The sequence below is a fragment of the Pezoporus wallicus genome, unplaced genomic scaffold (assembly GCF_028554395.1).
Source record: "Pezoporus wallicus isolate ANWC-B61680 ecotype Strahan unplaced genomic scaffold, APGP_CSIRO_Pwel_v1 contig_4788, whole genome shotgun sequence".
NCBI classification, from domain to species: domain Eukaryota; kingdom Metazoa; phylum Chordata; class Aves; order Psittaciformes; family Psittacidae; genus Pezoporus; species Pezoporus wallicus.
The window spans coordinates 3,118,133-3,190,221 of NW_026638769.1; the positions used below are offsets into that span (position 1 = coordinate 3,118,133).

Sequence of the window (72,089 nt, forward strand, 5' to 3'; positions counted from 1 at the left end):
TTGAAGAAGATAATGATACATGGGGTCTAATAATGAACCAACTTTGAGATACAGGTATGCCAGTTGAAATGAACATTGAATATTTTACAAACTTACATTTGTTGTGATCAATGCAATGTAAATATACAGGTTTGGAGAAAATCCCTTGAGCACAGCTGAGTCTTCCAAAGCTCTTGTAAGACCAAATTTGGCTTTGATTGGCCTTTCATGTTACGCTGAAATGAGTTTTTCTCTCCAAACGATAATCCCTGCTAAATGACTTCAAGCAGACCTTTCCCTCATTTCCCTCAAAATCTTGTCTCCCAGTGCCTGTATTAAAGTTTTGGGTAATTGTAGTAGAACAAGGAAGAAAATGCGTCCCTGGACATCTTGGAGCTGTGGCAAATGAGGCATGAGAGGTCATGGGATAGAATATGGAAATTAGATAACTTTCCACAGAAGACAGGCTCTGGGTGGTTTAGATACCCATATGCCTGCTTTCAGGCAGCTGTGCTGAGCCTTCCCTAGATGTCCATTTGCAGTAATGGGAACTTTGATACCTTGCTCACATAAGAACATGCATTTAGATAACCTAAATGGAACTATATCACATCCTATTGTTTATATGTTTTATAAACTGGATAAAATTACACAAAGTCAAAGGATGCCTTCAGTTGTTATGCTGCAATTAATGCCGACAGTATGATGACATTTATTGAGTCATAAAACCAGCCGATGAGGTAGGGACTTAGAGGGTATTTATAGAGTCACAATGGTCTTGATGACTCCATTAACGTTGAAGGGTTACAACCAATATTTAAACAATTGAAAATGGTGCTACTTATGTCTTGTGGCTTCTATTGCCATGGTGTGCTTCAACAGAATTTGTACTTCAGGTGACGTGGGCTCTAAGAAAGCATTGCTACTTTCAAAGTGTACCTGTAACATCTGCTGGTCACTTTGACTGTCCAGCCAAGCCAGCAGGCAGGGACACCACTGCCCACAAGCTTTTGTTTTCAGTGACTGCTTCCTTGAACCCAGCAATAAGGAGGGCTAACTTTACCCCACGGATTTTGGTGAACTTGTGTCACTCGATACAGCTCTGGTTTGACTGCTCAGAAACACGTCTGGCAAAAGCATCACGTTTTAAAAGGGGCCTATCTAATCTCAGCCTAATTTGCTGTCTGAAAACAGCAGCACTGAAATTCTCAGAGGGGTTTATCCCATTCCTGTGCAAGGAGGAAGAGGCATTTCGTTCCATCTTTCCCCTAGCAGCACAGAGCTCCTGTCAGCCTCAGCAAAAGAGCTGCTTCCCTGGAGAAAGCACTCCTTGGTAACTAAATATTGCTGTGGAGCACCAGCCCTTGTAAAACCAGCTTAAAGTTGCATTTTTATTTTAAAAATATAGGCAACAAATATTTCACTCTGCATATCATCATTGATCCGTAATTCAGCTTCTCTCTGATCTATTTCTAGGCAAAGTAGGGATGAAAATAGCACTTTATATAACCCTGATGAAAGCATCTGTCAAGTAGTGGGAAAGAAAGAAGTACGAGAGACTTGTTAATAAAACAGTAAAAATACCCAGAGACACAGCATTACAATGTGGGAGCCTGGTGCTCTAATTAAACCATCTGCTTTTAAAATTGGTGTCCTATAGTGACCAGCTTAAAAGCTGGGGCATCCCTATGTGGCACCAAGCTGAGATTCCTGGACCCGGCTCCATCAGCCTTTCCCTGGGCCGGAAGGCATCATCCTCCACACCAGCTATCTCAGATGGTGTGAAACAGCCCCTAAATCCATCATCCTCATGCAGGAGCACTCCAAAGAGTGCTTCCTGTGCCAGAAGAGTGTTGTCATATGAGGTGGGTGCATTTCTGCCTTGTCCATACATCTCCTTCAGCAGGATCCATGCTGGAACACTATCTGACAGTCAATCATTTTGTAAAGTAATCCTTCTCTTTCCACCCACTGGGAAACTTCCCTTGGTCCAAGGACAGAAGTTACTGGCTGGTTTATAAAGTGAAATGATAAAGATCTGGGGGGTTTGTCCCAGGGAACAACTGGAAGAACTTTGCAAGCTTATAGCTTTGTGAAGAAGTCAATCCCTGTGTCATCCAGCTCTACTGGAACACCATCAGGTGTCCACTGCCTGGTTTATTTTCCAGACATAACACAGCTTTATTGCAGATGAACAGGTTTTCCCACTTCCTTCCCATTGTGATTGTCTGCTGTTCCTGGCATGGTGTGCAAGGGGAGCAAAAAAGGCCACCTCTAACATCACAGGCATGGGGACCATATTTACTGATTACCTCTTGCTACTGGACATTCTTCATCAATAAAATAAAATAAAATTAAAATAAAATAAAAAAAAAATATATAATAAGCCACTGAGGTCCACTGCTTGAAAAAGCAAATGGGTAGGACCCCCCCCCCCCCCCCCCAGCTTCAAAGGAAGCAGTAATAGGGGTAGCTGGGGGGGCACTTCTCAGCCAGCATGTAGAGCTGCTGGGAAGCAGTGGCACAGGTTACACCTACTGCATTACCTGCCGTCACTGACCTCAGCCCTTTAAATCCATGCTGAAAGCATGGGAAAAGCTAATTAAATGCAACGCTTCATTAAAATCCCTTTAAAAAAAAATTATTAGCTTTGTGCAAAACAGTTTATTCATCCATTTACTGTTGTGCTCAGTCTGTTTATGAAGGTAGCCTGTTCAGTAAGGCAGGAAAACTAAGGTGTGCAGTAATCTGCTGATCCTGGGAAACTGCCATTGAGTGCCAGTTCAGCACGGTCTAAGCAGGGCAATGAGCTGTTGCACATGTGCTCAGCCACACTGAGAGGAATCACAGGACACCAGGTTGGAAGCAACCTCCAGAATCACCTGCTCAGATCTTTCTTGGCAACAACAGTGTAGACTACATGGCTGAGCACCCCATCCAGCTGAATCTTAAAAGTGTTCAAAGTTGGGGAATCCACCACTTCCCTGTGGAGATTATTCCAATGGCTGATTGTACTCATTGTGAAAATTCTTCCTCTCGTGTCCAGTCAGAATCTCTCTGGGAGTAACTTGTGCCATTACCCCATGTCTTTTCCATGTGACTCCTTGTAAAAAGGAAGTTCCATCTTCTTTGTACCAACCCTTCACTGGAACACGGTGATAAGGTCTCCTCTGAGACTATTTAGGATGAACAAACCCAGTTCTCTCAGCCTTTCCTCACATGTCAGGCTTCCCATCCTTCGATCATCTTTGTGGCCCTTCTCTGGACCCTCTTCCGCCCCTCCACTTCTTTTTTGTATAGTGGGGACCAAAACTGAACACAGTATTCCAAGTGTGGCCTGACAAGTGCTGAGTAGAGTTGGATAATGACTTCTTTATCTCTGTTAGTGATGACCTTGTTGATGCAAAAGCAGCTCCTCGGCTTGAAGTGATTACTGACCACCTCCTGGGGCCACCTCCTGGTGCAAAAGGAGCCAGCCCAGCCCAAAGAGCTGCAAACAATTCAAACTAATCCCACTAAAGCTTTCTAGAAATGGTATGAATTGCTGCTTCAGCCTCTTCAGTTGTTTTCTACATCTGCAAAAGCTTGGTGCTGGCAGAAAGACACAGAGAAAGTGGCTTGTCTATAACAGCTTTCATCTTCATCCTCATTAGCTGTGCCAGGGAGAGGAGCCTACAGTGAAAATGTCTCTAAAATGAAAGCAAATTTCCCAGGTGCCTCTCTCTCATTTTCTTTAATTTAAAAGCAGGTTTACCTTGCATTAACAGCGGCTTGAGCAACGTATTCTTTATAGGCAGGAATAAAGTATTCATAATACAAATGGATGACGACAGGATCCTGTAACACTCCTGGTTGCTCCTCCAACCAGAGGGACCCCATCCAGCTCCCCAGCCCAGCAGAGCTGGGCAGCAGATGTGCCCTGCGGCAGGGCTCATACCGTATAGTGCCCAGCAGCACCTCACAGCCTCCTCATGACACCACGCTCAGCGCCCATGGACCCCGGCATTGGAGCTGTGGGGCTCTGCTGGTGCCTGCCCTCCCTCAGCAAGTCAAGTAAAGCCCATGGCCTCATGGTCGTGGTGGGTGATGGCAGCTGCCTGTGTGCTCCCCATTAGGAAATGTCCATCGCTGCCAGTTGTTCTGGTTGGTCTCAGATTTTTTGTGTTTGCTGGGGAGAAGAAGATGAGAAGGCCCTCGTAGATGATTAATACAGAGTTTAGGTCATATGTAACCCTGAGAGGATGTTGAGCAGGTAAAGAAGATCCTGTAAAGTTACAATGATTAAAATTCTCCCCAGTCTTTAGCTGGGAAAAACTGCTGAAGTGGTCATCATTTCATATTTAATTCTCAGTGATTTTAGGACATATGCAACAGTGTTTTTCTGATTATTATTAACCATAAAAGCAGCTGTCCCATTGGGATTTGGAGACCATAAAGTCCATAGTACTCCTTGGGGCAGTGATGCTCCATGGGGTTTCGGCTAACAGGGTGAGAGGCATTTTCAGCGGGGTGGTGCTTTGTAATGACAATTGATAATCCTGGAAAGAAGATAACCAAGATGTTTCTTACATTTCCCCTTATCAAATACCCCAAAATATCCCCAAATATCTCCATAACCACTCGGCTGGTGACACAAGGCAGGGAGACCAACGTGAAGTTAGGGAGTGTGGCAAAGGCACGGAGGTTGCATCTGAAGACACAGAGGGTGTAAAGAGAAAAGACTGGAAAACACACTGATAAACATGCTGGAAGTCCAGCTAGGACGGTATAACAAGGGAGAGAATTCAGTTGAGAGCAGGTTGGAGCGGGCACCACAAGAGTGATTCTGGGGGTGAACACAGTGATTTCGGCTTGATGTGCAGGAAAGGCAGGCAGCAGGATGCCAAGAGGGGTGATAGCAAGAGCCGGCAAAGGAGCAGGGAAGGGAGAGCCTGAGCCCCATGCACAGACAGCAGGCAGCATGTGGCTGCTGAAGGGCAGGAGGAAGGCTCTGTACATGCTCTGGGAAAAGCAGCCATTGCCCTTATCCTGCTTGCCACAGCACACACAAATAAAGCCGGGACTGCAACAGGCTCCTCACAACAGGGTTTTATGCTAGGGTAACTGCTGTCTGCCATGGAGAGTCATGTTCCTTGTTCAAATCTGTAGGGAATTAGGATTTACCTTTACTGATTTCTTTTAGTATGTATGCCCATACATTAAACTGAAATGAATTTTAGGAGCATACTCATGGCCTTTCCAAGATCTGCATTCCACTCCACACCTGGTGTAAGTTGGAGGAGCACATCCCCGGCTATTGATTTTTCTGACACCTTTGAATTAATTGAAGGTTAAAGTCTGTCAAGAGAATGTTTAATTCATGCATTTAGCAAGTTCTTTCATCTGCCCACACAATATGCCCAAGAAATATGGTAAATTGGAGCAATAGCTCAGTCAGGATGAAAATGAGAAACTGTTAAATTTCAACGCTTCTGCCAAGATGAGAAAGCAAGTATCAGGATCATCTCTAAACCATGAATTCTGCTAGCTGAAATAATTAAAGAGCTCCTTCTGGGCTTGCTTCGTGGAGTTAACCCATACTGTTGCACAGAGGAGATTTCCTCATCCCAGGGCTCTCAGTTGCCCCTGGACATCAGTGGCACCAGTGACAGAACTGGACTTTGCCCTGGCTCAGCCACTTCTTCCACCTTAGTGTCACCAAGGCAGTAGAGAAAACCACCACGGAAGCACATACGCCAGGTAATTCCTGCGAGGGAGACTTATGAAAGGACAGCAAAAGTAACGGAGGTAAGCTGGACATGAATAAACTTCAACTGGAATTCGGAAGAAAGTTCATTCTTTAGTGCAGGAGCAGCGGGATTTTGAGACAACCTTCCACATGGCAGAGCAAAGCCAGGAAAAAAATCCCACAGGAAAAGAATTTCAACCCAGACCCAGTTTGGTGCTTTTAGCTACAATTGGTGGTTTTATGAAACAGACTCTGTGACGACAGAAATGCACAGGATTTTCCTCCGTAACCCACGAGATCCCCTCTAGGTTGACTATTTAATGCAGACCATGAAATCTCATTGCACAAAAATGCCACCACCCCTGTAAGTTTCTGTAGGTCTAATTGGGTTTGATGGATACCCGTGCTTTGCTTAGAGCAAGAATGCTCCAGAGAACATGAAATGGCCACTTAGGGCCGAAGCATTATAGTCTGGCTGGAGCAGTACTGATGCTACAGCAATTTACCTTAATGACTCAAGAGCATATCTCACGGCGATGCTGTGTAGCTGTCCTGACCTAAAAGCCCTCTCATGGCTTAAACTCAAATTTATGCCACTCACAGAAGACATCTGAAAGAAAAAAGCGTATCCAACAAATCCAGGAAGAAAACCAGAAGGATTTAAAACTATGACAACCCAGAGATGAAAATGTGTTGAAGGAAAATTACACCAGAGGAGCCAATGATTACAGAGGTCTCATAGCAGGAAGACCATTAGGTCAGGGGTCAGCAGTGAAAGCCATCATCAGCCAGTACTTGGGTGCAGCACTGGCCCCTCCACTGGTGTGTGCTCAGGGGGCTACAGACATCTTAGCAAGCAGCTTTGCTGTCTCTGGAGATGTCATATGGCCATGTCACCGCTGCAGATGGGTAATGTCACCAAAGGGCTCCATAAGGGCCATTCCCAGCAGAGACAAGTCATTTGGCAACATCTTAAAGAGAACAATATGTGTATGTTGGCAAAGGAAGCCGGGGCAGAAAGAACAGGACGCCTGTCCAGATAGAGCTTTAATTAGACAATTGATAAATGATAAATGTTATGTATTTGAAACACATCAGTATGCTGTTCATGTCATGCTTAGGAGTGATTCATCTTTCTCACTTCTCACATACGAAAGGCTGGTCAGTACATCAACCATCTCTGCCTCTTCACACCTACATTCTTCCCGCCTCCTTGCTTTAAGGATATAAAACTGCGAAATTAAGAGAAGCTAAGGAAAACAGAAGGGAAGAGCTGCTAGCAATGCTTCACCCCTGGCTGCAGGCTCCACAAGATGGATTTTGCAGATGGAGTTTCAAGGACAAACTGGTGTTTATGTGCTGTGAGGCCAGGAGCTTCATGGCAGCTGTACCCACAGCATCTCCAGTGCTGTGTGTGCCATCCGTGCAGCTTTGCCCTTGTGGAAGAGAAGATGGCACATGAACTGGCAGGGAAGGAAGAAAATTGGCTGAAGTTATTTTGGAGATGCAAAAGCCATCAAATCTGGTAATTATCGTTTTCCTACCAGGAAGGCATGAGCTGGAAGTGTTTAATGACAAGGAAGGGTGAGCTAGCAGCAGCTGGAGAAGCAGCTTGGGACAGACTGGAGATGCTGTCTTCAGCAAACCTCACCTCCTACAGCACGGTGTTTTCCTCCTGGCCTTGGCCACACATCCTTGATCATCCTCTGCAGGTTTCTCTCCTGCCAGCACTGATCTGCTTCCTACTCCTTTGGTCTCACACCTGTGGAACAAATCCCTTCTGCATAGGTGCACCGTCCCTCTGGGAGGCAGAGGGAAAAGCAGTTGAGGCTTTTGTTTGGCAGCCAGGGCTGGAAGTCCTGATATGGTGTCTTCACAGAGAGGTATCTGCAAAAGCGTGCTGATCCTCATTGCTGCTCGTTCAAATGAATGAGGCAAAACCGACAAGTTACTGGTGATTGTTTCCCTTTTGGTTCCCAGCAGAATAACTTGGTCTGCCAAGTTTATTTCTGGAAGGTGCTGTAGTGCAGACATGTAGGCTCAGCTCTTGTTTTACACACTCTGATGTTCATTGATTTCAGTGGAATTGCTCTTGATCCCCGAAGAGGTGCAAAGAAAAGGTAAGTGCATTTACTGTGCAGCATAGCTACGGGAGGTGGTGCCTGGGTCTGAAGGAGGGGTATGATCCTTGGGGCTCAAGAGGCACAGAATCAGTGTGCTGTTTATTCCTGTTATGTGAAAATACCTTCTCTCTCAAGCAGCAGATAGCCTTCTAAACACAATACTGCAGGGCAGTAGCAGACCTTTTCTTTAGGCTGTTAGTTCCTTAATCCTGTGAATTTCTAACGTTTCCCAAATTCATCAGGGGATTGAATTGCATGCAGTGGTCACCTTTAAAGTAATCAGTGGATGGAGGACCTGCAGCCAGAGCTAAGTTTGCCTGTGCCACACCATGCAGCCTGGGGGAGGTTACTTCAGGTGACAGCATGAAAGCACCTTCAGTGACAGTTTGGTTGAAGTTTCCGGAATGAAGAAGTCAGGCCCTTCTGGAACCTAAAAAGCAAATCAAGTTAATGGTCCAGTTGAGAAAAACCTTCTCAAAGCCCAGACTGACTGCTTGGGGTGGGAATGAGAAGGTGTAGTAAGACTGGTAGACACAAATGTGTGCAAACACAGCAATGACTTTCAAGCATTTTGCTCACTGATGCTCCTCTGGCTCAGGGAAAACACACAGAGCTGGGATGGATGGGAAGATGACAGCTAGTGGCAAAGCATCCTGACCATGCTGCCTCTGCCTGCTGACTGCCCTCAGAGTCCTCTCTGGCAGCCGTGTAGGAAGAATGGCAGCACCACGAGTTTACACACAGAGCACAGGAGGGATGCTACTCAAGCAGTGATACAGAACATCTCTTCACCTTCCTCTCTGGAAATCAAGACATTTCCACCCACCCCTGCAGCAAAATTTGCCTGCTTCTACCCACTGTGACACAGCTGCTACAGCTCCGCTCAGTTCAGAGAACTGCTGCTACCGATCCTACATCAGCTGAGGATCTCATTTCAAGGATTTCAGGCTTGCCTTCCACATCTCCTTTACTCATTCTGTCTTAGAGCAGGTGGCACAGAGCACCTTGCTCCAGGGTGCAGAAGAATGGGTAGAGCTTTGTAAGCAGTGCACACTCTAGAGATAATGGACGAGTTTCAGACAGGTATTAAAAACCACGTATTAGCCTGTTAATCAAGGGAAGTCTGTCATGATGCAAATGTGTACCTTTGGTTAGCCACTGACTGGGTAAAACATATTTAAATACCTTCTATGTATCGGCAAAGTGAGCAGGCAAACCAGAAACTCACATTCCTTTCAGACAAGAAAAAGCAGCGCTCCTGAAGGTTTTAACCCTAGAAGCAAAACTTTCAGGTGTGAAAACGTCCTGGGCCCTCTGTCCAAGCCACCCCAAGGTACCTGTCATTTTTTTTTTATCAGCTAACCCCAGTGCAAAAATGGGAGACAATAAAACATCCCTTTTTTGGTTTGGTTTGAGTTGGGTTTTTTCTTTACTACTATTTACCTGGGGAGGACCTAGACCCTAACCTGATAGGCGTCCTACACATTGCAATTCCCACTGAGCCACCAGGATCAAAGCCACTTAGCATCTTAAGAGAATCAGGCTCACCCCTCCTAGGAGAGGAGCTGTGCAGTGCTCCCGCCTGCAGTCTGCGGGAACCAGGCTGTCACTAGAGGGAGCTGCAGCAAGAATAAAGACTCGCATTTTGTCCTTCGGCACACACAACACAGTCCACGCGTCTCTTTTGAGTTACAATTTTTATTAGACGAACATGGTTTCAGTATATAACGTGTACACGGCCTAGGATGCAACATGCTCCCTCCCCCAATGAGTTACAAAACATTGATGCCATGAAGGTGAACAGCGACTCTGCATTTGTGACCTCACGGGGTGTGACAAAAGGCCAGGAACAGGAGCTTTGCACACAGGTGGGTCTGCACAGGACAGGGTGAAGCACATTAGGAAGAGGTAAAGAATAGGAAGAAGAGAGCAAGCTGGATCTGCCCTGGCTGAAGGACTGCTATCATGAAGCTGTTCTCCATTTCCCCTCCCAAATTCCTTAGGGAGCAGGAGGATGGTGGCTAGGCCATGATGCAGCTGGAGTCCCATGGGGAGCAGAACTGTGTGGCTGCACACATGCACTGCCAGCCAAGGGCCCCTGTGAGAACCACTGCTCAGGGTGCTGTGGGCCATTCTGCACCATGTCTTCCACTCCTGCCCTCTGCGCAGGGGAAACAGGTGGGGCTTCCTCCTACTCCTCCCACTGCTTGTGCCAGGATCTAGTGAAATCAGTAGACAATTCTGATTAGGCAAGTGCAAATACCTAATGGGATATAGCACTTGCCTGGTGATGCCCACTCTTGCACTCCTGTAAAATGCCACAAGGCACTGCCTACAATCTCATGGTCCTACTTCTGAATCATGGTATTCCCTGAACTGGACTCCCTAAGTAAATGGCCTGATGGGGAGACAGGGTAGGGAAGAGATCCAAGAAAGCCACTGAAAGCTTAGGAGCTCCACTTCATTTCAGCAATAGCACTTGGGCTGCTCAACTCTCAAATCAGATAGATAGTTATTTTAAAGTGTAAACATGGATTTAGGGACTTTACTCCAGGTCCGTTTCCCCTTTGGTTCAAGACAGTTAACAAAAAGGAAAAGGAAAGAAAAATACAAAAAGCCACACTAAGACAAATCCAGAGTCCAGCAGACTCACCAAAAACTGTTTCAGTCTTACAAAGCATGTGTCCTTTGACTCAGGCCTCAAAAACAATGTACTGTGTTATTAAAAAAATAGCAATATAGAAACTACCCCTTTCTTAGTTCAAAGTTTAAGCACATGTAAGAAGACCCTACAGAAACAGTCCTCTTTCTGACAAGGCACTATCCAGTAGCATGTGGCACAAACAAAAACACCTCTATCAAAGCCACTGATACAGTGAATGTGTGCATGGATGTCAGCCCACACAGCAACTTCAGCTAGGTACAAAGGGTTACAGTTTAATTCACACTACTCTCCCTTTTAAAAACACAGGGTAGTTACAAGTATTAGCTAAAAATTGGGATCATTTGGTTCTCATATGCATATGCAAGTATTTTAAACAGAATAAAGGATTTGTTATTCCTTTCAATAAATGGCTCTATTTTCCACAGACCTTTTCAGTTACCTGATAGCTACATTTCATTATTACAAAACTGGTTTTAAAAAATCCCACATCATTTTGTGTAACAAACTAGAACTCTACTTGCTTTAATTACAAAAATAAGGCTGTCGCACAACAGACCAAATTCACATTCAAGCAATGTATATACTTTTTTTTTCCTTCTAAACTAGCCACTTAAAATTCAAATGCTCTAAGGGACTTACACTGCCAATCCATGCAAGCAAGCAGGATACCTTTGGAGCTAATGTTGTCCTTCGTACAACCGATTATGCCCACACGCGTGCTCTGAAATAAGCTAGGTTTACCTACCTACCTCTCCACTGAACAGGAGGCTTCTATTCTACAATTATCAAGAGGAGTTTTGTGAAACTAATTTAATCCCTGGAGAAATCAGTGTGGTTTTGCCTTTCACATCAGTAAACCTGCGATTTTCCCCAGGATTACTCCTGTGTATATACTTATACACTTACCTAATCTTTCGAAACTGGGACTTCAGGCAGTTCTCAAAGTTTACAATGTATCAAGTACATGATAAATCCAGGATGGCTTCTCTGTAATCAACTGTGTAATTATGTAAAATTATATCTATATTCATTTGAAAATATACATGTTTTCTTTTAAGTTTGTTTTTAGGAATAGTTACATTGAACTTGGTGAAGATAACAACAACCAGCTCCACCCCATGTCACATTCCCTTCCTATAACGAGCTTCAAGTCTCATTAAAGTGTGCGACTGGTGACAAGAACATCACAATAACTTACAACAGATAACATAATTCTTTAAAATGCACATGCATACATATATGTACATATGTACATATATATGTATGTATATGCATGTTATCAGCTCACATTCAGGATTCCTGTAGAGAAGGTGCTGCAGCTAAGATTTTGACTAGTAAACACAACCATGGACTCGAAATATGTGTGTGCTCCATCTAACCCTTTCACTGAGCAGAGGAGGCACCAGAGGATCCAAAGTGAAACTGATCTATGGATGGACTCCTTTAACATCTCCGTTTTCAAAGTTTTCTCGCCTTTGTACTAGAGGGAAAAGCCACACAACTGTAAGCAGTTTGTAGCTGAGACAACAAGAACAAGAAGGTAACCTGTTCTTCACTGTAACAACTGGCAGTCATGAACATTGTTCATGTCATGACTGTAGTTGTAAGCTGTTGTCCAGAACCTGAGAGGCTACAGTTCTATTGTTCAGCATCTTCAGCAGGGACCTGGATGATGACCTAGTGGGCACCCTCAGCAAGGCTGTGAATGATACCTGAACCTGGTTGGTGGAGCTGGCAGAGCTTCAGCTCAGTGGCATCCCAATAACCTTGAGGACTGGGCTAACAGAAACCTCAGGAAGTTTGCTAAAGACAGGTAGAAATTTCTGCCTGGGGGTGACGAAGCATCAGTATGGGGTCGAGGTGACTGACAGAATAATACTCCTGCTAAAGGGACCTGGGGATTTTAACGAAAGCCAGGTTTATCATAAGCCAGCAATGTACTCACTGCAGAAAGGGGAAAGCATGTAGTGCGCTACTTCAGAAGTGTGGCCTGCAGGCTGAGGAAAGTTGTTATCCCCCTGGCCACATCTGTAATATTGGTTTGGGATCTTCTCCCAGTTCATGAAGGATGTGAACAAACTGGAATGAATAGCCTTCCACCAAAGCACAACAGCCAGGGACCTAAAGCACACAGCCTGTGAGGAGAGGCTGAGGAAGACGGTTTTGTTCGCTCTCATAAGAAGAAGGCTGATGGATAATCTAATAGTAGCTTATGACTAATTTGAGATACTAAAAGGTTGGTGCCAATCTCTTTCTGTGAGTGCCAGAAAACATAGCAAAGGCAACAGCCACAAATTACAGCCTTGGAGCTGAAGCTGGACATTAAAGGAAAGTTTTCAGCAGGAAAGTGCTACAGCACTGGCACAGGTTACCTAGGGGGTTACAAGGTCTTCATAGTTGGATATTTTTAACACTCTGCTAGACAAACCCATATCTGATTCGACCTAGTGTGGTGTTAGCCTGGATTTTGACAGTTCTGGGCCAGATGACCTCCAGCTGTCCCTTCCAACTAACATGTCTCAGATGCCATGATGACTGATTTTAACAGAACATGTTAAACATTTGTTGCACAGGCAGTGTCGCTTTCTGACACTTTTTAAGAGTCTGGCTTCCTTCAAGCCACACAGTCTGAGTAATGCTGTGATTGCAAAGAAGCTTTTCCACATAATGGTTGTCTTTTTTTACCCAAAGACATAAGGACATTTATTGGAATGACACTACCCTGTCATTATGAAATCACTTCAGTAAAAGCTACATTATAGCATAGCTGTTATTTTCATAGCCAGACTTGATTCAAAATGCATAATGAAGTTTGACTTTCATCTATAATGTATTTTGGAATGGTTATTGGCAAGTCACAGGCCTAAATGTGCCTATGTGCATCAACGCAGTCCCACTGGAATGATCTCCATGTCCTTTACTTGACTCCTGCTCCTCAACCAAGCTGACCATTGTGGCTTCATCCAGCAGAGCACACACTCAGCTTTCTCACTGTCTTTGAGGCACCTCCACATTTCTACACCCGGGGATACAACCAGGATAACAGCTAGGTGAGTTAGGTGTGCTCTTGTTCCATGATAAAGAGTTTAACCATCCATGGGACTAAGCCCTGGCTTTGAAAGTATCTCCTGACTCTCATGTGGCTAATGGTGGAGCTGTGTGTTATTGAAGGTAAACTCCAGGATTTGGCAAAATTTCATTTTAAGATTGTCTAACTATAGAGCTCCAACTATGGATGTTAAGTTTTCTCAGTTAAGCAATACCTTAATATTATCATTAGCTGTGAGATCTCTTCTTCTGAACTACTCAGTATTTTCCATCAAACGTTTTTCTGCACATTTCACCTCCACTTGGAACCATGTCAAAATATTTCACTTTGGCACCTTCTCCATAATAACAACTTTTTGAACAGTCAGTTGCAATGTGCATCATTAAACAAATGGAGTTTTCATGAACATGGTTAGCAGCCCATGTCTCTTACAATAAACATGATCTAGCATAAACATCACTATAAATAAATGTAGAGCAAAACCACAGCAGTTATTGGCTTACATGGAGACCTTAAGATTGACAATTTTTACCTTCTAGATCATAACCAGCACAAACATTCTAATAATCACCAGCGTTTTAATTATCATGAGGAGCTAACTTCAACTACAGTAGCTGGAAGAATTAAAAAAGGTGAAAAATCTGACTACATAAGTATATCCATGAACAACAGAAGCCCTACTCTTCCACTCCTTATTCTCAAACACAGGTGTCTGTTAGAATATCAGTGCTAGCTGCAAAAGCAATCCAAAGACAAAAGTGAAACATCAACAATAAGTATTTTTAAAAAGGAAGATGAGTAGCCCAGCCTTAATCCCGTTTCATATGTGTTATTAAGTCTGCATTATTGGAGAGCACCGTCTCACAGCAAGCAGACTACTACTAATGATCATGTTTGCTCTATCACAGTGACCCATTGGGAAAGATGTTGTGTGCTGAAGAACAGGGTCATTCATCCAGGAGATGTGCTTGTCCATACTTCAGGTAAGTTTTCTATGGTTCTGACTCCTATTTGAAAGAAAAGAGGAAAAGAAAAAGATCATTAATGCTTCTCTCCCATGTCTGTGACCTGTGCATGCCCCTAACCCTGGTCCTAACACAGCAGTTGAGGATTCATCACTGAAGTACTACCAGACTGAATCAGTGATCTGGCCAAGTTTATAATGTCTAGAACAGGTAGGAAGAGAGCTGCATCGAAGCTATTTCTGATTGCAGTAGCACATCAGCTTTTTCCTAGGGCTAGTTCTTCAAGCTACGAAGTGAGGCAGGCTGTCAAAATAACCAGCTTTTGCAGTGCCCTGCTGAGGTTTTCCCCCCACTCCTGTCCCTCATGGAGTCCAGAAATAAATGAATTCCTGGCAGAAAAGGAACTGTATACAGGAGCTACCTTCCAGGCCTGAAGCAGTACTACTACCAAACACAGCGTATCTATAGTAGTCAAGGGAAGAAAAATCTTCCCCTATGTGTCTGACCTACTGTCAAAAGGTGCACCATACAGTCTCTTCGAATAAGCATCCAGGCTTCCATATGGCAATAAAATGTCGTCTATCATACTGCCCTCAACAGAAAGATGTTATCTGGTTTTGTGTCCTGACCTGTATATATGTATTTATTAAAACTGAATTCTTTCCCAAAAAGGTGATGTAACTCCTGACTGCTTCAGCATTTCAGCATTATTTTTTTTTTAAAGCACATCAATGCCTAATGAATAAATGGCCTGGTTGAGCCATTAAGTCAGGCTGGCCCCATAAAATGATGTTTTGATGGCATGAACTGCAGATATTCCAGTGACTAAGATCCTACTTCTGTCTCCTGTAATAGTTAAGTAAGTTGCTTTCAACTTAGATTGATAATGTGAAGGAGACTATTCATTAAACTTCATCTATCTGCTGCCTCAGGTTAACTCCCCTGTATATGCTTGGTTTCATTCAAAATGCTTTGCTTTTCATGGCAACTGTTTCAATTACCTCATTAGCATGAAGCTGATATGGACAAGGTATAGATCAGGGCAGCTGTACATCAAATACACAGAGTTCTTTTGGTTCAAAGAAAATTCAATCTCACTTTATTTCAAAAACTCCATGAAAAACCTACACCAACCTTTGATGCCAAAGTAGGTTTCAGTCTGAGGAAGGAGAAGACAGTGTTGCTCTCCTTTGATTCAAAAAATCCATCATAATCCTAGAGAGGAAAAAAAAGATGAGTCAACATTTGTATTCATGTTTTCCTGATTATCATACCACACCATGCTTTAGTCTAAAGGGCGATAATGCTAAGGAAAATACTGATACCTACCCATATTCTCCTATGCAAATCTAAAAGCTATTTTAAACTATAAAGGTATCACCAACCACAGTGGCAAAGAAAAGCACAAAAATTCTTTAACTTACACCACCTTTCACTACTTTATTTGATAGGAAAATATAAATGTGGACTTGCATTAAAAGGATATCTATTGTGGTACATTTTAACGGTATTCAAGTGCCTAACAACACAAATAAGTTTCTGACTGTGTTTGCAATTTGCATTTTAGCAAACAAAATACTTCATAACATGCAAACCAAGAAGTCCTAAGGCAGCTGAACTCCTTATTTCTTGTGTGGTGGAACAGAGACTTCATCAGCAATCATATCTCAGCCTTGGACAACCACATAGTTAAATATAAAATGTTACCATAAAGAAACTCCTTGTTTAGAAAGATAAAAAACAATCTTCATTAACATGATCAAGTTCGTTTTAGATTTCATTTGCTTAACATCAGATTCTGACGTCAAAGTGTTACTATTGCTTTTACTGATTTATTGCATTGGGCACCTGCTACTCTTCTATCATAAGATGAGCTGACAATATTCAGTTTTCAAGGGAAAAAGAGAAAACCGGAGCAGTTTAGTAAACGGATGTGGCATATGGCAAGGAGCCAGGAAGTTTCAGGTCCTCTTCACGGTTTGGCAAAGATTTCCTGTATGACCACTAGCAAACAATAAAGCACCCAGTTCAGACTCCTTTCCTCCACCACACAACTGCAGAGCTGAAACATTAATCCTTATTTAACCACTTCTGACATGTAAAATACTCTGTAAATGTCAGGAAATTTCAGGTATGTGCTCATCACTACATAGTAATTATCTCTAAATTCTAAGATTAGTAGTCATGCTTAACTTGAAAGCATTCAACAAGAGAAATGCCTTTAAACATTGACTGCGCACCTACATGCTTTCAATACAGAATAGTAACAGGCAGCCCTGGAGCCACAGCAAGCTTTCCATCTGTGTAACAGACATTCCCAATGCACCTCTGACCCACAAAGTTAGCACTTCTTTGGCTCCTAAGCTCTCATCTCATACTTTTTGAGAGCTCATCTCACAGTTACAGTTTCAGGTGCCTTCCCCTCCATTTTTCCCCAGCAGCAGCCGCTTTGCCCACTTGTCACTTTCCACTCCCGCCTTCTCTTCAACATGTAACTTCACAAATTACCCCACAATCACGGGGTTGTGCTAATTGAAAAGCAGAAATCTTTCTCTGACCTGGCTATTCTTGGAAGGCTGTCATGGGATATGCAAAGGTTAGGAACCTTCTATCTTCCATCCAGAGTTTACTTATGCCTAGCCAATAACCACTTGTGGTTACATATTGGCTTCTCAGATCCTAAGCAAGAAGCAAAAATGGTCTGGGCAAGCATTCTGCTTCCCAATATTCCTCTGGGTCTTCACAATGCAGTGTGAATCCCTGATTAGCCCTTCATCCCACTTGCCAGGCACAGTTATAAGATATATCAAATTATATCTTTGCAGAAGGATGGTTGGTATTTTGTGAAATAACTTTGTAAGGAAAGTGTGTGCTTGCAGATGAAGACTTTAGTTCTCTTTGTTCCCTTTTTTTTTCTCTCCACCAACATAAAATAAAAGATTGTTTGGACAGCAAAGTCATAGTCAACATAGCAAAGATAATAGACCTCCCGCAAGATCCATAACCATCCTCGAGATGTGCAGAATTTCTCTTAAAACCTTTACAGTGCACTAGCCAAATATGCTTTACTAGCATCTCCAAAATGATACACTGCTATACCAATATGCACACAACTGCTCTAGCAAAGTGATACTTCGCAGCTTCATAATCATTCAAATACCCTCACCCCAGAAAAAGCAGAGCAGCGCAGAGGCAGTTTCCCTACCTATCCCTCTATAATAAGAGTATCAGCTCTGAAAGACACAGAGAGGCCAGCAGGAGTGTATGGTGGTCATCAGGCCTCAGAAAAACTAGCTGAAATCAGTAGAAAGAGTAAACCTTCTTAAGATGGCTTTTTGTCGTCATCTTAAAACATGGCAAAGCGCTGTGCTATAGACTAGGGCAATAAATCAGTATTCCAGGACTAAGCTTTCTGTCTACTGATTCTTCCAGCTTTCATACACATGTATATCTATGTACATATATAGAGAGAGTGCACACACATTTCTTCTGTGTGGTTTTCAGTTCCATGGTTGTCTCCATGTGTGATACATCATTTCCAATGAATACCACCTACCCATTCCACATTATGGGAAGAGCCAAGTTTATTTGCTTTCACTGACAGGAGGATGAAACATATCAAGGAATAAAACAGTTCTGGTGCAAAGGAAGGTAGAATCTCCTGCAATTTTCAGCATCATAGACTGAAAAACAGACTTTGCAGACAGATGCTGCTTATCATTATGAGCACAGAACTACTACCATTACTGTTTAAAATGCTAACATATTAGACACAGTTTTAAGTTTCCTCACTGTTAATTTTAGGTATGATATGTTCTACCTAAGTTTGAAATTAAACATATAATTAAACAGAGGAAATAGTCACTCTTACATCAACTTAAAAAATCATTAACAGTGATGAACTGATGCTAATTTCATAAGTAACATAAATTTATAATTAATAACCAGAAAGTAAATCCACATAAAATAGACAGATGTCACAACTAAGCCATGGCATAAGCTGAAATAGTACTGAAAGCAACCCCAACAGTGCCATGAATTAAAAAAAGACAATGTAACGATTGAGTACCTAGAGGAGTAGTAAGTAATACTGAAGCTCTGCAGAAGGATGTTTGAGTAAGCCCTTAACCTCTATAAACAAGACTTGAAAAACTGTACATATGGTGTTAAACCTGAAAAAGGTCCAGTGTGATTCTGCTAAGCAGATGAAAAGCCATGAAGGACACAAGCTATATAAGGTACCACATGTGAAGACGGCACGTGATCTAACTGAGAAATAACCTTAATTTTCTCCACTGGGTTCATCTACAAGTAAATCACACTGTCTCCGGAGTTGGATGTAGGAGAGCAGTGGTTGAGTACAACCAACAGCAAGAAGAACAGCACACACACCTTTAATATCAGGGCAGGATAAATTGCCTCAAGATGCTCATGACAGCCCTGTAAACTATCGGCAGCCAACCTGTGGGCAGGCAGCTATTGTGAGCTTTTCTGCAGCAGTTTGACACAAGACAGACATCATTCTCACATCCACCAGGAGCACCCTTTCCTCCTATGCACACAGGCAGTTTTCATGAACCCTCAGACACCTCTCTGTCTCAGTGCTTTGTCTGAGGAAGGCTCTTTGGTTTTTTGGGTGAGTGATCTCAACACCATTTTCAAGTTCTGGGGTTGTCCTGACAAATCTTAATCCCAGAAGTTCAATTAGCTCTAAACCACTGCTACTCTAAGTCCATGGGTTTTTCACTCTTTGATAGTAAATTGGAAAGAAAAACAGAGCAGGGAAGGATTCACAGCCTGAAAATAATGTCATAAGAAATAAGGCTGCATTCCTATCTCTGACAAAGACTTTGTGACTCTGCTAATCCGCCAATATTTGTTAATACGTGTTTACCTTAACCTCTGCAAAGCAATTTAAAAGACTTTCTAATGCTAAAAAGCTTTCTGAAAGTAACAGTTATCAATTTTTACTCCCAGAAGTACCCGGGACTGATTTAGCACAGGGTTTTTTTTTCACTAATTATCAAACCTGGATTCACTTACTGAAAAAATTGTGAAGATTGCACAGTGAGCTAAAATGAGGAAGTATATGTTTGAAAGAGCACAAATCCCAGTGGACTGATTCATTTGAAAAGGAGCAGAATATTTATTACCACAACAGATAATCCACTAAAAGCAACTCCCTAAAGTTTTGAAATATCTGCATTGCAAAACATATCAAAATGCTATTGACACTTTCTTACTTTCATAGGGAACAGGGGGGAAAAGCACCATGATTTTAGATAAAGCAGCAGTGAAATTCTGAATAGAAGAATTTTCCTACTAATCATTGCAATAAAAACATATGATCTCAAAATAATCACATGTGGGAAAAAATGTTAGCAAAATGCATAATAGTCCCATAAAAGGTGAAGAAATCACTTTAGTAGGTTAGTTTCTTAAGAGATTTTTGAGAAGCATGATCTCAAGGAACACGATCTCAAGGATTCATCAGCTGTGCCTTGGTATGTGGTAGGAGTTCAAAGTGGGCATCCCTGGCTTTCCTGCTCCAGCCGAGGTAACAGATGTTCCAAAAACATCCTGCCTTTGACCTTACTTTCATAAGGAGAGAAAGTCTGTGCAGAGTTGGATGACATGTAAAGACACTAAATCCATGTGTGAGGACAAGAAAATTCTTGTCTCGCATAAAGAACATTCCACTGCTACCAGCAGTAGATGCAGAGGTTCAAGAAGAAAAATGGTGCAAAGCTCAGTGGAAGCTGAGAGCTTTGTACCCAGTCAAGAACCCAACTTGGTTGCAAGCCAATGGGTTCCACTTAGAAAAACTCAGTGTGACACTCTGCCTCCCACAGAGGAAGAACACCACCATCTGCTGGTTTTGGCAAGGCAGTGGTTCCCTGTTTCTGCACCAGGTTCTACCACCAGCAGCAAGCTACTACAATCCCTCTGTCACTGTTCCAGGCAGCCAGCAGGCACTTCAGCTTTGCTGGGATCAGCTGAGCAGTGCTGTCTCGCCCCTGTGCAAGGAAGTGGCTCCCACTGAGGCCCTGGAGGCACTCAGAAAGCAGCTGTTAACCTAAAAATACATGAGCATGGCAAACTGCCACCCACTGCCAGACTTCAAAAGGCAACTGTGTGCACAAATATCATTTTGACCATATCGTTTTGAATGATGATCCTTGGTGCTTTCCAGAGCTGCTCATTACACATCATTAACATACAAAATTCTGGCAACATCAGTAGCTGATTAAGGCTACTAAAACTAAGGGGACATAGAGAAAGTAGACATAGAGACATCAGTGACACAGAGATATTCAATCCCTCTGGAAAAGCTGAAAAGCCAGAAATCATAGGATCATAGAATCATAGAATAGTTAGGGTTGGAAAGGACCTTAAGATCATCTATCAGGTGATATACCACAAAGACGAAGGTATGAAAGGTTACCGAGAATGAAAAATGCCAGTTAGGAGGAAAAAAAGGTATCTCAGGATGGTGTGATGGGATAGAGAATTGACAGGAGTACAAATAAAGTTAAGCAAAAAGCTATTTTAAGTCAGAGAAGGCTTCTGAACAGGATAACAGGCATCTGACTGCTTCAGGCCTGGCTCCTCACCTTTAAGGTCAATGGCAGCTTGATCACCTACCGAGTAGTGTGAGCAAGATACAGCCCCTCAGTTTTACCACCAGAATGGTTACAGTATTAAATATATACTCTAAAAGCTACCATGGAATGGATTAGCTCTTGCTTTGTTGAAAATAAACAGAGCTAGCTGTACTGGTTTCAACAGCTCACCTACAGACAAGCAAAATGTTCCTGGACTTACGTGGCATAAAGATCTGCTTTCCCTGCTCCTACTGAGTGACTCCAAACCAGGATAAAGAGGCAGACTGTAGTTGAAAAAGGCCTTCAGGAGCAAAGTTACCCCAGGTAGTAATGGGAGGAAGGCTGTGATGCTCACTGTGGTGGCAGGACAGTTGGTACTAGATGCAAAGCTCAGTGGGCCCATGGGAGCACATTGCCAGAGCATAAGAAAGATGCAAAGTGCTTACATGGCTTCACCAGAAGGCTGGAGTTCACAAGAGAGAAAGGCAGTAAGAATTACTAAATACATTAAAGTGATATTTGTTTCAGAAAAATAACTACAGTCAGGGAAAACTCTCAACAAAGTATTTCATAAGCTTGACTTGCTTGGAGTCTTTTCTAGGCACATGCTTATGGCCACTGCTGCTACAAAACTGGGCTAGATGGACCTTCAGTCTCACACATTTATACACTTCTATTATCTTAAGGTGTATCTTACACAAAGTTTTAATATAACCAGCAAAGTTATGTTCTATGTTTAGTTAGTACACTGGTAAAAGAAAAAAAAAAGAAAGAAAAAAAAAGGCAAAAAAGATAGCTTAGATAGCTTTGTTTGCAAAATCTGAATCCTTGCAGTTTATCCTGAAAATAAAAGGTGCCATGGCAGCTTTGCACCTCTTTAAAGTAGATTAATCAAAAACAGGAGAACTCTCTTAATGTCTAAGATACGCAGAAATCCCAACAGCCATCCACTCCCCAAATGCTACAGTAAACTAAGGGCAGCTTAGTCTTTGACACAGTACCCAAGTATTCACGAAATCTGGACTTAACTCCTCATTACAACACAAATGTCTTACATCCTTCTGGCATTCACGGGGGATTTATGAGAATTCACTCCAGTAGGAAAACTGTTGGTCTTTGGGAATTCTCTTCTCTTTAGAAATCCCACTTCCAGGGTAGCTTCTCCTTTCAGCAACAACTGCCAAGTTCACAAAGTTCCAGTTGGCAGTAGATGTACCCCAAATGTGATGTGGAGGCCTTAAGGGTGCTGTATTCCTGGTGCTGGGAAATGAGATCACTGTACTGGTGTGATCACAGACACAGCCAAATTAATTTATTTGGCCCAGCACTTTGTTAAGCAGGTACACTGAGGCTTGTTCAAACAAACACTGTCACAACTGGGAGAATCTATTTGCTGCACACCAAAGTTGAAATTGGCAGTACTACAGATCAGCATAAATAATTCTTTGTGCTTCAAGGAGCATAACACCAGTGCGATGGCACTGGGTCAAAGTAAAACATTAACACAAAGTAGATTTTACTTACAATTAGCAATTACACTGTCTACCTATTACTGCAACTGTGATTAGGAGAACATTGTATCTAATAAAGTTTCAAAGACAGTAACTGTGAATAAATTTCCTCTCAGTAAATTTCTTTAAATGAGCAAGTTGGCTTTGTTGCCATTTGCTTTTAGTTTGCAACGAAAGAGTGAGGTTGTTAAACAAACCCTTATTGCTTACCACACCAAGAAGCAGAAAACCAATCCTTAACACACCAAAAAGCAGAAAAACAAGGAACCCACCCAAATTTAGCTTGCACTGCTTTTCGTACAGATTTTTTAAAATGCACTAATTATTGAACTTTTAATATATTATTATGATATCTCAATTCTCATAAAAGGGGCAAAGTAATTGGTCTTACAAGTAATGGTGGTGAACTTACAATTTAGAAGCATCGAATCAGCACTTTGCTGCTGAATTAATACTGTATGCCAGTAAAAATGAGCTGTTAGCATCCTTCCTGAAAAAGGGAGTTGAGTGCTCTGAAAGAGATGACATTCATTTACTGATCTGATTAGGATTACAGTGGAAAACTCTTACTCAGCACAGCTCTCCTTGGAGAATGACTGTGTGTGCACGTGTGAATCTTTTAAAATATTATATAAATACACAAAAACATGATCTTGTCTGCACATCACAGGACAATTTAAACATGACAGTTTTCAATTACCCAACCTTCTGGTAGGATCTCTGATCATGATTTTTAAAGAGCTTATAGAATTGACTCTACAAAGCAACCTGTTACTCCTCTCCTAAGGGCCAGATGTTTATTTCAGTAATCTCTCTAGTTGTAGGCTTCCAGAAAGGCTTTAATAAAAGGAAGCAGATGTCAGCCACAGCTCTATTCTTTGGACAGTACATGACAAATGCAGGCTGAATGTGATGTCTGCCATTCATTCAGCAATCTTCATGGTACACAGGCATCAACTATCTAAGAACCAATATCCCTCAGCTCTAAGACAGGGAGTCCAAGTGCACAAGGGCTTCCCCTAGCCTTTTAACTTAGACATGTTGTAAGGTAGCTGTAACTTTACAAGGGACATGACAACCACATGTTGGTTGGTTTTCGTCTTAAAGTGGTTTACTCATACTAATATTAGGTTTAGGGATTTCCACCTTCCATTTGTTTATGAATTAGACTCTGACAGAATTAGACTCTGACAGAATTATCTTTCAACATTTCCTTTGTTTTCTGTGGATCCTTTGGAGAAGAACAGAAATGAGAAACTACTAAAGAAGAAAGCCACACTAATTGCAATGGTACTGCAATGTATTATACCATCTTTACTTATAAATTGATTATAACTTTGAATATATCTTCAAAATGTTTCTTAGAAGACAATCGTATTAGCATGATTACAAGTACAACAGTGGTACTTTGAATTACTTATTTTATCCTTGTTATCTGACAACAGCCATGGTCTTCTCTAGATATTGTTCCAAAATACTGCTACATCCATATTGTGTGCCCCCCCAGATATTACTGACACTTAGGAATCTTTCTATCTTTTCCTCATATATCCCATATATCATATTTACCATATTTTAGTAGAATGTACCCTATATAAAATACTTTAACCAAACTAGTTATGACACCTTCAGAAATAAACTATTTTTTTCAAGAAAGTATGACACAATAGGAAGTTTCCATTCCATGCAAAGAATTAGGATCCCAAACAAACTTGTTAGTAATTTTGTCACACTCAGCGATGATCCCTAAGTTTTGCAGACCATCAATGTCAGAAACATAAAAACCAAAAAAGAAAAAAATTTCAGTGTTTTCTATAACATCCCATAAAGGTGACAATTCTAATTTTAGACTGGTCACCTTTAAGTCTTTTAAAGTACATAAACACCCTACATTACTATATTTAGGAAATAGAGAGTCTGCAAACAGAGTAAGGTATCTCCAGAGATGTATCAAATCTTTGTCAGCTATCATCTTTATATGCTGGGGTGGTTTACAAAATACCTTCTGGCTACTTCACTTTGAAACAGCTATTCATGAAGTTTAGAATGCTGAGGAAAGTTCAAATAAAAACTGTGTTGCTCAATGGGCACATACTGTCTCCACTAAGCGGGTAAACAGCAGCACTGTAACACATTACTGAATCAGTTCTAACTGCTCTGAGGAGGATAAAATTTTGGGATTATTTTATTTTTACTGAGTTGCTGAGTTTCTATGTTTTTAGGCCCTAACACTGGTCAGGCTCACTAGTCTACACTTTGCCTCTGGTACCACACTCCCCTTTATTAAGCACATATCGCATGGAACTAAATCTCTTTACCTCAGGACACAGAAAAGCAGTGTGCAAAAGCATAGGCACAGCTTATAAATTAGAACCATGCAGACCTTGTGAATGGTCTGAACAGTTTCTTGCCAACATGGAGGAAACACATGGGAAGGGTTTGCTTGCCAGCACCACCACTGCTTTCTGTATTTCTTGCTTGAGAAAATGACTTAATCAAAAAGTGCTGCGTAACTAGCCTCAGGCCACTCACATTCAGCCTAGGGTCTGCAGATGCCTGTGAGCCACAAACTACTTCAATACAACTACAAAAGGAAATTAAGAACAATTTCAAGGAAACAGCTTAAACTTGCCATATAGGAAATGATGGGAAAATAATTTTGCTCATGGGAAAAATTATAAATCAAGAAAGTTTTGGCATCATCAATCATTAACGGCTGTTAATGAACTCTGAGTAACTCAGACGAACTTCTATCTAGTGAGATTATTCCTCTTCTAAAGACAGATCCAGACCACCAAGACACTCAGTGAGTCAGGTGAGACATCTCCAAGGGTGCAGGGAACTGAAAGTAGACTGACTGAATACCAAATTAGCCCCACAGCTGCATTAGTTTCTGAAGGAAACACACTACAGAAGGTGTTCTAAAGTGAATTCTGCTAAGTTGCTTGAGAATCGAGAGAGAGAGAGTTCAAGCTCTCTGTATCTGCAGGGACAAGAATAATGATAAACCCCCCATTGCAGGCCAGGGCAGAAACTCTGAGGTAGCCTCTATCCAGATTTCTTAAATCCTCTCTTTCCCCTTCTTTCTCTTATCAGTGTGTGTTGGTACTGATCTGTCATTTGACACATAGGGAAAAGGAAGAATAAAAAATGTGTATGATGTGTAGGATCTTTAAAAACCAACAGAAGAGTCTGATACTTAACAGTGCAAATGAATCAGTGCCACAGTAGTTGCCTGTGTGCTAAATAGTTTCTCAAGAACACTGCACCTCTTTCAGCAGCCTATTTTCTTTCCTGTCTATAGGCCTTCACTTTTTTGATGGAGTTGATACCCATGTATTAAATTTCAGGGAAGAACAATAAATACCACGTATCTCTGTCTCTACTGCTGCCAATAGGCACTCTATCAGGGTTTACCCTAACACTCTAAACCATATGAGCAGCTTCCAAGGAAAAAAAAAAGAGAGAGGGAGCAACAGCCTGCTATGCTATGTAAATATTTTCCCTTCAGCTCAATCTCTCACCTAGAAAGACATTTCCTTTTAATTTGGTTGGCCTAAATTTCAGGCAATCTCACATTAGAGGCAGATTTCTGTGTATGAAACTGTCACTGTTTCAAAGTGCTACCTTGAAGAGCTATAAGGTTAAAGTTAGGGTGCAGTTTCGCTAAGGAAGTGGAGACTTCCAATCTTCTGAAAGATCCAGGAGTCACTGTAGATTTCAGAGAAAGCAGAAGAGGGAGGTGTGAGGCACAGATCAGATTTCAGACATCATTTTTCCAACATTTCTTGCTTTCTGCTTTAAGAGCTTTCCATGTCCAATGTTCTGGCTACCGCAGATCCTGTTTGGATACATGTACCTATGGCTCCTCACCTACCATGAGAAGAAGATAGAGCCCTAGACAGGATTTCCAGATTCCACCACCAAAGCCACATCCCCAAAATTTAGGCATTTCAGGGCCTAGCATCATGCTGTATTCCCATTGTGAATCTGGCCCTAATGCACCAATCTGCAGTAATCTCTCCATCTGTCTGGATTTTCCACGGTCTGTATTAAAAAGGTAACAGTAGCTAATAAGTAAGTAAGGGTAAGTAATTATTTATTCATTCTTTTAAGTAGTCTTTAAACTGCAGGACACATAATAGTTAGTACTATTCTGGGTCCTACCAGCCGTACTTTAGAAAAATATGAGTAACTTTCTTGCAAAACCACTGATCCAGCTGTGTAAAACAAATTCACAATGGGAGGTAAAGCATTTAGAATATTTTCTGTAACGGAAGTAAAGGATTTAGTTAGTGAAAACTTAGCAAACGAACTGCAGTCTTCATGTTTTTACTGGGTCCAGCTGGGATGGAGTGAACTTGTTTCACAGCGAGCTCTATGGTACTGTGTTTTGGATATGTGACTAAAATAGTGTTGATAACACACCAATGTTTTGGCTATTGCCAAGCAGTGCTTGCACAGCACCAAGGCCTTCCCTGTTTCTCACTCTGTTCCCCCCTGCCACCTTCAGAGAGCAGGCTGAGAGTGGGTAAGAGGTGGGGGGGAGACACAGCTGGGACAGATGACCCCAACTGGGCAAGGGGGTGTTCTATACCATATAAAATCATGCTCATAAAAAAACTGGGGAATGTTTGTCTTCCAAGGTAGCCACTGCTTGGAGACTGACTGTGCACCAATCTGGTTTTGGGAGATGGTGAGTGATTGCATTTTCATCACTTGGGTTTTTTCCCCTTCCTTCACTTTTTAATATGTCTTTATCTCAACTCATGAATTCTCTTGGTTTTGCTCTTCCTGTTTTCTTCACTGCTTGTGGAGTGGTCCAGAGCAAGCAGCTCTATGGTTGCTGCCTGGGGTTAACCCCCACAGTCCCTTCTGGCTCACGAACAGGGACTTAAAAAGATTCAAGATAATGGCAGGTTTGATCAGAGTGTGCTAGACTGATTTACAACTGTTACAGCTGTGTCCCAGTTTTGTCTGGGATAGAGTTAATTTTCTTCCTAGTAGATGGTGAAGTGCTGTGTTTTGGCTTTAGTCTGAGAACAATGCTGTAACACACCCATGTTTTAATTGTTGCTAAGTAGCACTTACCCTGATCAAGGACTTCTTAGTCTCTAGTGCTCTGCCAGTGAGGAGGGGCACAGGAAGCTGGGAGAAAGCAGAGACAGGACATCTGACCCAGATTAGCCAAAGGGGTATTCCATACCACAGCACGTCCTGCCCAGTATATATACATGACGGAGGGAGTCACCCAGTGGGCCCAGGTCATTGCTCAGGTCAGGCTGGGTAGCAGTCAGTGGATGGTGAGCAACTGTATTGTGCATCACTTGGTTTTTTTTTTATTGAGCTTTCATTATTAAATATAGTATAACAATCAATTATAATTAATAGTTCTTATATTTTATGTTATTTCAATTATTAAACTGTTCTTATCTCAACCCATTTTTTTTACCTCTTTTTTCTGATTCTCCTCCCCATCCCACTGCAGGGGGGCAGTGGGAGCAAGCACATAACTGCATGGTACTTAGTTGCCAGCTGGGGTTAAACCACAACCTGTTCAGCTGTTATTTGGCAAGCTGTTACTTTGTGTTGCTGGTCATGATGCTGACTCATTTGTTCTTGATGCCAATTTGGTTTTTCCCTCAGTTGCTCTATTGCTTGCTCCTTTTCTTTCTGTACATCAGACTTGAGAGGTCTTTAATGGCTGTTCTCAGCTTTTGCTGTTTGCTGTGTTGCTTATCACTTTCTTTTGGTTTGCCTGGGAGAGCCATGATAAAAGCATTGGCCTTGAGCCTAGTCTGGTATTTGGCCCCTGCACTGCCGCAATCCCAGTACCCTGGGAACCACCTTGTGGAGACAATTAGCAATTACACCTTTCTCCTCCAGGACCCACTTTGTGGAAGAAGCGAAGAATGGCATCTTCTTCTCCAGGACAGAGGTTTCCACCCTTGCTGCAATGGCCCTTCAGTTTCTTGAACATCCCAATTTACCCAGAAAGTTGTATTGGTGTTTGCACCAACACTGATTTTGGCTTTTCATAAGGCTGGCCAACCAGCTGAGAATGCCACGCAGGAATGTTCCCTGAGGCAAACAATTCCTGGGTGGCAAGGAGTGTGGGAGAATTTGGGCAGATGTGTAGAGCAGTTTTCACCTTCAGTGGTTTGGGACTTCAGTCCAGAAGACATGGAATCCTGTTGAACTGGCAGATCACTTGAAAGAAGGATGCCTTGCACATACCATAAACACACAACCTCCAGCACTGTGTTGGGGCCTGTGGTAAGCCTATGGCTATGCTTAAAGGAATAAGAGTTTTTGGATCTGACAACAAACAGACACTGTGAGGGCCTTTGGATCTGAGGACACAGAAACAGACACCAGATAAATCAGATATCCAACCCTCAATTACAACAGTTGTTCCTGCAGTTAAGAAGAAAAAACAGAAGCGCAGGTTGACTCAGTTAGTAAAGGAGATAAAAGCTTCTCCTGAGGGAGAGCAGGAAGAAGAAATCACGGACTGGCCAGAAGGCAGACATTTTGAAGCATTGCCTAAGGAGGTGACTCATGCTAAATAGGCCTCACTGTATAACAGATTACTAGAAAACGAAAAACAATATGCTCTATTTACTGATGAGTTCTGACATATTGTGGGAAAGCACCTGAAGTAGAAAGATGATGTGTGGAGTCCCACGAGACAAGACACGGAAATTGTCACAGGCAAAGGTGAACTGAGTCTGCTTGCAGAAGTGAAGGCCACCCAGCTGACCACAGACATTGCCCAAAGAGAAAAATGGCCAGTACTGTATTTATACACTGCCTCACTGATGGTGGCAAACACCCTGTGGGGGTAGCTGAAACAACAAAAGCAAAGTAACTCACAACACAAAGGTAAGCCCATCTGGGCTGCTGCACTGTGGCAAGACATTGCTGCCCAGGTAAAGAAACTTGTAAAAGTACTTCATGTAGATACTCACTTCCCCAAGAACCATGCCACCAAAGAACATGGAAACAAGGAGCAGATAGACCAGGTTGCCAGAAATGAAAAGACAAAAGTGGAGCTTGAACCTAAGGACTGGGAAACTAAGGGCCAGTTATTGATAGTTCAGTGGGCCCATGACACATCAGGATACCTAGGAAGAAATGGGATATACAGATGGGCTCATGATTGAGGGGTGGAACTGACCATCAAAGCCATTGAACAGGTTATCCATCAATCCAAAACATGTGCCATGAATAAACAAGACAAGTAGGTATAGCCACTGCTGTGGAGAACAGCTGCTGGGAGGGAGTGTGGGTTGCTCTTCCCTCAGGAAAAAGCAAACCCATTTGTGGGGTTCCTTTGCTCAAGGGCACTTGGTGATAAATGAGGAAGATAGGGAAACACAGTGTGCACCTCAAGGAGATTTAACCCTGGGAGAAAATAATCCATAATTTGAGTTGTATGTCATAGCTGTGTGACAAAGTACAACAGCAGGAGCCACTAAAACTAACCAAGGATGAGCCTTGTAAGGAACCAGGCAAGACACAACTGGCTTTAATGCAACCCAACACACTCAACCTAAAACATCCAATCCAACCCAACCCGATGCAACCCAACACACCAGCTCCTTCCTATTAAGGCTCTGCTTGTCCATTTTTTTTATTTTTTTTTTTATCTTATCCAAATTATCTCCACTTTTCTTTATGCAAAGTGCATGAGTTCCCTCTTGGAAAGTGCACTAGCTGCTAACATTTCCTTACTCTTACACAGCACTAACTAGAGCAAGGTAACTAGTAATTTCAGATTTACACTACCGTAAGTTACAAGAGCATGTTCATGTGCCTGAGTCATCTGATACGTGTACTCTCTTCTCATACACTTAGAATGTTATAGCACTGTCACTAAGATGAAACAAAAGACTGAAAAATCATTAAAGTATGTAAATCATGATAGTGTCAGTGCTATGACATAGTGCTGGATTATCAGTAAAATGATTTGTGTTCTTGTGTGCTCACAGCTCTTCTCTTGTTCTCAGGAAATAAAAATGGTTCTTGCTGAGTACTGTATTTCAAAATCCATTCACAGAAATAGTTACTGAAAAATTGTGGACTGCATCTCAGAAGACTGAGAAAAGGAGATAGATTAATTATCATATTGGAGATTACATTGACTCAGAAAAAATCCAAGGTCTTGTTCACACTTCAAAATATAGAATCTGTCTGCTGGTACCAGAGGATCCCTCCCCCTGTGTGGTACAAGGTGTTTTGTGAACCAGTAAGCATTGGTCATCTTTTTGTAGCTCTCCCCTCTTACACCAGCTATTACATGCTCAGATGGCTGATGCCAATCAATTTTGCATACTTACTGACAACACCGCAGAAAAACTTCCTCTTTATTGCAGTCACATTCTGAAAAGTGATTATTTCAAATGGTAATGTCTTAGTCAGAAAAACATATTCTGTGATAATAACCCTGCATGCATTTCTGATGTTTCCTAGTAAAGGGAATATTGGGAGAGTTAAAAGAAAAAACAAAACAGAAAACCTATTAATGCTTTACTATACTGAAAACAGTATAGCTATGAACATGACATTGAGTCACTGCTCATATGCTTCTGAACATGTTCATGTTATTTCTCTATTGAAATAACATGAACAAAATAAAAAGTGTACTTATTTTGCTTCGCCTTGTTTAGCCCTCATACATTAGGAGGAACAGCAGTGGATCTGAACAGTCTGCACTGTCAATCAGTCTGTATTGTTAGTAGCAATGTATGAGATGGAATAAGTACATAGGCAGTTTCCTGGTGAGACTTCAGAACTGGCAGGCAGAAAAAACAGACAGCGTGTCTTGATAGAACAAATTGGATTAGAAATTGCAGGACACAAATCAGGAATGATAAGCTAGAATTTTCCCTAACTCAACTAACAGAAAACTCAATAGTTATTTTTTTCACTTTAAGTTATTTAATAGTGATTTATTTTATTTTTTTTTAGATAAAGTTTTCCTAGTTTGTGAAGATAAACATATGAAAACACTAACTGTGGAAATGATAGAGACGAGATGTACAGTCTGCTGACTTCATCTAATTGTGTTATTTTAACCCCCTTTCCAGCACTGACCTCCTTTGCCTCCTGACTAATGTTTTGCCTCTACTTTATTACCCAAGAACTTCATTAACTAATGCAGCAGTCTAACTGATGAATGTTGGAGATCCTGCACATACTTCTTCCTTTATACCAGAAAACACAGTTTCTTTCAAAGCATGTTTGCTCTTTATAGACATCCATGCAGCCAGTGAGGTCTAATAATAGGATTAACTCTGCTCAACCAAAAAGGCTATCAGCTGAGCAGAGAGATTAAGGAGATCGCCTCACATGTTGCATGACATCTTTCTTGCTAATTCCAAACAGCAATTTCTAGGACTAGTTAAAACATACTATGAAGACAAGCTGAAAAGGTAAGAGACAACAGCTTAAAACATTGTATTTCCCAGGCAAACTAAAATCACACAGAACAATGTAAATACTGTTATTTGTAAGTAAGGGGCAGCTCCATAAGTGAGGGTCAAAACCCCTTCCATGTCCCAGATACATCTCTTTAATTGACATTTCTTACCTGGAAGTAGGAAGATATGAGTTATACTGCTGAGGTAAACAAGGCCAATATAAAGCATATGGGAGGGATGTTAAATACCTCACTTCAAGAAGCCAGTTAGCTGCTACACCATACCCAATCTGTTTGTTGCAGAGGATCCCAAATCACTTCTTACATGCTTCCTACACTAAACTAACAATTGCACTGCATTTGAGAGGTTCTTAGCAGATGCGAACGATCCATCAGACAGAAACAGCTTTGTTACAGCTCTGTTGAGTCTGACAGGGACAAAGTTAAAACCAGCTTGGATGTATCTTCATCACATTGTAGTCAGAAACCCACATTTACTCTGTTACAGCTATTATAATTACAGAGACCCTCTTTCCTGTTTCATTCTCCCACTGAATTCTCAAACCTGACTCAGTCACTTACTGATGCAGCCAGGGCAGCACATCAAACCTCCCTGACTCTAACAGCTACCTCAAACCTGCCTCCTAAAGGATGTAGGTCACGTGGTTGAAGTATGAAAAGATGCAGCAAGGCAAAGAGGACCCACCTGTGGTTTTTTTACAACATTTTGTTCAAAGGTGAGTAGAAGTTCTGAGAAGATTCTCCCAGACTACAACACTGCCCGAGACTCATACTGTGTAAGCGGCATAGTAAAACATCCATATGGTGCCATTCTTAACATACTAAAGGCTACCCCTCCAGCTTGCACTGGATGGAGAAGTTATTGTAGCTTACAACATCAGAGAAACCAGCCCATCCATCAATCTGTTGTCAGATTCACAGGCTCTCATGCTTAACAGTTTTTCAGCAGAGGAAGACAAGTCTCAAGCTGCTTTGCTTTGGGGAAAAATTAAGCTATTCTACAATTCAAACAGCAAATAGTTTTCATTTATCCTAGAGACTCTGCATAAAGGCTCTGTGAGCGTAAATGAAATTTACACTATGATGCATCTGAGAAGAAGGTTAATTACAATGACAGTATAACTCAATCTAGCCAGTGTTCCCATTTACTGTTCCAAAGATTGCCTTCCGAATCTTCATGCTTGGACTAGACCCAAGTAGCAAGAAAACCATAAATCTCCCACTTAGAGTATTCTCACAAGGGACTTTACCATCAACAGGTGGTACACAAAGCATATGACATTACAAATTTGCACATTTGTGGAGGGAATCCATTACCTGAAGACAACCTTAGTATTTACAGATGCATGATCTGTATTTTCACTGTATGATCATTACTTGATTCTATTGCCACAAACTGTCACCATTAATTCAGATGCTACGAGAGATAACTCACCGGCAAGACCCAGCTTTTCAAATGGCTGTATACTAATATATCATCCAATCATGGTTAGTATATCTTACTAATAAATGGTGTATACTAATATATCATCCAATGACAACCACAATAGCTACTTACTCCACAGTACCGATCATCACTGAATATCTGTGGTGGTAGTGGATTGCCTTGTGCAGGCTGCCTATCCTCAGGAATATTTTTATACATCCATTGTCTTTTCTCCTCTGACATTGTGATATCCACTTCTTCAAACTCTATGCGGTTGGCTTCCAGAAACCTCACCACATCTTGTTGCCTCTTCTTTATCTAGACAGAAAGAAGGAAGAAAGAAAAAAAAACAATATTCAGGGCAAGCCCACCATAGCCCAGACATGCTTACAAACCTGAAGACATTCCTCCTCTCCCGTCCCACTTTCATGGGATGGGAAGTCACAAACTCAGAAACACAAAGGAGAAAATACTTTTCTTCAGTTTTAAGTTTATAGAAGTTGAACACTGCTGTTTCTTTACAAGTTGGCAAAGGTTATACTTCTTCACCTCATTTCTAGAAGGTCTCTCTTTATTTCAACTGCAGGAATTTCAGCCTTTACCTTCTAAAGATGCTCCAAAAAAAAAAATAAAAATGTATATAACTCCTACTTCCAAAGTAGGAGTTAAAAGAGGCAGCTGCTTTTCCAGGTCATTAGGTGCTATGTTTTCCTAAATATACAGGCACCTAGAAATGCAAGGTAAGCAACATGGCAAGTCCCAGGAGAATCTACTCCTCTAAGTGTTCATTGAGGTAAACATGTCAGTACATCTGAAAAAAGAACACCCAGGCCACACACATTTTTGTTTTCCTAGACACCTCAGCAGTTCCCTGAGCAGGGCTTGTTGAATCTCTAATTAAGAGTGTCTGTCTGCATTATACACAGGCCTAAAAACTAGCATGAACTCATCTCCTGAAAATTTACTTCTTTGCAAAAAAAAAACAAAACACATGAGGTTTGTACTGTGGGGGTTCTGCCCCTCAAATTGATTATCATCTTCATAGAAAACCCTAACAGAGGCAGAACAGTGGCAGTTTTTAGCCACTGTTAAGTGTTAAGCTAAGATCAACCCTTAAGAGCTAGCGGGCTTCAAGCAGATGCACCCAGGTGAAGACTACTTCTGCCTCAAATCAGACTTTATATCAAGATAGCAACATTTCAAATGAAAGTCTGTAGGGGCTGAGGAAAGCTACCTGGGCTCAACTAGCTAGATCTGCTCTGCATTTTCTTCAGCCCACACTGTATTTTTTGCATCTACTTAACAAAATTAATTCTTTCAGAAAGGAACTATAAATTATATGCTATATTTCTTACAGCTATAATCAAGGGTATTATTTGAAGAAAAAAGATACAGCTTTAATAATTTTACAGTATTCCTGGAGTGTCAGAATCACGCAGTTGCTGACTGGCATAGAGCCCAGGTGGATGAATCATGCCTGTGGGCATCATATGACCTAGATACTATTTGGAAATCAGAGGATTTTTAAAGTGCATGTGCTAGTTGTTCTTGTCACACAGCCTAGTCTGTCTATCTAAATGTACAAAAAGTTATGCACAGAAGTACATAACTTTTGGAGGTAATGCTGATGAAATCACTGTTTCCTTGAAATAAGAAGGTAGCCATCCCAAGAAACTGCAAAGCTCTTACATGATCCCTGTCCTTCTGAAGAAGTGGGCTGCATAGGAAGTTTATGTCTCAGTGTCTTATTCTTTTTCCTTTTATTTATAAACTGGTGGGGTTTTTTAGGCATACGTGAAAGGATCACTTTTCCATATAGAAGGCAGCTTCTAAAATACTGTGCAAATAATGCATTATCAATAACAGCAAAATCACTGCATCATCATAGCTGCCAGCATTGAAGACAACATACCTTTTATTATCTCCCCAAAAATTGCAGACAAATTCTGTTGTCAGTGTAGAAAATATTTTCCACTGCCTTTCACCAAAAAAGCTGCAAGAAAGGCCCAAAAGAGACAGAGATTTTCTTAACACAAATATTAAGTATTTGTTCAAACAGAAATGAAGTATCTAAAATGACGTGTGGGAGAGGACATTTCCTTATAGTGTAATACTGCTAAAACCAGCATGAATTCCCTCCTGCCCTGGTCAGAGCAACTAGCAAACTACACAGTGCCTGGGCCAGCCCTCTGGCCCTGAGGCCAGATAGCATCATCTGGCCAAGTCTATTAAACCTGTAGCCTCTTGGAGTGGCTGCATGCAAACTGGGAATGAACCCTGGCACACTGTGTCATCTAAATCATGGCCACAAACTGTTTGTGAGGCTGTAAATTAGCCTTGGCCAAAGCTGCCTGTGCTGGCAATCATTCTTCTAACAGTTTCATAGTACCAGAGTGTGCCATTGCTCAGACCCAGGCCATGTACCAGTGCATATATATCTACACATACCCATTTCCATCTGCTGTCTTCCATTAATCTGTACCCTGGGCACAAGTTTAACTTATATTTAATCAGATCCTTAATATTTCACTGTTCACACCATAAGAATTCTCCCACAACTCCATGTTTCCTAGTATTTCCTTTTTTATAAAACTAATTAAGATGTTGAAGTGGAATAAATTGTGGGTTTGGCTTTGTTTTAGCCAGAAGCCTTGCAATTCTCCATATGACATCTGCATGAGTTATCAGCTGTGGATGTGCCAGCTGCACAAATTTAAACAAAATGCCCTAAAAATTTTTAGCCAAAAATGTAGCATCTCCTCCTCCCAAAATGGTTTGATTCAAGCCTGTAAACTGAAACAACAGCATTAGTTACATTTAAAATCCTATTAAATTATGCCTTGTTGTTTAAGATGGATGATCAGAGCATCTGCCACAACAGAAGCCAGCTGACTATTCCCCAAGCAAACCACAGGACCTTTGTCTTCCCCTGCAACTGGATCTGTGCCGCAGGAGTGCGTCAGCCTCACAATCCTGACTGCAGCTCTCATCTGTGGTTACTCTGAGCTCTAAGAGCCTCCAGCATTAAACCACATGAAACACTGAGCAAAGACAACATGGCATAAAGAGCAGCATCAGTTCTGCCTTCCCCACTAGACTATGCAGAGGACCTGGGCTCCTCTCAAGTGCCCAGTGGAGAAAAATATATCCTCATTGGACAAACAATGGAGGTGGATACTTCAGTCCCCTTTATGAAACTCAGCCTTGTACCTTGCTGCTTCTGAGGTTTCCAGAGAGGGATGCAACTGACAGGAACCTGAACAGAGTATTCATATAATCAGAGGTACCTTGTTCAGGAAAACTTGGTTCATGGCTATTCATATGCCACTTTTGGAAAGCATCTGTATTATTACAGGATAAACTGCTTCATCATCAAAATATTTGGGGTTTAAAATTTGAAGACAATGTGAGATACACCATCAAAATATATATCCATCGTGAAGTTTCAGAGGAAAATCTTTACATAATATGATTCTAATATATCTTTAATACAGTGAAGAAAACTCTGAGAAAGCTAACAGTCCACTATTATAATTCAGTGTTTGACTCCCATATTTTTAGCAGGGTAATTGTTTTCTGAACGCCATTTCTTTGGGTTTGGTTTTACTCTTAATATCTATTTCTATTCATAAAATTAAGACAGGAAAAATGCTCAGAGACATCTTCATTTTATCCCTGTTAGGATTAAAAAGCACCAAAGTAGTATGTCCATTTTGATATACAAACCTGCTAAAATATGCTAATCACTTATTCAGTAGTCCAGTTTATAAAGAAAGTCTATTGTAGCTAAAGCAAACTTTCTTTCTGCCTTAGTTTTCATTTCTTTATACTGATTTCCAACAGGTAACAGGAGGATACACTTCAGACTCCTTTGGAGAAATATTTCAAAGACCTACTCAGGTCTGGCCAGCTGGGACCACTGGGACTACCTGTTCTCACCTCCAGCATCCCTGAATTAATTCCTCTTAGAAGTAAAGAGTTTATTTGGATTTTCCCCCAGGCTCCATTCCTGAACTGACAATAACATAGAATCTGCTAGTCTTTGTAAATTGTTCCCATAGTTAATTGTCTCCACTCTAAAATATTTGCTTGCTTCTGTGGAGAATTCACCTCACTTCTACTGAAAGCTCTTCTGTAACAAGATTTCTGTTTCCTATACAACTAATATGGGGGAGAAATGGATCCCCCAGCTAATCTGAACAGTGATCTCCACTAACAAGATAAACACTATTGCTCATTTCACAGCAGAATGACAAAATGAGGACCATCATAAAACATGATCAGACTGGAGCAGAAGTTCAGCAAAATCAGATCACATCCTCTATCAGAAAGTCCCTGGAAGTTTCTTACCACTTCCAACAGGTCACAATTTCTTTTTTTTTTTTTTTTTCCTCTCTATGTTTCCCAAACCTGCTTTCAGAAGATGCTCTGTACTAGAAAGGCTTGCCTACTGATAGCTACTGAACCAGAGCATATCATGTGGTCTCTCTGTTGCTAAATGGCATCAGCATTTCATTATTCTATACTATCTGAAGCAAGATATACAACAGACTGCAAAAATCTCTCTAGTCCAGGATTTATCTAACTCAGATAGGATAAAAGAATATTATTTCTACTGTACTACAGTAGAAGCAAGATGACCCAAGCAGCAGTACTACTAGGAACTGTGAAACAGCCATGATTAAAGAGAACATCTCTGCCTTATTTCATTAGCCCAGTTAATATAAACAGGACAAAGCAGACACATTCTCAGTTTCAAACTCTTCACAGTGTCAGCAGGCATGTTGCCAAGTGTCTGGTGCCCACACAGTGTATGCAGGAGGTTGGACTTCTCTGGACTCTAACCCCTACCTTGTGGTGATAAAGCATTCTCTTGGCTTCAGTCCTCTTGATTGCAAGTGGAGGGACTGACAGCAGGTACCTTTCAGTGCATTGGCTGATGAGTGATATCTGTAACACTCAAAGTCCTATAAGCTCTTCATCCTGGAACCAAAGGCACCAAACAGCCCACTCATTTCAGACAGATCCCAAGAATAAATAGCCTGCTTTCTAATACAAAATCTCACCCCAAAACGTATTCAAACCACACATGCTGAGAACAAGGCCTTATGATGAATATCTTCCAAGCTAGCTTGTCAGACCACAAACACATTTTAGAAGCCTGACATTTAAAGAAAAAAGCAAATACAGGATCCATGCCTAAGTCCACCTCAAAGACTTGTTTCACAGACTGGCATATGCCTATCTAGACCTGTGCCTCTAAAGACAGAGATGGTCCTTCAATTTCCCTTCCTTCCTTTTCAATCTTGTTACTCTTTCCTCACACTTACCCTTACTCCAGAACTACAGCAGCCACATTATGCGCTCACTGACTCAGCTGAAAAACTGAATGTATTGCTTTTGGCAGGGGCACCTTTAGGGTGCAGTTTGATGATACAGCTAAACAGATCTCACTGCTGCTGGCTTTCACTAGGATGACACAATATTCGTCCTGCCAAGCAGCTCCTGCAGCTTTCCCAGCACAAACATAATGCAGGAACCAAGGGAACAAGGGAAGAAGCACCAGTATCGTCAGCACCACAATCTTATCAGTTTATATCAGTAGCAAAACTGCATCCTAAGAAAATGGCTCAGCAGAAGCTGAAGCATGATCAGCTTTGAAATATGAACTGCATAAACAGCATTGCTGTTACATAAACATGAGCTCCAGCTCACTCCCACAGTGGAGCTCCCAAACGGGAGCCTCTGCCTTTGCACGTCATGCAAACATAACCAAAGGGACTGTTTCAGTGTAAAATGCAGATGTAGTATAGTTACTGCAGAGAATTAGTAATCTTCATTTCTCATACAGATGAGGCTTGACACATATTTCCAGATATTAAGGAGACACTATGAACTAATAAAGAGATGTAAGCCCTAACCACATCAAATGAACAGAACCATAAACAGCTTTTACTGCAAACCTACACATCCCTTCCCTAGAAAAGCAAGGAGGCAGTGCCTCTTACAAACACACTAAGCAGCATCTCCATTCTTTTCTTCTGTTTCCAGAGTTTTTGCTCTCATACACAAACAATCTCACACTTTCGCAAGGTTGACATGCAAATCCTCATGGTCTTGTTACACTTGCAACCTGTAGTGACAAAGACTTTTTGCCAAATTACTCTTTCTTTGCCTGGCTTAGGGAGGAAGAACACAACTGACCCCTGGCAATTTCTATTCCAGAGGGATGGCAGTACTGTGACACACCTTTACAAAGATTCATATGTTTAACTCATTGCTCTTGGCACAGAAAAATACAACTCAGTTATGTACACAGGGAAAAAGGAGATGAGAAGCAGTGATGAGGTGAAGGAGGGCAATAACAAAGAAATATTGAAAATAAGAAAAAAAAAATCAGCATTGCATAATTATTCCCAACATTCCCAAATGGCTACCAGTCATAGCAAATACTGCATTACATGTGATACAACAACAAAAGTCTCCTCAGAACAGATCTCCAAATATCAAACCCATCTTCAATGCTTTGTCCTCAAGAAAATGTTCCAATATCCTAAAAACTGACCACAGAACTTTCCAATCTGAAGAGAAACAAACTGTCTCTGAGCAGTGGCCACACGCAGCCTGCAGTGCCCTGGTGTCCTGCCAGTCACAATATTCCGCTTGCATACAGAGATATAATTAAGGACACGCCATATGAAATACTGGATTGAACTGAGAGGGCAATCTGTTCAGTTTTGTGTAAAATAAGTTTGCAGGTCCTCGGGAGCTGCTACGACACTGCTTAGCCAGGCAATATGCACACCTTTACCTCTAGGCAATATATGTATGGTATCTTTGAAAGACTCCACTAGTTAAGAAATTTAACTAAAATTTGAGCCAGGTTTGTTTTTTAAGACTCCTAATCACAAGCAGTTAGTAAAGGAAAACATATTATTTTCTTTTTCTATAAAGCTACAAAAGACAATAAACTGCCCCATGCCCAATGCCTGCTAACCTCTTATTTTCTTTGTCAGATGTTGCACTATGCTAAAATTAATTTAAATCTATTTCTGTGAATTTATTTCTCTTACAAGCTGAAAGGAAAAGTTTCTTATTTAAGATAATTTGTAAGAAACTGTTGTTCTTTGTATGAGTAACAAGGTAACATTCAAAACCAGGAATGAGTCTTTAGTAACTACAAACACATGTAGCATTTGTGTATATATAGATATATCTATTTATAGATATATCTATCACCGCACAAAACAAGAGATGCTACCAAGTAAAGCTCAGGGCTTTACTTGGCAGTATTTCAGTAAGCATAAAGGGAAAAGGAGAGGCAGAAATGGAACAAACAAAAAAAAAGGGAAAGACCAAGAAAGAGAAGATTCCACAGAAATATCAGCTACAGGCAGTGACATGCAGGGCACCTTTGAGCTGCACGAAGCTGGAAGCCTCTGAAGTCACTCCCAAGCCTACTTCTTTTGATTTCATCTGTATTTCAGTAAACAAGGCTTGCCAATGATGTACACAAATGAAGTAAGCACGCCTATGGTAATATTCTTGCAGGAGAAACAATGCGTCCTACAGTGTTGAAAATCCACTTAGATGTGAGTCTCTGACAGAGTAGAGATGCTAAGAGACCCAAATGCTGGCTCACTACTTCCCATCAAAAGAATAAGAATCCCACTGAAGCTGGATCTTTCTTCCAGTTATTGATGTGAATTTGTATTCTGTTGCATCAATATGAAACCAAAACACTGGCACTGCTTGTAGAAATAAAAAAATAGCTAAAACAATGTGAAACTCGGAGACTGCAACAGGAACTGAACCAGAACTTGGAAGTCCCACTGAATGTAGAGGCAGGCAGCTCCAAATCAGAGACCTTGGCAGATGAGCAGCCAGAAGAGTCCATGCAGGCTGTGAAATGCAGTGAGAGGATTCCCAGCCTAACCTGGCAAGCAGCAGATGACTGCCAGACTTAAGGTCAGGATGTACTGCTGGTTGTTCTAGTAGGGAAGCTTGCAAAACTTACTGCTAGTTTGGATCATAGCCTACAGGAAGAGCTCAACTCTCTGGAATTATACTATCCTGAAAACTTTTACATTTCTATTTGACAAAAATGCATGCTTGAAATTATATTTGTGCTATACAGATACAGCATCTTTCCTAGTCATAGATATTTTCTTGTGAGGACACTGGGAATGTGTACTGGTTCTTCTTTGGCTGGAACTCTAGCTAAAATAAAGTGCAGTTTAACACAGCATGCTGGTACTTTATTCTGGTTTTAAAGATGTCTCAGCCAACAGTGAGCCAAGAAGTTTCAAAATTATTACAATTATGTGCTAGGACTTTTTTTTTTTTTTTTTTGTTCTTAAAACCAAGTTTGGGATCCTAGTGGCTAGCACAAAAGACAACAGAAACTCTGAACAGCCTGGAAGATCTCAGGGATTCATAAAGTGTGGTGTCAGCTATCAAAAACTTCTGATGGAACCACCCCACCAGGCTAGAATAATTCATTCCAAAAGACTAACAATTCAAAGCCTAGCTGGCAGCTAACTTTTTCAACAGATAGATGTTTTTGTTTACAATTTACCATATGTTTCAGTAGTTTGAGAGAGTGGTTAAAAAGAAAGCGTTATTTTCATGCATTTTTCCAGCAGAAACTTCTCAAAGATGCCAGAGAATAATTTAAATTTCCTATTTAGCATTCTACATTTAACTCCTGCTCGTACTATTCCCTTTTGTTAAAGTGGCATATTTATAGCAACTATTTTGCATCATGAAAGAAACCCTTTCAACAAGCAACATCTACCTTCCTTTTCAAAATGTATACTACACATAAATACAAGTATGATAACTGCAGCCTTTATTAATTCAGCTACTCTTTAGTACCTCCTAATTAAATGCAATGTTCTCTGATCTCCATGTTATATTATGTTTATTCATACATTTATTCCTTTTGATTTCTCTAAGTTATTTGATTCTGAAGAATATTTTTTCTTTCTCAGTAAAGTCTCAGTTCAGCAAGGCAGCTGAGAACTGTCAAGTTCTGAACCATTGGAAACTCAGTAGTCAGTCCTGCAGAGATGAACAGAAAGCTGATCTTTGAATCTCACAGTTCTCTCTGCAGAGTTAGGAGGGGGGAATATTTTGGTGTGTTGCACATTGAAGTCCAATACTGCGATAGCTGAAAATATGCAGGAATTTAGAAATACCACTTTGTGAATGTGAAGCAAGCTTGGTTGGTAGAAATTACGATTTTGTGGAGGGACGAAAAATAGGATAACTATGGTTTGTTTCTTTTTTGAAACGTGTTAAATACTTGGTAATTGTTTAACGTTCACTGAAATAGCACTGAAGAGAGTAATTTTATAACAAGGTTTTGAAAAGTAAGCAAATGCCATAATACTCCTATGAGTCAGCCGTGTGCTCTGGCATCCCAGAGGGCAAACTGCATCTTGGGGTGCATCAAGCACAGCACAACCAGACAGTCAAAAAGCGGATTATCCCACTGGGTTCAGCACTGATGCAGGCTCGCCTTGAGTTCTGGTCCCCACAATTTAAGCATGTGAAGGTCCCTGAATGCATCCAGAGGAGGGCAACAAAGCTGGTGACAGGGCTGTAAGGAATGTCCAGCGAGGAGCAGCTGAGGAATCTGGATTGTCTAGTTTACAGACAACGAGGCTGAGAGGTGACCTCACTGCTCTATACAGTTTCATGAGGATGGAAAGTGAGGTGGTGAGCTCTTCTACCTGGTATCCAGTGATAGGACACATGATAGCTGTTCAGACTTGACATGAGAAAGCATTTCTTTACCAAGATGGTTGCCAAACACTGGAACAGGCTTCCTAGAGAGGCGGTCGATGCCCCAAGCCTGTCAGTGTTAAAGAGGCATATGCGCAATGCCCGTAATATCATGCTTTCACCTTTGGTGAGCCCTGAAGTGATCAGGCAGTTGGACTAGATGATCGTTGTAGGTTCCCTCCAACTGAAATATTCTATTCTATTCTGAGTTCTGCAAAGAAAAAAGTTTAAAAGCGAAAAATCTCCCTAGCAAGAAATTCACACACATTCCCTATTATGTAACATGTTTATCACCTAAACTTTTAAGATGAAAACACACAACTGTCTTTATTTTTTTTGTGACATGGTGAGTCAGCAGAGCACTGAAAGTGTTGTGAACTGGTTTTATGTACTTATCAGTCACATTGTTCTGTCACACTGAATAAAGTAACTCCAGCTGAATTTTCTTGTACTTACTGCAAATGAGATAAAAAAGCAAATCTCTTGGTAGCAAAAAAATAGGTCACGTTTCTTCCTTCTCATTAGCTTTGAGCATCAAAGCCCAGTGGCACTGGAATATTTAGCTATTAGAATGGATAAAACCACCTAGCAGCCCGTGAGACTGAATCAGTAATTAGCCTTGTTTCTTCTGGGTGGGTCTCTGTTCCATTGGCACAAGATGTAAGTCCTTCTGCTCATCTCCTACCCTACCCATGAGGCTGCACCCTCCATATTTTGTCACTATGGACTCACAGCTCAACACCCAGTTACACCTGACTGTGGATCCAGCTATTTCTGAAACAAGAGCTAGCTGATGAATTATGGAACCATGTAATAGTTAGGGTTGGAACCCCCTGTGCAATAAACAGGAACATCTTCAACTAGATCAGGTTTCTCAGAGCCCCAGCCCACCTGACCTTGAATGTTTCCAGGGATGGGGCATCTACCACCACTCTGGGCAACCTGTGCCACTGTTTCACCAGCCTTATTGTATAAAATTTATTCCTTCTGTCTAACCTAAATCTACACTCTTCCAGTTTAAAGCCATTCCCCTTGTCCTATCCCTACATGTCCTTGAAAAGATTCTTTCTCTAGTTTTCTTGTAGGTCCCCTTTAGGTACTGGAAGGCTCCTCTAAGGCCTCCCTGGAGCCTTATCATCTCCAGTGTGGAGAAGAATGTTATGAAGAATGAAGAGTGTGGCGCTGTAAAAAGTCACCTGCAGCAGCCTCCTTGCAGCATGGTAACATTTTTAAGAGACATTAAGGAAAGCTTCAAGGCTGCAGTACAGCCTAGCCCAACAGTGGCAAACTGGGCTTCATGGAGAACTCTGATCTTATATAAACATGCAGGCATATCCATATTTCTCCCATAAAGCTACTAAGATCTCCCCATACATTTGAGAGAATTATAAGACCTCTTGGACACGTGGAAACCTAAGCCTTCCCCTAAAAAGGACTATGCTTGCATTTATTTGTTTTCTGATCCTGAAGTATCGGAGATATGATTCCAGTAGAATTTGAAAAACAAATTTGTGAACTAAAGCTCTCAATACTTTCACTATTTTCTCATGACAGCTACAATCCGCACAGCACAGCTGTGTCAGTCTGCCAACCACAGATACACACACCCTGATAATGCACTTTAAAATAACAGCAGTAACAGCAGCACAAGTCATTCAGAATTTGTTGTGCTCAGTTTTACAGATATTTACAGGTTTTCCCAGCAGTATATGGAACAGCAACAGAAAAATGCATCTGAGGCTCTAGACAAATGTCATTTTTCAGATAAAATTGGACTATATTACTGCAAAGTTCTATCAGTACAGTTTTATAAAGCTAGGATGATGGATTTTGTTGATATAATTCTCTAAACCAGGGCTGACTGCCACTGCTATTATTCAGATCAAAAACAAAATTACCTTTGACTCAACTGAGAGCAGGATGAAGCTTCTAACTTTATTAACAGATGTCAATGGTATTTCTCTTCCAACAAATGCAACTATATCCATGTAGTTTGTGTGTTCTTGCAGCTCCGTATGTGCAAATTATCACTTCTTTGGTATTTCTGCAGCTCAATTTCTTAGTGACTGGCTGCATCCCCAAACACAGCAGCATTCTCATTTTATCCCATAAACTGCAGACACATCTCCTGTAAGGTCAACAGGAGTCACCTCCACAAAGCCAAAGGTATTGCTGAATATCATGCTGAATAATCTCATAGATTTTCAGACTCCCCTGGGGTATGATGCTGGGAATCTTTACAAGAAAAATACACCTTGCTGCAAGCAAACCATTTTTACCACATAGGAGGGGATTGCTCGCACATAGGGGCCTTCATGGCAGCTCTCTTCTCTGATCAAAGACTAGTTTTCTAACTCCTTTCTAATTTTAGCTTCCTAGCAGGATCCTACTGAAGAATGTGACGCTGTCTAAATCCTTCAAATGCCACTCCTGTCTCTGCTTCTATATAAACATATTAGATCGCTCAATTAGAGATACTCCAGGAGATATCTTATGAGATGTAGATCCAGATCAAAGGTTTAATGCATACTTGAATTGCGTTTCTTTAGATTAAAGAGGGATAATTTCATGAACCCTGCAGCAATGTAATGAGAGGTTTCAGTTGCTGAAGCTTTATTGTTCATCAGATCAAAGGAAGCTTTCTTTCAAATGAAGACAACAAAAAGTTCACTTGCCTTTCTTGGGAAAACACAGACCCCAATTCCATGATTAAGAAACCAGTCATTAACTGACTTGTAATGTTACTATTAAATTGTTCTAAATAATTATTCATAAAGATTTTCATAGCACAGAAAATAAAAAAACTTGTGAAAGTTGTGACAGAATTTCCACCATTAAATTCTGATGATTTTTTCTTTTGAGTCATGTTCTTTTGCTTCAGCTGAGATCTATCCAGTGAATTCAGAGGACTGGTGTTACAGAGCAGACTGGTGAAAAGGACATTATCTTTATTTCTCTTTTGAGAATGCAAAAATCAGTGGTTTATTTTCACCAGGTGATAATTAGATTCTACTGGTGATTCTGAGGTTAAGAAACATATATGTACACTATATATACTACATAAATATACATATAAATATATGTACCATCTACATATGTATATTCAAACAAAAGGCATATGCAAATGTCACTCCCAGGCATTAACTTATGCAAGTTTATTTCTTGCAGTAAAATGAGAAACATCTCGCACATTGTCTTACCAGGAATGGTGGGGATTAGTTATCCAGAGGGAAAAGAGCAAAACCAGCAACAAATCCTGAAACTCTTAACTGTTAATACAAGTTCTATCCTACCCAAATGAGACAGGCAACAACGGAAGGGCATGCTGTTATTGGTTAATTAATGTGAGTCACTGAATATCCTGCGTCTCCTAAGAGCTTCTCTTCATAAAACAGCTAGCAAGACAGTTACTCCCTTTTCTCTGTGGCAAATTCAATTACCTTATACTTAAGTACAATATTAAATTTAGACTAAATAAGCTGTTTACTGTTGTAAAATCCAGCTGTTTTTCCTCTTTTCCCACTGAGATAGAAATAACTTGTTTTAAGAAGGTCCCTCATCACTATAGCTCTTATCACCCCAAAAGAAGGATAGCCACATGCTTTAGACTCAGCCCCTCCCGAGTTGTGAGAAATAACTTACAACACACCTGAATGGAAGGACTGCCACAGCCTTGAACAGAAGAATCAAAAGATTTTACCCCAAAATACTTCACAGATAGAGGCCTAAACCCCAAGAAAGCAGGTTTTGTATCCACTTTCTCTTGCTAGGGACAAACTATGTTAAATGAGTTGCCTGCATAATGTTTATCCCAGTCACCCCTTCTTCCCAGTCAAAGCATCTGAAGTTCACTAACAACTTTGAGTCATTCCCTGATCAGGTCAAATTCTGCTCACCTACATGAGTCCCACTGAAGTGAATATGATGTTTGTTTTCAGAAATGAGAGTCAACAGTGACTCAGGTTTCTGAACTGACTCCATCTGCCCATCCAGCAAGTGCTGGCTAAGCAATGTACCAACCCCAAGAGGGAGGATTATGGAAACAACCTCATGGCTACAGAGGAAGTCAGAACCTCTTCCAAGCTTTTGGAGCTAACTGCAGACTGTTTTCATTGACAGTCACAGCTAAGAAACACTACCATGACTTCCACATTTCCATTCACCTCACCAAGAATGAGGTGAGGACCTGCAAAATGTTAACTAACTTCTGTAAAACTTATCAAAACATTAAGCTGGTAAAAACCACTGGCATACTGGAATATGCTCATGGGTTTGGATACAGTAGATTTCCACCAAGAACAGATCACAAGGACTACAGCATTTCTGTGTTTATTACTCTTATCAAGCTTTCACACTGCAAGAAAAACAAAGATTGCGGTATTTTCTTCTGGATAGACTCCCTTAGGAGGCCAGCACTTGAGGCTGCAGGTGAGGAAACTGCTGCTCTTTGTGTACTTGCTAATAAAATGATACACTCTGAGTTACCAGCTTAGTGACAATTCTTTACCTCCAAGTTGCATTCAGATTGCTACAGACAAAAGCAATCCTGATTTTATTATATAAAGAGCTTCCTTAAAAGATGAATTTTTTCCACAAATACTTATTTCTTCTACATTTCCTTCTTTGGATAAACAGAAGTATAAACAGCCTGAAATAATTAAACTGGAAAATTGATTGTACATAAGAGTACCAGAGTGAATCTAACAGACATCAACTGAAACATGTTGCATTATAGACTTAATTTTTTATTTTAATTAATCAAAATCAAAAGCATTCATATAGCAAGTGAAATGGACTTATTCAGCAGTATACTTCACCTTTGACAAGACTATTAGAAGCAGAATACTCAATATATCAGTTAAAATATTGAAATTTTTTAAAGCTCTTACAAGTACTAAGAAAGGTAATTTGAGTAAATATTGTCCCATACTTTGGCAGGTTTTATGGGGCTTTGACTATCAGGTAACTGACTAGTTCAATTTCACATTTACTGGTATGTCTTCATTGGTTTTTTTAATTTTATCTATCGGTCCTTAAATTTAAGACATGGGGAAGTATTCAGGAGCAGAAGAGAGAAACGTTATTTGTTTCTAGCCTACCTGTCCACCAGAATTGTGGAGATTCAGGAAATTCAGCTCTCTTGCCCAGAGTTTGGCCTGGAAGTCATGCAACTGGTACTTCCTTGCTAAGGTTTGCCCAAGAACAGAGGCTTAGGCATCCAGTACAACACTTCTACCAGCATTCTAGCTATTTCATTTTAGATAGAACCTTATATCCCAAGATTCATTTCTCCTTACTGCTAATGAGGACATGTTATGTTTGCAGACAGTACTCAAGTGATTCCAAGTTGGTGTCAGCAGCAGTATTGTACTGCTTACATGCATGAACAGATTTAGAATAATACACATTATTAAAGTCCTGAACTCATTCACATAGGAGACAACATTTAGGTATAATAGTGGAAGCCACCTGGCCTGGATAAAAGCCCAGTCAGTCAATAAAGACGTTTCCACCAATTTCAGCAAGCTTTACTATACTAGATATTACATCTCAGTAAATTATGGCAGACCATAGGATTCACATTAGTCAGGCAGTGATTTCAATTCAGCATCTTCTTTTTCTCTTTTTTTGCCCAAATAAGACTTCTTGGGAAAAAAAAAACAATAATAATAATCTAGAGATGAAGTGAGTATCTGACCTCGGTTTACAGAAACATTGCTGACCAGACTTTGGGAAAGCAGTTCTGTGATGCCCAGATGTAATGGCATTGAGTCATTATCATTTAGCTGAGCAACCTTTGTAGTGATAAAAAAACAGATGCCAAGCCTGCAATAGGCTGCATATGGAAAACATGCTGCTTTCAGTTTGAATTTACCAGGTTAAAGCTGCTGGTACCAAGATCTCCAGTTCAGTAGCACTGAAGCAAGCAGCTGAAGTGACCAAATGTGTTACAGCACGAGAGCTGCCTGCCTTGCCCCTCTGCTGGAGTCTCTCTGCAGGATCAGTGTTGGCACAGAATAATGTGACAATGGCAACCAGAAATGTGGCAGTTTATATGTTTATATAATTTATATGTTGGTGTACTAGTGCCAGACAACAAAATGGGGACAACCAAAGAATGACATATTCTTTATTCCCCGCCTAACCCCCTGGGTTGTACCCTCTAGAAAACAGACAGGTGAGTTACGTGCCCAAATTAATTTTCCTTTCACAAACCGATGTGGAAAATAAAAGTAATCCAAAAGCAATTTGTACTAATAAATTACATGCAAGTTAGATATAGATTTTTTTTTTCACTGATGTCATCAAATTCAGCTTTCTGTGATCTCCAGTGATCACTGACACTATGACTAGGGTTAGGAAAAAAAGGATTTCTAGGCTTTGATGGTATGGATGGAAGATTAAGGAGAATAGGTCACCATCAGTGAAGTATGTCTATTGAATGGAATGGCTTTGCACTTCAACACTGCTGTAATCTATAGAAAAACAGAGGGGCTAAATCTTGAATGAAAATGTCATTATTAGAGACATTGAATCATGCACAAAGCAGACCAGCACATGGAGAGTCAAAATGCACACTTTAACACATGCTCAGGAGCCCAGTCAGAACAATAACTCCTTTGAAGTTCTATTACAGCTATGATTGTAATCAGAGGTCAGTAACCGTCCTACTGCTCATGATACCATGTAGTCTAAAGTGTGCTTTTCAAGGTAGCATTATTTCTGACATAATCTACCTGCCAAGAAGAAATGTAAATATTTGGAAAGCACTAGAGCACACAAGTGTGTGTTAGTTAGGTACTGAATACCATGCAAATATGGTCTAAATTCCACCTACATCCTTGTGACTAGGGTTCTCACCCAGCTCCCTCCTGAACACATTCCTTAAGCTACCTCAACTGCTGTTCTATGGCTCTTATTTCCCTCCATCACAAGGATGTGACTAGAATTAAGATTTTTTTGGAATACAGACTTGAGAGCTAGATCCTCAGAGGGTCCTTAAGGTGAAAAACACCTGAAGACTTTAGTGCTGACCTCCTTGCCTCATAGAATTCACAGTTGCTAGTAGGGCTCTCCGGCTCCGTCTGCCACTTGAGCCCTGCAAAACAGGCCTGACAGAAACCAGCAAAGATGAGTATGAGTCACCTGACCTGACAATCAGAAACTTGAGTAAGGATGACAGAACTGATTCTGTCAAAGGGACTACATCCAGAAAATCCCCAGATCTCTCCTACAGGCATCTCCCATAGGCATCTCATACAGGCATCTCACAGATCTCTCATATAGACAATATAATTGCTCATGTCTGAGACACAGATACATGACATGTCCTGTTACTGGGTGAGGGTCCAACTATCTCCATCTAGTACCACTATCTCCATACTATCTCCAACAGTACCACTGCTGTTGTTACAGCCCTACTCTGTAGGTGCACAATCAAAAGCAACACCGTCTTCACCAAGTGAAGGGACACAGTATTATCTTCATGTGAGATTCATAAAATGGGCTTTTAGGATCCAATCCAACAGGTGTATCCTCAGCATGCTGGCAGATGGTAGACAATACTGGGGTCATGCATTTAAAATACTATTATTTCCCACATGCATATTGCAGGATCTTCTAACTGTAAAGATTATTGTCATGTTTCTGAAAAGCTAACTTTCCTGCTGCTCTGATCTGATCTTACAAACTTCTAATATTAAAAAAAAAAACCACATTACAATGTTTATAATTTACAAAGCTTAATATTTTATATCATAGGTAGCTGAATTTCCACTGATTGCATGCAACAAGTTGTAAATCCCTCCACATGACCACCATAACTAACACAGTTTTCACAAAAGGGTGCAGAGAGGCAAAACAACCTGTTAGCTGGCAGATATTCTAAAAGTGACATATTTTAAGTTAATTTATTCCACACCTCCCAGCAAGACACACATTCTTCCTGAGAAGTGCTAAGAGAAACATAGCATTGTTGAGTTACAATGACATTGTACAAACAAGGGTGGAGTTGAAATTCATGATTATCACTAGGAGACAAGCTTAGCCTTAAGTATGCAAGCATTGTATTTGTCTTCATTACATTATCCAGCAACACCTGAACCAAACAAACATGACTGTAATTATTCTGACATTCTGATGTTTTATGCTGTAATTGAAAGTCATTCCAGGTAGCAAAAATTCCAACTCATTTGACTTCCATAACATGCTTAAATAAAAACAGAGTTTATGTTTAGTCTCATAAAACAAATATTTGCCATAGAAAACAATTTATCTGCACCTATCTTATCAAGCTTCCTCATAAAAAATATATAATTCCCTTCTGTAGCAACAGTCAAACTCCAAGTTTTGGTCATTTAAATAGTCTATTCTTTTCAGGCTGGTACTCTCACTAGTTAGAGTAGATTCTACCTGCTGTTCCATTACTGCAGTAACTAACCTCCCTTTATTATCCGTTCTGCTTAACAGATGATGCTCCAAGGCAATAAATCATTACCACAGAGGAGAAAGCACAAGCAAGACAGTTGTTTCAAGTTTCTCCATTATTTGAAAGCTCTTCAATTATATCCTCCTTACCTGATCTTCAGTCCTCTGACTGTAAGAGGACTGAAGTCTACTCTGGTTTGACATTTCTAGATAACTGTAGGAATTCCGGGCATAGGGTTACTTAGCTCATGCTACCTGTTTCCTGTCACAGGTAGAGCTGCTTTAAAACACGGAAAAAAAAACATTTAACCGAGTCAATGCATAGCACAGTAGCACAAGTGTAAATCTGTATTGATAGACTGAAAATGTGAAACCGATCAAATTAAGAGTTACCTTGGAATGATTTGTTGAAAAATGAGGGCATAAACTATTTCCTGAAAACAGTGAAGCACGGCTAAGGGAAAAGAGTGAAAGGTAATTTTAAAGTAGCCTTTCTTCTCAGCACAAAAGAACACAGATTGTCCTTATCAGGGAGGAGTTGCAAATCTTGTCTCCACAGTCCCACAAAGAAGTGCTTGGAATTCGAGACACAGCTTACCAACCACCAGTAGAAATTCAGGTCAGAAAAAGTATGAGACAGTAAGGCTTGTAGAAACGTGCCTGCCTGCCCATGCAGAGGCTTCCCATTGTGATTCAATTGGATCTGCCTAATACATGCTTAAAACAACACGAGGTTATTCAGAAATGTGCACATACATAAAATACCTTTATCTTCCCTTCCCACAAGAAGGTCTCAAGAACTTGTCTACAGCATCTTTATGGGTAAACTCACATTACAGCTTCCCTAAACACTGAAGGTGAATGTTTTCATTCCAGCAACAATTAGGTGTTCAGACCTGTGAGCTCTTTAAAGCTCATGAGGCATTTATATTCACAACTTTTATTTTAAAAAACAACAGAAATAGTAAGTACCATTAACCTCTCAAGGGTCTAAGAACCTTCAGAAGTGAGGAAGGTGCTGCAGGGAGAAGTCCAAGACCAAATGATGGGAAGGTTCACAATATTCTTGGCTCCTTCTCATCCAGTCCAATTATTTCCTTTCTATTCCCCAGAATGACACCCAAAACATTTTATGCACTGAACTCTTAGAATTATGTATGACTATTATGCATATTCATCTTCCTTAGCACAGAATAAATTACACCAAGTATAGGGATCAATAACTATTTTAAATGTTTCCAACGAAAGTTATATTTATGCGAATTGAAGCCTGCGCTGACTACACAACCAGTGTATTTCTCAGCAATGTTTCAGCCAAATGTCTATCATTTGACTTGGGCATTCTGAAGATTTCCAAAGGAGTCATATTTGCCAAACCAAAAGCTTGCTCTAGAGACTAGATGGACTTTTCATTTTAAAGCACAGAGTAATTCGACATAAGTATTTCTAGTAACATTAGGAAAGTGAATCGAGTCACCATGGCACTGCTTTTAGTTTACAAGCAAATCCTACATATAGAAAGTTTTGGTCAATTACAGCAGGTCAGACACTAATCTCAGCCACATCCACTCACAAGCAGTTAGCTTACAATTTGACTCAAGCTGACCTAGAGGTGTAAATTAAACCATGGATTTTGACACTCTTTTTAGCAGGAGACGGAGTAGGATCTATAAGGGACACACATTTCTCTAGACAGGGAAATCATCCTGTCCCATGAATTGCACAGGATCCCAAAAAGTAGCTGATGTAGTTGTGCTGAAGGCTGGAGAAGATGACAAGGAATTACATGACTCACTTTTTGTTGCATTTTACTAGAATGTAGCTCGAGGAGGATGACAGTAAGTTTACAACTTCCATTTTTTAGAGATGTATGATACAGTAACCACCTTTTTCTCCAGATGAGTATAGCCAGCTGATAGTGCTTTTTTCTTTGTCTTTTTTTTTTTTTAATCATTCAGCTTTGATGTACACACACCCCATGCAAACCCAAAATCAAAAATCTTTGATGATGTGACACTGAGAACAACAGGAACTCAGCCCATACTGAAAGCTCATGAATGCTGCAATGAAACAGATGAATCAAAACTGACACAAAAAAGATGTCACAGCTTTGGCCCGGTGTGACAGTACCTTCAGTCACTAAACTATCTATTATTCTCTGTCTAGGCAGTACTCGGACACACTGCTGCCTAGATGAAGTTGACTATCACCATATGCAAATTGTTAGCCATACTATATGTCATATTTGTGTTGTCCAACCCAGAAAAAAAGACAGCAAATGAACTGATGTGCAAATTAAACTGCTTCTCATCCTCAAATTTGGTTTGTTGGGTTAACAGATAGTGAAGAGGGTTATACTGCTGCTCTTAATCGGACATGTATCTTGCAGGCAGAGAGAGGGGAAAGAGTGCAGAAAAAACCTCCCATCAATAAGCTATTTAGAGACTGGAGATATGGGTGAGCTAATAATGTGGCCTTTTTCCTCCCCTTCAATAAAAACAAAATATAAAACTATGCATTATTGTTCAAGCTATGGGGCATGAAACAGAAACTAAACCTAACAATACTGCGTTACCACAGTGTGAAACAATTGCCCATGCAGGAAAGAAGATGTTTCTATTATGGATGTTTGATGAACATGGATTATAGAGTTCTGAAGACACTCTGTGTTTACTCAGTTGGCTACTGAAATGGATAATTAGTTTTTATTAGCTGTAATGCAGCCACTAAGCATTTTGAACACTTCATGCCAAAACATATCAGAACACATACCTGTCACCACGCCACTGAACTGAAAACTAGTATTGTGCAGTAAAAAGCTGAAGAAAGTAAAGACACAATAAACCTTCAGACTGGAAAATATACTGCTACATCCTTCCGCAATGCAAAAGTGCCACTGCCTTCATTGCTGAAGCATAAAGAATAGCAATTATATCCAAATCCTTCTGATGTTTACCATTAAAGGACAAATTCAGTAGAATGCTTACACTTAGATTGCCTTCACAGAAATCAGAACTGTCACTTTATATAAAACATATGGATGTTCACAGCTCACATGCAGAAGTAATTCAACAAAAGAAAGCTGTAAGAACTTCAATTAAGCAGAGGATGCAGGGATGCCTTTCAAAACCGAGTTTGGAAGGAGCTGTACCTTTCCCAAAGTATTTCTTAGTGCAGAGAAGTGCTAGGGGTGAAGTCTGTCCCTCGGCTCTCCTTCTGTTTATTTTTGAACCTGCGGTAGTTGGCACGCACGGAGGTACCGCACCTGCCTGCGCCGAGGCGCTGAACCCCGCTCCTGAGCGGGCAAGTTTAGCCCTGTTTCATCACCTTTAAGACCCTTTAAACACACCCAGTGTTTGTCCCCCACAAAGAGGTTTCAGAGGGGCTTGCTTTGCCAAAGGCAGTTTACGAACAAGTTAATCTCTGGCTGCCTTTCGGGGCAGGGGGGAGCAGTCATTTCCACCACCACTGCACACGCAACCCCTGCAAATTCAGACCCGCGTTTCACAACAGCCGACTGCCTGGATCCCAGGTCCTCGCCGCCGTGCAGGGCGAGCTCTAGGAGCCGAGGGCAGGTTCGCCAGCCGCAGGGACGGCGAGCGCCGGCTGGCAACCACCACCAGCACCGCAACCACCACCAGCACCGCAACCACCACCTCCACAACCCCCACCGGCCGGCTTCGCCCCGGCCCCTGGGGCTCAGCCCCGGCTGCGGCGGCCCCGCGCCCCTCTCATCTCCCTTCTTCCCCGCCGCTCGCCCCCACTCACAGCCACGGAGCCCGAGGAGGAGGCGACGAAGACGCGGATCACCATCTTCACCTCATGTGCCGCGCCACCGGACGGGACGGGGCAGCGAGGCTGCGGGGACACCGCTCCCCCACAGGGATCGGGACGGGGAGGAGGAGGAGGCCGCTGCGCTCCACCCCACTGCCCCCGAGGGCGGCCGCTGTCCGCAGCACCCCGTCCCCAGCGGCGGCAGCCTCTCTCAGGCGAGCCGGGTCCGGGTCCGGGTCCGGCTCCTCACTGACAGGAGGCAGGCGATAACGGCGAGAGGCGGGAAAGGTGGTGGCGGCGCGCAGGGGCCGACGGGCGCTGTAGTTCTTCCCGGGCGGGGCACAGCCCGCCGCGCCGCCCTGCCCCACCGGCACGGCGCCGGCAAGACGGCAGCTGCGTGCTTCGAGCCGGGCTGCTCAGTGCTACCGCGGCGTTTGGGAGGCTGCGGAGGGGCTTGTGCGCACTCCAGGTGCGCTGCCCGCAGGTCGAGGTGACCCCAACGCACGATGAGCAACGTCCACTGAGTCGTGCCCTCCCCCGTTAGGGCTGCTCCCCCCCTCACAGCTCGGGCCGCCTGGCTGTTCCCAGCGCTCCTACCCTATGTGCAGCCACTCCCTGTGCTCCGCCATGCTTGGGTCTGGACCCCCTGGCTGCCACTTACAGGGGAGAAGGGGTGGAAAACGTTGCCGTTCCGGAAAGGCTACATAGGTATATTCCTGTCAGGGCAGGTGAAAGGGACAATGCAAGGGATGTTAGGCCATTGCGCAAGAGGGCTCTTCTGCACCATACATCTCAAAGGAGTCAAACAGCGCTATTTGCACTCCCTGGTATAGAAGTACAGCTGTCAATATTGACAGCTGTGGAACAGATGTTATTAATCAACAGGATAAGCCGACAACCCCAAATAACCCTTCCCCAGTCAGCTCATCTGCAAGTGACCAAAGAGAATCCCTACATCCTCATCAGCTTTTGGGGCCTGTCTTTATTTAAAGACTCAGAACCACATAGCTGGCAGCCTTATATGTGCTACCACAGTAATAACCCTCATCCTCTTGCTACCCTACAGGCAGCCCAATGGTTACTCTCTCCTTCTGCCTAACTCTCCCTTCCCACCGTTTCATCCCAATGGCAAAGTGTGTGGTGCCAGCTTCCTTCACATCTTTGCATCGCCACCACTATCACTGAACTTCCATTGTCCTCACTAAGCACAGACCTCAACTCACTGCCAAATACACCCTTAAAGCTTTCTTTACATTTTAATATTGATCATTTATGTTGAAATCCTGCAGGCCTCACAGAAGGTACCTAGCAAAAGCCATAAAAAAATTATCAGAATTCTCAGTGTTCATTTGAGTTTGATTTCTAACTTGTGGAGGTCACTCAGAGGTTTCCACTGACTTCACTGTCCTCTGGAGCAGAGCTCACTATCAAGTCCAATCCTGTAATGGGAATTCAGTTACTAGTCTTTCAAAGATCTATAACAATGTATTACTTTGCTTTCCTGAGAGTGCTTGTTGAAAAAAGTAAACCTCATTGGAGAAAACTTAGGTACAAAGGTTAGGGTTTTCTGGCTTCAGTGATCCTGTCTTCATCTGAGCGCAACTCTTGCTATGGGAACCACAAACAGAAGACCAAGAAGTGTTTATTGGTTAATTGCTGCTGAACAACCAGCACAGGAGGCAAACATTTATTTTATGTTGGTTTGTAAGGTAACTCCAAGCAACTTGTTAAAATTCTGTGATAGGTGAGTAATTATAGGAATGTGCTGGAAAATCCCCATTACCTTACTCGGTGAATTTCCTTTACACTGCAGGATTATTTCTGGCAACGTATTTTCTTGTGCTTCTCTCAGTTTTCTTTGAAAGACAGAGGTGTTTCCTTCCCACTTACTTCCCTATTTACTCTCTACTAAAAAATATTGGGTTTAATATTCTAATTTGGCCATACTGTTATTATATGAAACAAATAGAAGGGCAACTCACTGCAGCTCATTGTATTTGATTCTCTCAGAGCATTGATAAATAATATTAAATTATAATATTAATAACTCCTGCCTTTTAATATATTTCTTAAATATAGCAAAACAGAAAAAGAGAAAGCAAAGTCTGATTCTGAAGTGTGCTGAACATCTTTAACTCTCACCAAACAGAAGAGTATGCTCCTACCTCTCAGAGGCAGCCTTGAAACATAACCAACAACTAGAGAAACCATGTGGCTTCTCAGTAACAACTTTGATGTAGTGTGGGCATTGAGAATCCAGACTGCTTTTTTTATTTCTATCTTTTGCTAGTGTTTCCATACGCACAAAGAAGCTAGATCTGACATGGAAGCGATCCATAAGTTAGGAAAAAGAAATATTACACTGAGAAGTTGAAGATTTCAAAGCTTGTAGAGCAGCTTCTTACTTTACATTGTTCCTAAGCAGAGAACTATTAGTCTGTGTAGGGTAAAACCTATCGGACATTGCCATGTGACATTTTGCACTTTAACATGTTGTACAGGTGAAGACTGTCCATCACCTTCTGTCCTGCAGCTGCTGTTTGCAAATGTCCTGAGGCCATACCTCTAACTCCATTTCTGTTCTACATTTCTAGAGGCTTGAAGTCCAAATTGTAAAACATTTAGCTAAGTAGAAAAGAAAGTAATAAATTAAAAAATCATTAAAATTATTTATGAGCAGTTTTCCATGTTTACAGGGGGTACAGAAACACTGCAATCTAAGACTGGAGGTGAAAATACGGATTTATGGAGGGTAGGGGGATAGTTTCTAAACATTTCATGGTAAGAATGATTCACTGTTATGCCAGATCTTCATGGAAGATTAAACAGAACTTTACTGCTGCTAAGGTAACAAAGAATATACAAAAACACAGTTCGAGAGTTTGTGAAAATAGAAGCACAACCTTGGACAGAGAAGATTCTAATTTTGATAAAAGATTATTTGTATAGCAAGATGCAACAGGCATAGGAGGAAAACTCTGAAGAAATAGAATACTATGTTAAGGACTGAAAAAGTGGTTAAGATGGCTTCATCTCTCACCTGAAAGGAGCAGTCTGTCTGACACATTTCAGAAGTTTTCTGGTCTCTGGCTTGTTACTACCCATCAGTTATTTCTCTGGGTTCTGTGAAACATTGCTATGAAGCAGTAAATTCACACAGACCTTGCAATAATCTACATACCTAAAGGGGTCTTCAGCACTTCTTAAAAATTCTAAGTACCAAAACAAGTCAAAAATCACTGGTTTAGAGTGTCATTAAAAGCTCTGACAGTCCTGAGCAATCTTCCTTGGTAGAATTGTGATTGTCATGCCAGGGAGCAGCTAAAAATGATAAATAATAGAGAAAACAGAATATTTCAACTTCAATAGACCTATCAAGTATCATCAGCTGATCTCACGTTGCAGATCCCAGGAGAAAGTGGATAACTTAAAGGCTCCAAAACATACCAAATGGCCAAAGTAACATAAGTATAGGATTGTTCCACTTTTTAAGTCACAGCACTCACTGTGGTGGCTGATAGCCTATAAATATCTTGGCTACACACAACCTGAAAGCATATAAGATGATGCTGTTTGGAGCCTGATTCTCTACATACACTCTAGAAGCCACTATATAATCAAGATGTTATTTTAATCACAGAAGGAATGTCCAAGGTACACTCCTTCAGTTATGCATTAATGCCTAGTTGTGCATACTACTACGACTCCTCCTATACGCAGAGGTCCTAATACAACAGGTCAAACAGCTCCTAGTCACCCTTTCCCTTGCAAAAATGGTTTTGGAGGTCTTGTAGATCACACCGAAGTCTTCCAGTAGCAAATTCAGTTTCACACAGGACTCTGTTCTTTCCAGAACTTTCACTGTGGTCAGAGGTTTACATTCAGAGCATTTCACAGCATTCTCCATGGTCAGATTTTAGAGATAACATCCTAACATAAAGCTTTTTTTTCTTTTTACTTGAATTATTGAAGTGCTACAAAGCATAGGTATTACAGCAGACCCTTAGAAAGAGACAGCGCTGGGACAGTTTTGAGAAGGGTTTTGATTCTTGAATTCACAAATTTATGGGAAGTTGAAGAAAGCAGAAAGGTATGGCTGTTCTTGATTTCAGAGTGCTGAGTAAACCTTCCTTTATGCCATTTTAATCTAAACATGCCTAGGTGATTGGAAAGCTGTGTAAGAGTCCATTCTTCTCAGCTGCTGCCCTTTAGTTGAAGCATGACTAGTTGTCAGTATCTGTGGCTGCTTTGATTCCCTCTCTGAATTCCTAATACTAAGAACCTTTGAAAATAAAAACTTTTTCCTGTGAAACACTTTATCTGATGTAGCTCAGTCATCTGACTGAACCCAGAAGTAATAACAACTTCCACACTCTGTATTAAATAAGTCATCATTCCTTAAACTTACAGCTACATTGTGTAAGAAGTGCCAGAGTTCATTTTCTACTCATGCCTTTAAAGATGCCACCATTGCTGTAGCTGATCATTCTGACTGAGGAGCAGGAATCCACAAAGGTTTCAATCAGTGTCCAGCCTTCTATCCTGCCTGCTCTTTCAACCCAAGCTATTGTAAATTAATCAGGCCCAATACTGTGAAGCCCAGCAGGTTTGCATTTCTTGATGAAATCAAACTTCTGAGCAGATTTATTCTCTCTCTTTTTTTTATTTTTAAACATTGCAATTTAGGGCAAGGGTTCATCCTTGTTTCTGCTAAGTTGAACAACCTTTCATAATCTATATTAATGCCGAGGGATGAGGGATGAAAGCCCCCACAAATCTCATTTCCCATCAGCAGTTCCAATGAAACTTAAATTACTGAGCACTCAAGATGTGAAGTGCACTCAGGGAGCAGTCATAGAGCATTACATTCCTGCCAAACCTTTTCTGGGGGACCTTCTGCCAAGCTCTTGGAAAAACAATCTACCACCACATTCATTTTGGCTGGTTTCCAGCTGGTTTTCCATGTCTGTCCAGTTTCACTCTGACAAGGCACTTTAGAAGATTCACTTCTTGCAGGATTCCGGAGAATTGGGCCAGCAATGATACTTGCGTATGCAAGGACAAAGAGCAAACAACTTTGTGGAGAATAAGAAGCAGCTGAGTACATGAATACTGTAAGCTTTCCTGAAGTGTATGCACCAAATGAACTAAGAATAGTTATTATTTTTATAGTACTTAGGAATTTTCACAGAACAGAGGTGGGGGGAAATCTCAGACTTGGAAATCTGGGGTAAATTTGAAGATAAAGGTTATATGTACACTGCATTTCAAGCCCACAAACAGAGGCCACATTCACATTGTGGGGCACAAGACTGTACTTGGGCACAGGTTTGAGCTGACTTTTACAAACCAGCAGGGAAGAGACACTGACCCACACTAATCATCATCCCAGAGCCAAAGGTGTCCACATACACAGTGCGGGTGACCCACGCATTTTGTGATGGCCCCTGCCCTGTCGCAGGTGTATCCCATCTTTCTGAAGAAGATGCTTAATTGGCAGACCCCTTCCCTGCAGACAGGATGTGCAGATGGCATGAATTTAACTCTATAAAAGCAGAGCAGATGGCTGCAGCCAACCTATTGGCATCCTTCTAAACCAGGGGAGTGCTGCCCTTACGACATCACAGGCTGCATGGGCAATGGCCATGGAGAACGAAGGGCTGAGGAAAGCATGTGGGTCCTTTTTTCCAAACTGGAGAGGGGACTGGTGGAGGGAGAAGGCAGAAAACACACAAGTGGCAGCAGGCATTAGGGATGTGATGTGCTGCAGACAGGTTGTATTGACCTACATGGGAAATGATTACAATTTCATGAGCTCATGAGAACAGAGAGGAACCTCTCCTGCCTGGAGAGAAGTGGAAGAGACGTGGACTCACAGTAGGAGCACACTGGATAGAAATGAGCTGCCTGGCCTGGCATCACCAGGTCAGGGTAAATACAACTTGTGAAACTAATACACTGAGCAGTGGCGTAGCGTACACAGGAGGCAATATAAGCCAGGCTAAACCTGCAGCTAAATAAATAAGAAACCATACAATATCTGAAGCAATGAGTAGACAAGCCATTGCCCTTCCATGCATCTTGTTATAATCTCAACCCAGGCTCTTTTGTGCTAAGCATGTATCTGTCAAAGCAGATACACTTTTTGTATTATTTGGTAAAGTAACCTTGAAAATTTGGTAACATTATTTATTCCTTTCAGATTTGTAGCAGTTTGTTACATTTTGCATTTCCATGACCTGTTTTTCGCACCATGTTTTCCCAGGTCAGCCATTCAGTGAGCTATTACTCCACCTCAGAGCTATCTGAGATTTATTTTCTACCGCCATAAAGGTACTGGGGAGGTAGTGGTTGGGAAGTAATATTTTCTATAGAGGACTCATTAACCTATAACTGTTGTTCAATTCTAAAATGTAAAGTGGTGAAAATGCGAAGTGGCATTTTTAGCGTTTCCGAAAAGTTAGCTACAAAACCCAATACTGTTTGGTCATGTTTGACCTTACCAGCCCTTCTCTGCAGCCAAAATGACATTCTTTGTGCCCATGTTTGCCACTGGGAGAACTGATGGTTGACACAGTAAGTATATATTACTTTGGTCAGTGAAGTCATAGCTTAGGGCAGCTTCCAGACTATTCTGAGCATGACTTTGATGGTAAGATAAAAAAATTAATTCAGCCCACTTTATTTAATTAATTGGAAAAGGTTAGTGAAAGACACACAAGTGGTTTTCACCAGAAATCTGTAAAACAAAGAAAGGAGAAGTTAAGAGAGGTTACCAAAATTAATATTGCTGCAAGAAATGTTATTTCCTCCATTCATCAAAATCATCTTCTTAAGAGATATACCTTCCATTTCACTAAGCAATGGGCATATCGTGCATCTAGCAGGGTCAAGTCTGCTGTTGTACTAACGGCATGGCAAGGGTATGCACGTCAAAGCTGCTATTGATTCCTTCTAAATGCATCTGGACTGAACTAGAATTACTTTCAGAATAGCAGGTATGAAATAACTAATGAGGTTTTGGCCAAGCATCTTGCTAAACCTAACAGCAACCTTTTGCTCTCAGAGTCTTTTGGGGATGAATTTGAGTGCAGAATATGACCCTGGGTTATGTCAGAATGTTAAAGATTGGAATAAATTTTGAAAGAAAAAAAAAATATCAAGGATGTTGTCTGGCCACTAGAAATAAACCTAAAATCTTAGGGTTTACAAGAGCAATGCATGCAAACTGGCTTATTTTAGACAGTATACGTGCCTCAGTAATAACCTGTTTCATCCATGAGTTGGTCAGCATAGGCTGCTCTTAGAGAACTCCTGAAAAAGAAGATACAATTTAAAAAAAACTATCTTTTAAGGAATTATTTCCTTGTTTAAAGAAAATTGTCTTTTGACCACAAATGGACAAATACGATACCACAGCTGTATCAGACCCTTAGCGGGTCAATATCTGTGATGCCCAGTCTACTTTCTACACTTAAAAAAAAAAAACTAAATAAATTCTATTTAAAATATCAGGAGATAACTTTGATAACAGTTTTACATCAGGAGATAACAGTTTTATATCAGGAGATAACAGTTTTTAATGTGATGACTGCAGTCTAGAAAAGTGGCACTGGGAGCACCCTTAGCAAACCTCTGAGTTTTGCAGCTGACCTAGTGTGTAGCAAGTATAGAATCACAGAATCATATGTATCTTGTATATCATGTGTATCTTCTTTAAAGCAATTTCTGACAGACAGCCTCTCAATATTTCTTTTAGGATCTTTCAATTTTGTCACTCACTAGGATGCAGTCCTTAAGCATGGCAATAATTGTTTGTTGTGGTTTTCATACCTACAGGCATCTTCTCCATCTAACTCAGATTCAGTTTTACCTGTGGTATTTTCATTCTGTCTCCATGTTGCTGTCACTTCCAAGCTTGGGTTGTCTCATCTGTTTATCTGAAAGCTGCATCTAGATGTTGAACCAGTGAGACTGATTTTGATGGGACATGGATATAATGAAGATCACAGTTGATGACGTAGTTTCTCTCATAGTCTGGAATTCATGTATTAAGAATAAACCCTTCAGGGATTCAGAACAAATTTCTCGTGAGGCTGATCAAAAACAGTGCCATGAACTTCCCCAGGAACTAAGGGCTATTTATACTTCTCAGTACAAGTTACATTAACAAATAAATAAAACCGAGTGAACTGGGTTACAATATTTCTCCTATGTTTGGAGTTTGCTGAATTCCAATGGAGATGGGAACCTTTGTCTGTGAAGCAAATCTTTTTCATCTGCCGCAATGGAAATTCATGTCTTGCTCTAATGTGGGAAATGAAAGCTGTTCCCAAATGGATTTAGTGCCACAGAGCTGGTTCACCTGCAGAAGCAGCTCTCTTATCTACAAAATATTTGTATGTATTTATTAAATTGGAATGGTACCTGCCTACATAAGACATTTTATGATATGTACATTCTTTGGAGATTTAGGAGACTAGAGAAGAAAACAAAAACACTGCATATAGTCTTAATCTTGGCTCCCCACTCTCTGGTTCCTTCTCTGACCTTGGAAGTTTTTGTAGTATCAATTTACAGCATTTTCAAAAATATTAGTTCTTTTCTAAAGGTTTTGCTTTCCTGATTATTTTTTTTTAACTAAATAAACATTGCTTATTTTAATTAAAAAAAAAAAAAAGAGAGAAAGAGTTTGTTTTAGTTATAATGAATGATTCATAGTTCTTGTGGATCATCCAGGGACGCCATTCATCGTTAATGATTAATATGAAGTAATAAAACATGAAACATTTGAAAGTCAACAGTGATGTCTCTGAAGGTACATCTTTGACAGAAATTGCTGACAGCATCAGAAACCCTCCCTCTACAAATATATATTCAAACACAGTAATTTCTCTGTTTATTTTTTCTCCTTTTGCCTTCTCTCCCTTGCACCTGCTGTATGTGCAGTTCCAGATTAATATTCTAGCAAGATGACAGGTTATCTAATTTAATTTAACATTTAAATTTAACATTTTTCTTTCTTAGTTCCCCCCCCCCCCCTTTTTTTTTTTTTTTTGCTAAGTTTTAGCCTGCAGTGATTATTTGCATGGAAAGAAATTCTCTTCAAAGTCTATATTTAGCCTGATATATCGGATTAGAAATGTAAGCCAATCATGCAATGAGGTTAATTTTAAATCCTGTGGAAATTGTACCACTCTATTCAGTTTTCTCAGCACTGGCACCCATCTTGCTTGACATCATATGACTTTTAATTCCAGTGTCTAATGTAACTTCCCACCAAAAGGAGTAGAGGCAATCCCCTTAAAACCGGCATTTTAGAATTTATAAGGAGAAGAAGCCTGAGCAGATTTTTTTGTTTAAAGCTGATGCTCTGAGGGCTGTGATTGTGTTTAAAAGTATGCAAAGAATTAATAGAAAAATCATGGAGAAAAAAAAAAATGCAGAAACTTGGGCTGGTTCTCCATTTCCTACCACAAGCAATTCTTACTTAAGGGTCACCCACCGATAGTGGTAGACCTGTGTTTTAGCCAGTGCTGTATTTATTATATTTAGCCAACACCAATATCAGTTAATGCTGGGTTTAAGTTCTAAAGTTGCCTTAACTGCGTCCTTCCACCTCAGTCTGTCCCCATTTCCTCTTCCCCCCACCCTCCGCAAACATTTTGAATTTATGTTTTGTTTTGTTTTCAAATAATATTGCTGTTTTCTTGGCAGTGTCTGTGTAGGGATGACTAGCACATTCATTATCCCCATCAAATCTATTTATATCTATAGGTTAAAATTCAGCTTGTGATTACTGAGCTGCAGACGGAGCTCCTCGAACAGCAAAAGGAGTCCACGTATCCGTGTCAGGCGCTGTCGGAGCCACAGTGAAGAAGGGCCTGAGAGGATCTGTCCTTACAGAGTCTTTATCCCTCTGACCTTAGAGAGGTGTCAAAAAGAGGCAAAGACTGCTACCTCACCTGTGTATTAGTGTCGGGGCTTTTGGCAGACTCAAGAGAATCCCGATTATCCAGGGGTTTTTGCAAGGTGACATGAATTTTACAAGTAACTGAAGAGAGAGCATGTTGAGTGGATGTCGTTGTCAAACTTCCAATGAATGATGGACAAAATACTAAAAAGATGTATTTTTAAAGTATGGAACATACAGGGTAGGAGTTCTTTTTAAAATGTGTTTTTCCAGTAGAACTCATTAAACATAGAGGGCAGTTCCACTCTAACCTATAAACTTCTGCATGATTTGCTATAGGGATATTTTTGTTTTCTAGGGCATGGGCTGGCTTGAATATTTAATTTCTTAAGTGCATGAACAGAAGCTGGAGTAAGGGTTTTAGAAAAGAAGGAAGGACCAGACAATCAGAAAGTATGTCCTCCACCAATGCCATAAGCAGTGCAGGACAGTCCCATTTCTGGGTAGGACTTCACTGGATTTCCTAATGGCTCCAGATGGACATGAGGGTGTCTCCTCATGGAGTGCTGCAGAATCAGGCTAAACCAAACATATTTAATATGATCTCGGACAGCTAAGCTGCTTATCAGTGTGTGTCAGATAATACATTATACAGCTGAGTGGCTAATAGACTAAACAGGGAAAGGCTGATGACAGGGCATTTTCAGTTGCTTCGGATTATATTCCCCCCTTAGGAATGACACTGTGAACTTGGCAGGCAAAGGAAAGATTTTCAGCTTCCTGTTTTTCCAGAAAACATGATGAAAATATATATAAATATTGTCTTCTGTGTGCAAAAAAAATGAGCAATCGTAAAAGCTGTCATGTTTTAAAAATCTTTATATGAATGGATCCTAGCCAGGAATAAGGAGTTAATAATTAGATACACGTATTGTTACAGAAAATCAGCCAAACAGTAAGAAATCTTTAGTTTGGTTCTGAAATTTCAGGTTTCAGTTTCAAAAAGGGTTTCCAATCTACAAAAGAGCAAATGGAATATCAGTGTTGCTGAAAAGATACCTGCATACAATCATAAAGGTGTGCACAAGCCTGCAGTGATACCTGTGCAGCCTGCAGCCTAAGAAGGATCAGGATTTCACGTTTGTAACTATCACCATAAATGAAATTAACAGAACGAAGAAGCTAACAGTGTTTGCATGAAAATAAAGTAGTGGTTTTATTTGCCATATTTATACTTTCTGTTTCTGTTTTTGGAAACTGTGCTTATTTACTTAAGCCATCCCAGACACCGGAACTCTGCCTCCTTCACTGTTAAACAGTGACTATGGCCAGTGCCATGGCTTTCCCCTTGCTCAGCTAGCATTCTCCCCAGTGACCCCCATGAACAGTTCAGGAGGCAGTGCAGGCCAGGGTGCACTGCTGGTTTGGATACAGCTGCACAGTTTCAGAATGACAGACTCACAGACTAATGCAGTTTGGAAGGGACTTCTGGAGGTCATTGGTCAGACAATCTGCCCAGAGCAGGGACAACTAGATTAAGGTGCTCAGGGCTGTGTGCAGTCAAGTTTTGGGTATCTTCAAGGACAGAAACAGGACTTTTCTAAGCAGCATGCTCCAGTGTTTGACCACCCTCGAGGTGAACAGTTTTTTTCCTAACATCTGGTCAGTATTCCCCATGCTGCAGTCTGTGTCCAGCTGCCTCTCATCCTTCCAGCAGGCACCTTGGAGAAGAGGCTGGATCCATCTTCTCCACACCCGCCCAGCAGGTAACTGTGGATAGCAGTAAGTTCTCTTGGAAGCATCTCTTCTCCAGGCTGAGCAAACCCAGCAGGCTGGGCTGGGTCAGGGATGGGATAAACCCAGACCCTGGGGTCCCCGTGCCTGTGGATGAGCGGAGAGGTCCCTCTGCATGTCAGTGCCCCCGGCACAACACAAGCAACTGAAAGCAGCTCTTGATGGTAAGGGTTGGCCCTGGCTGCAAACCCTCCACAGCACATTTGAAGTTCCCTGACCCCAATCACTCCAAATCACCCCAAATGGAGTGATCACCAGAGTCACTCTTGACTGCACAGGCGTGGAGTTAGCCCCAACCTCGGCAGCCAAACCCCAGGAATGGGACTGTATACCCAAAGCACTAACAAATTCCATCCCCTTGTCCAGCTCAGTACTAAACACATGAAACAATTCTGGCTCCAGTATCCACCCTGAGGGATACCTCCAGCCACCAGCAGCCAGCTGGACTTTTTACTGCAATCACAAACTTTTGAGTCTGACAGTTTTCACCCACCTTATCAAGCTTCCATCTTTCAGTGTCCAACGGAGGCTAACAGAGTTAAAAGCATGGAAGTGGGCAGCTGTGCCACCAAGATGCTCCAATCATGGTCTGGTTCACCACTACAGACGCAGAGTCCCAGCCTACAGCCCAGACCCTGAATGCACACTGAGCCAGCTCTCCTGCTGCCTAGAGGCATCAGTGCTGAACCAAGGTGATGCCATTCCCCACTAGTGCAGTAAGATGTGAGGCTGAGGTGTTAAAAATAGTTTAGAGGACTCATGGATGTGTTTTCTACTAATGAGACCGCACCCTTGCACTGCCGTGCAAGCCTCTCCATGTACACTGGCTGGTGCCCGTACACGTACCAATTTCAAGGAAAGATAAAGCAGACAAAAAGGTTTACTTGTCAAGCGGGATGAAAGGAAACAGCGCAGCACGCAAGCCGGGGTCAGAAGGCACATGGGCGGATTCAAAGACGCGACAGAGGTGTTCCAAATCCCTCCACCGCCTTTAAGGGCTGGGTTTGCTCCCTCGGAAGCGGGCAGGCCAGCTCGCTGCCTCTGCCGGGGCTGAAGCCCCACCTAGAGCATCGCCGCGCTACTGCGCCCGCCGCAAAAACCCGTCCATCGCCTCCAAGGAAGAGGGGAAGGGTTAAGGAACTGAACGCAAACAGGTCTGCAAAGGCAGCCCTGCGCTTCGCTGCGGGGCGGGCTGCAGCGGTACTCCCGCGAGCTGAAATTCAGGCTTTGCACAGAAAAAGTTAGCAGTGAACCAATATTTGCGGACGATAAATGTAATCGCTTGGGTAACTACAGGCAGCGTTAGCCAGCAAGTGTCATCAAGCAAACTAATAGAAATACCTATACGGGGTACTAATAACAGGATTGACAGATTACAGATTTATCAGCATCAGTCAACACGGTTTCCCAGGAACTCAGACTGCCAAACAAATTTGATACTCTTTTAATGAGCTTAAGCATTAGACTGATAATGAAGATTGTGGTTGAAATAGTGTCTTCATCAGACATTTGACATAATCTTGCATTAAAAAATAACTTTAAACAAAATCAATGTAACACATTAAAGGATAATTTTTAGAACCGGTTAACAACTAAGTCATAAAAATAGATTGCAGTTGGAGTGCTTTCATTCCAAGGGATTGCATATTTTGTGAGCTTATAGAAGGATCTGTTTTGGCACAAATTTTTCAATACATTCATCAATGTCCTTGATGAAAACATAGCATTACTGCATGGAAAGTGTGCATGTATGACATACAAATAACTAATGTGGAAAACAACAAAGGCAACAGCTCTGTTACACAGACTGACTGATCATTTGTTGAGATTAAAAAATGGTCGGTTTTGTTAGTGCAGATGCGAACCCAAACACAAAATCATACACCTAAGAACCAAAGCATCATCAGATTTCTCAATTTGCAGCCAAGTCCTAAAATGCAGTAGGACATGCAGAAAGAACCCCATCAGAAGAACAGGAGTTAGTCAGCAGCAATTGGGTGCTGATGCCACAGTGAAAAATCCTACGCAAAACACTGCATACATGAGAAGTCAAATGATGAAGTATCTTATTAGGACCGGTGTCATCAGCCCCAGTGCTCCTTGCACACTAATAAACATTCTGGTGTCACAGAATCACAGAATGGCTGAGGTTGCAGGAACCTCTGGAGATTGCCTGGTTCAACCCCCACCTGCTCAAGCAGGCTCAGAATAGATTGAGCAGTACTGTGTCCAGTCATGTTTCCATTATCTCCAAAGACAGAAATTCCACAGCTTCCCTGGGCAAACTTTTTGATCACCTGCACAGTAAAAAGTGTTTTCTTATGTTTAAATGGAATTTCATGTCTTTCAAAATGTGCCCATTACTTCTTGTGAGCATCGTTTAGTTCCTTTTACTTTACTCCCCCCATGAGGGCCACCGATGAGGCCACCATCTGCTTTCTCTTCTTTAGGCTGAACAGTCCCAACTTACTCAGCCTCAACTCATACAGCAGATTTCTCAACCTCTTAAATCACCCTCACTGTACCCACTCCAGTACGTCCATGCCTCTCTTGTACTGGGGAGCCCAGAACTGGTTCCAGCACGTTCAACAAGCCCCACCAGTGCTGAGCAGAGGGGAAGGGCCACCTGCCTCCAGCTCACAGAGGTCCCTCCCCTGCAGCCCCAGGTGCCCTGCAGCCCTAGGTGCCTTGTGGCTGCCTTTGCCACAGGCGTGCATTGCTGGCTCAGGTTAATGCTCATTCATGATGCATGATGTGCCCTACACACCCTCAGTTACATGTCATGTTCAAGTGATTGGTACCTAATTATCTCACAGGCCCAGGTTCCCAGCTATCCTTGGCACATGGAGGCTCGTCCAGACTGGAAATTTTCTTGGAGCTAGGATCCAGTTAAAACCAAGGGGTTAGCACATTTCAGCATCCTGCTTTTGAGAACTACTGCAGCCTGCTTCAGCACAATTATTTCACCAAGTGACAGTCACATTCAACCATGCCTTACAGGTTGTTCTTACAGTGTAATGAAGACACAACCCCTCAGTTCCATTAAAACATTTCTATGTTAATTTAGCGGAATACAATTCCTCCTTCCCCAGAAGAACAGTTCAGTCACCAGTGAAGACCAGTTTGACTGAAAATACCAGATTTACTCTGGAGTACCTGAGATACAGCCACTTCACCTCCTTCTGTAGGCTCTTATAAGAGCAGTTACCTGCAGCAGCAGGAGAGACCAGACAGCTGGGGCACTCACAACTTAAAATTCCCACATTTATTCCTCAGTTCATCCAGATAAAAACATGCCCTTTCACTGTTAAAAATGCAAACTTTCTTGCTTGGAACTAGATCAAACTTTTAACCACTAAGGTTCATTGCACCTTTTTACTGCTAAACAAAAAGCCATCTACCATAAGGAACAACAGAACTCACTATCAATCAATCTCTCAACCTCTTATTGCCTTGAATCTTCTCTTTCATGTCTGTTCCTGTAACATTGAGTTTTATGGACCCCCAGTGATTCTTGGAATGTGTTTGTGAAGCCTTTTGAGGTTTCCAACACCTTTCTTCAAATGCGGACACCACAACTGCCTACCTTATTTCAGTTGACAGGTTTCCCCGGGGCCCAGAAAGATGTGATGCCACTTTCCTCTCCAAACTGGTATTTCCTGGTAGTAGCCATGGAATGAACTGGACTAAACACCAACAATCAATGCCTCCAATGATTGTTTTACTACTTGAACCAAAATGGATTTAAAGCCCCAGTGAAAAACTGACCCTTCTCCAGTTCTAGAACTGCAGTAAAATTGAGATCCCAAAAGGTGCGGGACAGAAAGAAAGGAGCAGAATCTGCTCTGTGGTACAGGTGAAATCTGCAGGCCCAGTTCCAATGCTTTCTTGAGGAAGCATCCCCACCACCACCTTCTCCCATCTTCTAGTAACTGGCTCACCATGTTTCAGATGGAGTATCCAACAGGGAGGCAGTTCATGTCACTGTGCTGGGCTACAAAGAAGGCTCCCCATGTGGTGACCAGAAAGAGATAAAGCAAGTAAGAGTAAAGCCTACTTCACCACTCTGTTTGGATGGGCATCTCTCCCTTTTTTTTGGTGATATGGGTTTTTCAGAGGGCTAGCCCCTCAAGCCTCACATTAGCCTTTGTAAACATTCTTCATGCAGTCCTTCAATATGTCTGAGCAAGCCCAGGATTTTTCTTAAACCACCTGAAATATCCCTCCCGTTTGCTCACCTGCAGCCCAGCACTGGTTCAGTCACTGTCCTTGCTTTTCTGCCAGCTACACAGCAATTGATCTCACTATTTACTAAGTCTTTAGAGAGGGTTGACAGTTTCAGTTATAAAAACAGGAAGGGGAAAACATCCAGAAAGCAGTCTTCATCAATCAAAGCATCCTTGAAGCACAGTATGGAGGCACAACAAGAATAATAGAATATTCTAGCTTTTTTATTGAAAAAAAAAAAAGTTAAACTACTGCGAATCCTGAGAGGATGAAAAGGACGTTGGTTTAACGTTACTTAATTCCAGTCAAGAGAATTCCAGTAAGCTGATGCATACACTGCAAGAGTTTATACACCTCAAGCTGTAAAAGACTTACCCTAAATAGGCTTTTGACAAATTAAGGTAATAAAGTCAAGAATGCTTACTGTCCTGATAGTGGTGCCCAAGCTTCCCAGGGCATGTGTTCTGCTCAGAGGCTTCTCAGCCTTCCCAGTGACGGGCAGCTCAGGATATGTCTCATGGAGAAGTAACTTCAGTCTACCTCTGCCTGACTTGGGAGGCACATCCATAAATCTGAGAACCCCAATTTCAACTCCCTCCTCTGAGTGCACACAAATCCCTACCTCCTCCCTGCCCAAAGTCTGTGATGTGTAAGACTGTGGGCTGAGAT

At 41.4% G+C, this 72,089-nt stretch overlaps 1 protein-coding gene across 1 annotated transcript; it reads right to left on the reverse strand.

Annotated features, from left to right (window-relative positions):
• Positions 1-13,937: 13,937 nt before the first annotated feature.
• SH3BGRL2 (SH3 domain binding glutamate rich protein like 2) lies at positions 13,938-55,714 on the reverse strand. The gene is made up of 4 exons (XM_057412440.1): positions 55,481-55,714; positions 33,629-33,814; positions 15,644-15,724; positions 13,938-14,551 (listed from the first exon to the last, which is right to left on the reverse strand). The coding sequence occupies exons 1-4, from the start codon at positions 55,523-55,525 to the stop codon at positions 14,537-14,539; spliced, it is 327 nt and encodes a 108-aa protein (XP_057268423.1). The 5' UTR covers positions 55,526-55,714; the 3' UTR covers positions 13,938-14,536.
• Positions 55,715-72,089: the final 16,375 nt, after the last annotated feature.

Excerpts from the sequence above, each read along its gene's own strand:
- SH3BGRL2 (XM_057412440.1), bottom strand. The coding sequence starts at position 55,525 with ATGGTGATCCGCGTCTTCGTCGCCTCCTCCTCGGGCTCCGTGGCT. Across the intron at positions 33,815-55,480 it reads CCTCCTCGGGCTCCGTGGCT|ATAAAGAAGAGGCAACAAGA; the intron begins GTGAGTGGGGGC and ends CTTTCTGTCTAG. Across the intron at positions 15,725-33,628 it reads GTGATGATCGGTACTGTGGA|GATTATGATGGATTTTTTGA; the intron begins GTAAGTAGCTAT and ends TTTCCTCTCTAG.